The 72,089-nt window shown below is 41.9% G+C and overlaps 2 protein-coding genes, 2 long non-coding RNA genes and 1 pseudogene across 8 annotated transcripts; 3 read left to right on the top strand and 2 right to left on the bottom strand.

Moving 5' to 3' along the window:
* Window positions 1-19,449: 19,449 nt before the first annotated feature.
* Window positions 19,450-19,866, bottom strand: LOC147989946 (uncharacterized). Its single transcript, XM_087536652.1, has one exon. The coding sequence runs from the start codon at window positions 19,864-19,866 to the stop codon at window positions 19,450-19,452; it is 417 nt and encodes a 138-aa protein (XP_087392778.1).
* Window positions 19,867-21,224: 1,358 nt separating this feature from the next.
* LOC125545902 (uncharacterized) lies at window positions 21,225-25,525 on the top strand. Of its 3 annotated transcripts, none has more exons than XR_007300349.2 (5): window positions 21,225-21,572; window positions 21,654-21,834; window positions 21,906-22,010; window positions 22,107-22,189; window positions 23,549-25,525. It is a non-coding gene; the product is annotated as an uncharacterized LOC125545902 (long non-coding RNA). The 3 variants fall into 3 exon arrangements; XR_015618330.1 differs by having other exon boundaries at window positions 21,225-21,583; XR_007300348.2 differs by having other exon boundaries at window positions 21,226-21,834.
* A 4,240-nt stretch (window positions 25,526-29,765) lies between these two features.
* Window positions 29,766-34,228, top strand: LOC125520729 (uncharacterized). 2 transcript variants are annotated; one of them, XR_015602167.1, is made up of 7 exons: window positions 29,766-30,199; window positions 30,314-30,437; window positions 30,639-30,768; window positions 30,861-30,943; window positions 31,306-31,390; window positions 32,858-32,905; window positions 33,965-34,228. It is a non-coding gene; the product is annotated as an uncharacterized LOC125520729 (long non-coding RNA). The 2 variants fall into 2 exon arrangements; XR_015602156.1 differs by lacking the exon at window positions 33,965-34,228 and having other exon boundaries at window positions 29,769-30,199; window positions 32,858-33,948.
* A 28,983-nt stretch (window positions 34,229-63,211) lies between these two features.
* Window positions 63,212-67,557, bottom strand: LOC147989945 (uncharacterized). Of its 2 annotated transcripts, XR_015618328.1 has the most exons (4): window positions 67,025-67,557; window positions 66,118-66,162; window positions 65,762-66,023; window positions 63,212-64,491 (listed from the first exon to the last, which is right to left on the bottom strand). XR_015618328.1 is itself a non-coding variant. In XM_087546550.1 (3 exons), the coding sequence occupies exons 1-3, from the start codon at window positions 67,465-67,467 to the stop codon at window positions 65,987-65,989; spliced, it is 525 nt and encodes a 174-aa protein (XP_087402676.1). In that variant the 5' UTR covers window positions 67,468-67,557; the 3' UTR covers window positions 65,600-65,986. The 2 variants fall into 2 exon arrangements, 1 of the variants encoding a protein (XP_087402676.1); XM_087546550.1 differs by lacking the exon at window positions 63,212-64,491 and having other exon boundaries at window positions 65,600-66,023.
* On the top strand, window positions 63,217-64,103 carry LOC125553087 (zinc-finger homeodomain protein 9-like; annotated as a pseudogene).
* Window positions 67,558-72,089: the final 4,532 nt, after the last annotated feature.

The following is a 72,089-nucleotide window of genomic DNA, read 5'->3' as shown; positions in this document are numbered from 1 at the left end:
CGGCCAATTTTTTTACCACGGCATGGTACTACCATCACATGACACCATGCCAAGTTTCATGATTTTAAAACCAAGTTTCTCAATGTTCTCGACCGAGCCACGATGCCCAGATGTTTGAATTTGATTCTCATTTTTTGCATGGGACCTAGAAATTCACCCGAGGACACAAATGTGATCTTTCAACCAACTTTGGTGCACGGGAGCATGTGCTTGTAGTTCAAATTCGAATTATGCACATTAAATGACCAAAAACGCAATTAATGTGTAAATAAGGCCAAACAAAGCCGGAATAATTCCAAAATTTAACATGGCACTCATGTAGTTCTATGTTGCCTTTGTAAATAAACTCAAGGGGGACAACATATATCGTTTCGCACTCAAAGGTGGCACGTTCCCTCTTAGAACCACGAGCCTTCTTGAGAGAAGCTTGGGTTTGCAAGAAGCTTATACCAAAATCTGTTCCTATTCGGCCAATTTTTTTACCACAACATGGTAGTACCATGACATGACATCCATGCCAAGTTTCATGATTTTCAGACGTGTTTTGGATTTACAAGAATTTTAAAACCAAGTTTCTCAATGTTCTCGGCCGAGCCACGATGCCCAGATGTTTGAATTTGATCCTCATTTCTTGCATGGGACCTAGAAATTCACCCGAGGACACAAATGTGATTTTTCAACCAACTTTGGTGCACGAGAGCATGTGCTTGTAGTTCAAATTTGACTTATGCACATTAAATGACCAGAAACTCAATTAATGTATAAAAAACGACAAACGAACCCGGAATAATTCCAAAATTTAACAGTGCACTAATGTAGTTCTATGTTGCCTTTGTTAAACTTAAAGGGGGGCAGCATATATCGTTTCACACTCAAAGGTGGCATGTTCCCTCTTAGAACCACGAGCTTCCAAATCGGCCCAATTTTTTACCACAACATGTTAGTGCCATGACATGACACCATGCCAAGTTTCATGATTTCCAAGCAAGTTTTGGATTTACATGAATTTAAAATCAAAGTTTCTCGATGTTCTCGGCCGAGTCATGACGCCCAGATGTTTGAATTTCATTCTCATTTCTTCCATGGGACCTAGAAATTCAACCAAGGACACACATGTGATTTTTCAACCCACTTTGGTGCACCGGAGCATGTGCATGCAATTCATATTTAGATTATGCACATTAAAAGTCCAGAAACTCAATTAATGTATAAAAAGGCCAAATGAACCCGAAATAATTCCAAAATTTAACAGGGCACTCATATAGTTCTATGTTGCCTCTGTAAATAAAATCAGGGGGAGGCAGCGTATAACGTTTCGCACACAAAGGTGACACGTTCCCTCTCGGAACCACGAGGCTTGTTGAGAGAATCTCTGGTTTTGCAAGAGGCTTATACGAAAACTTGTCCCAATTCAGCCAAAAATTATACGTATGAAAACATGGTTTAGATTATCCCAAACATCTTGCTACCTAGACCGATAATGTACTATGATTTGAATTCAACATAAAATGGATACAAATATTTGAATTGGAGAGCGTATGGTGCATGTAGTTCATAGTGAAATATGATTACTGCTATATGTATGTTTTTTGTTATCAAGATAATATTTAAATTACCGTATAACTTGACAACAATCGTATTCAAACAAGGAAAATTGATTCAAATTTAGTCCATATGGTAGACGACAATATATATGTTCACATGGTGGAGTAAAATGTTCATATATGATGGAAGATCAAAATGTACGACTACATCAATTATAAACTGCAAGGTCACCTAACGATATATTTGAATTCAACATAACGTGGATTCAAAAATTGAAATTCGAGATCATGGCATCTGTAATCATATAAAAAGGGACATTACTCTTTCTTTGGTGGGAATTGATTTGTTTTTTGCTCTTGTTGAGAGAAGTGCGAATTGATTTGGTACTGTGCAGGGTAATCTTGTTCTCCCGATTTTTTTACATTTTTCTTGTAGTTTTTTCAATGGCATCTATAGCAATATAGTAAAAGGGGACATGACTCTCTTGTGTCTTGTATGAATTGTTTTTTTTTCACGTTAAGTTTGTTCTGCCGAACAAGGAATCCGCACCTTGTTATCCCAAAATTTTCAAGCTCGAGTATCTTTTGTCTCACCTGCTTTGAAACTCCCGCTTCTTCAACCCACGCCGCGCCTTGTTATCCCGAAATTTGGACGCGCGCGAGAACTCCCTCCTCATCCGAAATCGCTCCCGCAGCCCAGACACGTGAAATCCCCCTTCTACCCCTCATCGGAAATGAAGCTCCATGTCGCGGTGTCAAAACCGGTGGGGGTAAGCTGGTAACTTACCCTACATTTCGGACAAGCGCGTCCCTAAGCTTGGCTCCCCCTCCCTCTTCGCCCCCCCCATTCGTACACCGAGGCCGCCAAAACCCGCAAAACCCCACGCTCCTCCATCGGCCTCCCGACCGCCGCCCAGCCGGAGACTCTTCCCCGACTACGTCGTCCACCGCAACAGCTCGCCGTCTCTCATCCACCGCACTGGACGAGGATCCATTGTCGATCTTGTCGTCCCGCCGGATCAGCCGCCCCGTCCTCCACCTCCAAGGAGCTGCCCCGGCGTTCGCCTCGTCTATCGCGCCACCTCAATCCCCACAATGCCGTCTTGACCTGCCCCACCAGAACCGCAGCACCCTCACCAATTCCTCCAATGAAGCCGAGGCCAACTCGGCGCAACCAAGGAGGTTCTGCACTCACCGCTGCACTTTATCTTTTATTCGATCTCACAGGGCTGCCGATGCTTGATACCGAGCAGACATGGCGTGTCTCCATCGACGGCGCCATTGCCGGCCACATCATCCATGGCGTCTCTCCCCCATGTCGTTGCTTCCTCGGCGGCGACTTCCACAATGGCACTAGCTGCAGCTGCTCCGGCTCTCGCTCGCGCTGTGGCTCTGTTCTTGCTGTCGGTCGCGCTGCTGCACTGCTCCTGCTTTCGTTCGTGCCACTGCTCTGCTCTTGCTCTCGCTTGCGCTGCTGCTGCTGCTGCATGACCTCCGACAGCTACAGGAGTTGCTGCTTTAGCACTCGCTCGTGGTGATACTGCACGACTTGCTCTCTGCTAGTGCGTTCCCTGCTCGAGCGTCTGCTGATTTAGATCACTGCTTCTCTGCTACTAGTGCTCGAACGCCCTAAACATCTATTGCAATGCTCTATTACTAGTTCAATCAGTTTCGATAGTAAAAATCAGTTTCGACTGTGAAGTTCATTTTCTTCAGTTAAGTTCAGAGTGAACAGTACTTACAGCATCTGTCGGAGCGGCCGTGGCGCGACTGATGCGTTTTACATCTAGCACTTTTTGGTGATGTAGTTTACATCATCTATTGCAGATGATATTAGGGTCCCACTTCAGATTAACGTTGTCTGTCTTGTCATGCTTCAACCTCGTCGCCGTACACCTTAGCGGAGCTGCTCCAACGATGGAACCGTCCATCACGGCGGAGCAGTACCCTCGGTGCCGTTTCCAGAGGCCTCGGATCTTCTTCCCCGCCTCCGACAGTCACACCAGCATCATCACCATCCTCCACGTCCAACCCAATGATGCTGAGGTCCACAAGGCTATGCCAAAGAGGTTGTACACTCGTCACATCACTTTGTTTCTCCATTCCTCTGTTCTTCCAATTCATGTGAGCCAAACACACAGGTTGACTGAAATCCTATGTTTCCAAATGCTCTGTTTTGCACGTGCATTCCTATCCTATTCTTGTGTTTTTCCTGTCCCTGCGTTTATAGAATCCTCCAATTCTAAGGAGCCCTTACAAATTTACTTCATTTTCAGATAGGCGTCACAGAAAACTCTGTGTGTTATGTCCTGCTCCTGCCGTGCCGTCATCCACCCCACCTGAGGTGCACCATCGACAGAAGCGTTCACTGCAGCAGAGATCCCCTCTGCGGACTTCCTTTCGCCGCCTCAGATCATCTTCCCCGTTGCCGGCAGCCACGCCAACCGCATTACCATCACCGACTGAGCAGATGAACCTGAGGACTACACAGTTTCGGAAGAGAGGTCACAGTCTTTCGTGTTTGCTTACGTTATACGTCGGTTATTATTACCTGCTACTCTATCGTTCAATCTTGAGTTTTGAATTGCCCATGGGTCTACTATCTAGTTCATCTGGGGTCTTCTATGTGGTTCATGTTGGGTGGGCAACAAACAATAGATGATCCATTGTCTATCTTTTTAAACTGAAGCTATAATCTACCTGGTATCATTAGTTTTGGATCCATCCACTCGTTTGCTACCATCAGTCTTGATTTTTGCATGCACCCCTTAGGCCTTACAAAATCTAACTATTTTTTTATTATGCATGTCAGATATTGTACACAATCGTACTGAACATGTAGAGAAAAAGAGAAGACCGTTGCGTGCGAATATAATGTCATGCAGACGCCGCTCCATGGTGGGCGAAGTGCTCCCCCCCCCTCCTGCATTTCCAGATTGTATTCCATAGGAAGATAACTGTTCAGATGGAGATTCAGAAGGAGCCGACCACGCCTGTTTACCACCTGAGGTGTTTGCTCTAACCTGGCATGCTAATGTTGGTCATATCGTGCATATGGCGCCTTGCATTGCTTACATTATACATCTTATATGTCATCAGCTTAGTTTAGATTTGCTTTGTGTGAATGCCGCCTGTTTGGTTTCTATATCATACTCCCACCATTCCTAAATATTTGTCTTGTTAGAGATTTCAACAAGTGACTACATACGGAACAAAATGAGTGAATCTACACTCTAAAATATGTCTTTATACATCCGTATGTGGTATTCCATTTGAAATCTCTAAAAAGACAATTATTTAGGAACGGAGGGAGTATATGGGAATTATGCAATGCCATCTTCTTTAGCCAGGCATCATATACGTGAATCATGCAATGCCATCCTGTTTAGCCAGTCATCGTATATGTGAATTGTATCGTGCCATATTTTTTCCATAATGTATTCCATTTGTCAACAATGTTTATACATTCATCTACTCTTCCTGTGCATCAGCCATTTGAGTCGGTCATTGGAAAATCTGGAGTGAAAACAAGGTCTTCTGAGCAGTCAGCGCTACCTGTCGATGCAGATTTCTTGCTGGTTATAGATAGCTCCTCAGAGGAGGATTCAGAGAGAGATGACCAGTCGTATTCCCCTCCCCCCGAGGTGCATGCTCTAACTTGGCTGGGTTATATTGCTCATATCTTGCATATCTTGCATTGCCATGGCATCTGCTTAGATTAGACATGCTTTGTGTGAATGCCTCATGTTTGCTTTCTATATCAGATATGTGAATTATGCAATGCCATGTTTTTTAGCCGGTTATCATATATGTGAATTATGCACCGCCATGGAGCCAGGCATCATATATGTGAATTATCTCATGCCATCTTTTTTTTTCATTACGTATTCCATTTGTCGACAATCTGTGTATATTGAACTACTCTTCATGTGTATCAGCCATTTGAGCCGGTTATGGAAAAATCTGGAGTGAAAACAAGGTCTTCAGAGCAGGCAATGGTACCCGTTGAAGCATATGTCTCGATGGTTACAGGGAGCTCCTCGGAGGAGGATTCAGAGACAAATGACCAGTCCTATATCCCACCTGAGGTGTATGCTCTAAGTTGCAATATTTATATTTCTCATATGATGCATATGGTGTCTTGCATTGCTTAGTTTAGACATCATATGCACACTATTGAATTATATCTGCTTAGTTTAGAGATCATACATGCGAGTGCCAGTTGCTTAGTATATGAATCAATTATGTCAATTATATCATGCCATCCTGTATACTTAGACAACATGCATGTGAATTATTTCATCCCAACCTATTTTAGAAAGACATCATATAGTTTTGTCATGTCATCCTATTTAGGTACTCATCATATGTTGAATTATGCCATTATATCCTGTTAAGTTATCCATCATATATCTGAAACTGTGTCATGCTATCCTGTTTAGTTAGGCATCATATATGTGAAATTGTGTCATGCTATCCTGTTTGGTTAGACAACATACATGTGAATTACCACATCTGTCTATCATACAATGTCTGTACGTTCAATTTCTTTTCTTGTTTATCAGCCATTTGAATTGGAGGGGGTGATGGCAGTATCTAAGGGATCAAAAACCCGTTCTTCACAAAAGATAGTGCTACCCGTTGATGCAGATAGAAGGCATCATATATGTGAAATTGTGTCATGCTATCCTGTTTGGTTAGACAACATACATGTGAATTACCACATCTGTCTATCATACAATGTCTGTACGTTCAATTTCTTTTCTTGTTTATCAGCCATTTGAATTGGAGGGGGTGATGGCAGTATCTAAGGGAGCAAAAACCCGTTCTTCACAAAAGATAGTGCTACCCGTTGATGCAGATAGAACCATGGTTGTACTGGCCCACAAACTAGCCCCACCACACATAATCGAGACTCTTCCAGATTGCACACTTACACCGTTGGGCAGAGAACCAGCTACAACCCATCTAACCGCAACACCAGCGGATAGTAACCCACTTATAGGTGACAAAGCACCATGTCCACCACAGAGTACCCCCACACGAGCAGTTTGTAAAGCTACTGCAGTGCCCAAAGCACGAAGACCACCACAGCTAACCCAAACTCCACATTTAAAGCAGAAGAGCAACTGTTCTCAGGTCAGATTCCGTAGCTATGGTCCATACTCCTTTGCTGTTGCATCACTATATTTACTCATACCAACTACTTTTGAATTTGAAGGATCCAATTGAAACTCCAATGGCGCAACAGGTATGTTTTAAACCTATTTCTTTAACTGGGTTGCTGTTCTAACTTCTTGCTCTATGTTGATTTCAGTTTAAGTTGCATAAATAGTTATGTTCTCATGTGATGCACATTACAAGTGCTGCCAATGCGGTGTAGTTTCTCACACTTATATTATGTCTATGTTGTTGTGTCTTAAAAATATGTGAGTTGAACTGTGTCTCTATCTTGATTAGGGAACATAAACTAGAATGATATGGACAATACAGTGACCATGGTACATAGATATATGTTTGTTTCATGCTGTTATCCTGTCCACCTTACTACTGAATCGGTTTACCAAAATGAGTTTCGTATACTACAAGCTAAACCTGTGATGTGTCTGCTTGTTTCTCTTGTAGTATGCAAACAGAATATTGGAGAAGAGCACCCCACTATGCAATGGTAGAGAAAGTAATGCAGATAAGGTTCAAGATAGTGAGACAACCCTGTTAGTCTCCAAGAAAGGTGATAAAAATGATCTTGTAGACAGTGAGAAAACCCCATAGTCCTGCATTGATGTAGTGTTCGAGTTACTGGCCAGTACCGCTGGCACAAGCTCTTCTAACTCGCTGCCTGAATCACTTCGGCTTCTTCAGTCTCAGCTACAAGCTGAAAGGCATCAGTCAGCTGTGCTGCGGCAAGAAGCCGAAGGACTGAGGAAGTCCCTGCAGAATTCAGATGCGTACTTTCTTGTGCAACAGCAAGCGCTGGAGGATTTAAGCGCCAAACAAGAGAAAGTTAATAAGCTTGCTAAGCATCTTGCCAGCATTATGGGTACCCAGGATATTGTTTCTTGAGCTCTTCTGAAGTGGTTTCAGTTCTGGACTTGTTTTGCTGCGGCATTTATATGCTGGTGTGTTCCCTATATTTGCACTGGTGGCGAACTTTGATGCCCAGTGGATGTAATATGTGTAATAGCCGTGATAGCCTAGCATAAGTTGCTCGCTTATTTATTTCCTTGTTTTGTTTATTTGTTTTCTTGTAGTCAGTGCAGTTCTTTTTCCGCGGTTTGCTAGTGGCTGCAATAACCTATTTTTTAAAATTAGGCCACAATAACCATGGGCTAATATTTACTGTAGTGACACTGGGCCTCCTACGGGCCGTAGAAATAGTGGGCCTTCTACGGGCTGTAGAAACAGTAGGCCTTCTACGGGTCGTAGAAACAATGGGCGTTCTACGGGCCATAGAAACAATGGGCCTTCTACGGGCCGTATCATCAATGGGCCTTACACGGGCCGTATGATCGATTGGCCAAACATGGGCCAATAACAGGCCTCATTATGGCCGTAAACGGGCTAGAGTTGGAATCGTCCGTTCATGGGCCGACCATAACGGGCCATCGTTAATAGGCCGTATTTGATGACGCTATGAAAACGGCCCAACGAATTAACGGACCACAAACGGGCCGACTATAACCACGGGCTGAATTTGGCCCACAAGCAGAAAATGATAGTAACGGGCCGTAAGTAAACGAATGCTGGAAATGAGCCCAAGAATAAACGGGCTCTGAGAAGGCCGAAAGATAACATGGGCTGGAAACGGCCCAACGGAATAACGGGCCGTCAATGGGTATAAAGTGATACACTGTTCATCACGGGCCAGTTTCACCACGGGCCGTTAATGGGTGTAAAGTGATACACTGTTCATTACGGGCCAGTTTCACCACGGGCCGTTAGTAGGCCAAGAGTTACATAGGGCCTCATATGGGTCGAAAGACGTCATGGGCCATACATGGGCCAGAAGTGAAAACGGGCTGGAATCATATTGGATGGCCCAGATGACGCTACTGGGCCTAATTCGGATAGGGCGTAACGGGCCTTGGGTTAGCGGGCTGTAAATGGGCTATATTCAACGGGCCGTTAATAGGCTTTCCATGGGCCGGCCCGCCAGCTTTTGACCAAGTCAAACGGGTCGGCCTTTACACAGGAATGGGCCTCTGTTGGGCCGTGCCACGTGTCGACGTATCATAGGCGCCTATCTGACCCACTGACGAGCTGACACATGTTTCGTCTGGCCATTAAGAATTTTACACGTGGAAATTTCCCATTGGTCGGGGCTGTTAACGGGTTATCGGATCCAAAACCCGACCCGATAGCTTAACGGCGTTCCGTTACGGTGGATGCCACGTGTCGGTCACCCTTGACGAAAGCACTTCTGTGACTCGCGATTTATCGTCATGGAAGTGGACACTTCCGTGATGATAATTTTGGTAATGTCATGGAACACTTCTACGACAGCACATGTATGACTATCTTGATTCTGTCATAAATTTGTCATGGATGTACATGCATGACAAAAAAAGCGACCTACTGTGACAAACACGTATCATCACGGAAGTGTATTTTTTTGTAGTGCAAGAAAAAAACAGAAACTGGCACTGGGCTCTAGGTTAACAGGTTAGTCCCAAAAATCATATAAATAGCATATAAATGCATATAAAACATCCACGATTGATAATATAATAGCATGGAACAATAAAAAATTATAGATACGTTGGAGACGTATCAAGCATCCCCAAGCTTAATTCCTGCTTGTCCTCAAGTAGGTAAATGATAAAAACAGAATTTTTGATATGGAATGCTACCTAACATAATTTTCAAAGTAATTTTATTTATGGTGGCATGCATATTTATATTCATAAGATTACAGACAAAAGTTTAATATTGACATAAAAATAATAATACTTCAAGCATACTAACAAAGTAATCATGTCTTCTCAAAATAACATGGCCAAAGAAAGTTATCCCTACAAAATCATATAGTCTGGCTATGCTCTATATTCATCACACAAAATATTTAAATCATGCACAACCCCGATGACAAGCCAACCAATTGTTTCATACTTTTGATGTTCTCAAACTTTTTCAATCTTCACGCAATACATGAGCGTGAGCCATGGATATAGCACTATAGGTGTAATAGAATGGTGGTTGTGGAGAAGACAAAAAGGAGAAGATAGTATCACATCAACTAGGCGTATCAACGGGCTATGGAGATGCCCATCAATAGATATCAATGTTAGTGAGTAGGGATTTCCATGCAACGGATGCACTAGAGCTATAAGTGTATGAAAGCTCAAAAAGAAACTAAGTGGGTGTGCATCCAACTTGCTTGCTCACGAAGACCTAGGGAATTTTGAGGAAGCCCGTCATTGGAATATACAAGCCAAGTTTTATAATGAAAGATTCCCACTAGTATATGAAAGTGACAACATAGGAGACTCTCTATCATGAAGATCATGGTGCTACTTTGAAGCACAGGTGTGGTAAAAGGATAGTAGCATTGCCCCTTCTCTCTTTTTCTCTCTTTTTTGTTTTCTTGTTTTTATTGGGCCTTCTCTTTTTTATGGCCTCTTTTTTATTTTTCTTTTATTTTTCTTCCGGAGTCTCATCCCGACTTGTGGGGGAATCATAGTCTCTATCATCCTTCCCTCACATGGGACAATGCTCTAATAATGATGACCATCACACTTTTATTTACTTACAACTCAAGAATTACAACTCGATACTTAGAACAAAATATGACTCTATATGAATGCCTCCAGCGGTGTTCCGGGATGTGCAATGAATCAGGAGTGACATGCATGAAAGAATTATGAGAGGTGGCTTTACCACAAATACGATGTCAAGTACATGATCATGCAAAGCAATATGACAATGATGAAGCGTGTCATAATAAACGGAATGGTGGAAAGTTGCATGGCAATATATCTCAGAATGGCTATGGAAATGCCATAATTAGTAGGTATGGTGGCTGTTTTGAGGAATGTATATGGTGGGTGTATGATACCGGCGAAAGGTGCACGGTATTAGAGAGGCTAGCAATGGTGGAAGGGTGAGAGTGTGTATAATCCATGGACTCTACATTAGTCATAAAGAACTCACATATTATTGCAAAAATCTATTAGTTATCGAAATGAAGTATTACGCGCATGCTCCTAGGGGGATAGATTGGTAGGAAAAGACCATCGCTCGTCCCCGACCGCCACTCATAAGGAAGACAATCAAAAAATAAATCATGCTCCGACTTCATCACATAACGGTTCACCATACATGCATGCTACGGGAATCACAAAGTTTAATGCAAGTATCTCTCAAATTCACAACTACTCAACTAGCATGACTATAATATCACCATCTTCATATCTCAAAACAATCATAAGGAATCAAACTTCTCATAGTATTCAATGCACTTTATATGAAAGTTTTTATTATACCCATCTTGGATGCCTATTATATTAGGACTAGTTTCATAACCAAAGCAAATTACCATGCTGTTTAGGACTCTCAAAATAATATAAGTGAAGCATGAGAGTTCATCTATTTCTTCAAAATAAAACCACCACCGTGCTCTAAAAGGATATAAGTGAAGCACTAGAGCAAATGACAAACAACTCCAAAAGATATAAGTGAAGATCAATGAGTAGTCGAATAATTATGCAACTATGTGAAGACTCTCTAACATTTAAGAATTTCAGATCTTGGTCTTTTATTCAAACAGCAAGCAGAACAAAAGAAAATAAAATGACGCTCCAAGCAAAACACATATCATGTGGTGAATAAAAATATAGCTCCAAGTAAGGTTACCGATAGACAAAGACGAAAGAGGGGATGCCTTCCGGGGCATCCCCAAGCTTAGGCTCTTGGTTATCCTTGAATATTATCTTGGGGTTCCTTGGGAATCCCCAAGCTTAGGCTCTTGCCACTCCTTATTCCATAGTCCATTGAATCTTTACCCAAAACTTGAAAAATTCACCACACAAAACTCAACAGAAAACTCGTAAGCTCCGTTAGTATAAGAAAATAAATCACCACTTTTGGTACTGTTGTGAACTCATTCTAAATTCATATTGGTGTCATATCTACTGTATTCCAACTTATCTATGGTTCAATATCTTCGATACTACTCATAGATTCATCAAAATAAGCAAAAAACACAATGAAAATAGAATCTGTCAAAAACAGAACAGTCTGTAGTAATCTGTATCATTCGAATACTTATGTCACTCCAAAAATTCTGAAATAAATTGGTGGACCAGAGGAATTTGTCTATTAATCATCTGCAAAAAGAATCAACCTAAACGCACTCTCCAGTTAAAATGGCAGCTAATCTCGTGAGCGCAAAAGTTTCTGTTTTTTTACCGCAAGATCGCAAAGACTTCACCCAAGTCTTCCCAAAGGTTGTACTTTGCACGAACACTAATTCAAACATAAAACCACATATAAACAGAGTCTAGATGACTTATTTATTATTAAACAGGAACAAAAAGTAAAGAACAAAAATAAAATTGGGTTGCCTCCCAACAAGCGCTATTGTTTAACGCCCCTAGCTAGGCATGATGATTTCAATGATGCTCACATGAAAGATAAGAATTGAAACATAAAGAGAGCATCATGAAGAATATGACTAGCACATTTAAGTCTAATCCACTTCCTATGCATATTATTGCAATTCCTATAAGCATATATTCCTCCCTCATAATAAATTTCAGTAGCATCATGAATTAATTCAACAATATAACCATCACATAAAGCATTCTTTTCATGATCTACAAGCATAGAAAATTTACTATTCTCCACATAAGAAAAATTCTTCTTATTCGGAATAGTGGAAGTATCATAAGAAACTCAAATACTATAAACGTTTTCCACATTAAAAGACTAATGTTCAGAAAAAGGGTAATAATAATCATGACAAGTTTTATAAATATAATCATCACTACTTTTTATAGCATAAGTGCCATCACAATAATCATCATAAGTAGCAACTTTGTTCTCATCATAATCAATTGAAACCTCTTCCAAAATAGTGGAATCATTACTAAATAAAGTCATAACCTCTCCAAATCCACTTTCATCAATATATCCATCATAAATAGGAGGAAAGCTATCATCATAAAAATTTGCATATCAAAACTTGGGAGGTTAAAAATATCATCTTCATGAAACATAGCATCCCCAAGCTTGGGACAAACATTAATTGCAGCAAATAAATTCTCAAACATGTCATTCTCATCAAACATAGCATCCCCAAGCTTGGGCCTTTGCATATCATAAGCATAATCACTCTCATAATTAATAGTATGGATAGCACCAATAGTATAGTATTATCATCATCACAATGAGTAATAGGAGAAACATCATTTGGGAGGGACACCTTTTTACCTTTACTTCTCTGTCTTTTATTTTTCCTATTCACATTTAATATGGGTTTAATCCTCTTTTTGGAGCTCCTTATTAATGAGATTGGTTGAATAGAAGGCTCCTCCTCGTTACCTGATTCAGCATAAGAAATAATATAGGAGGATACTGGGAAGTCTCTTCTCTTTCATTAGTATTCTCTTCATATTCTAATTGTTTTCTTGACTTTATGTAATTGGCAATATAAGGATGTTCAATGCAATTCACCGCACAATACATATAAATTTCCTCTAGATCAAAATCAAGAACTTTGTCAAGGGAAAATTCTGGAATCACTACAAGAAATATGTCAACTAGTGACCTTCTTTCAGTGACCCTGGAAGAATTGGTCATAGATCTATGACCATTTGAGATCAATTGGTCAAAAGCTATTCGGGGGGCTCCAAACCCTAAACTATATCGACCATTTTGGTCAGAAAGGTCGTAATTTACTTACATGAAATGGTCACAAAGCAGATAGCACTGGTCCGCTGCCTTATTTCTAGCTGATCATGACCAATATAGATGGTTATAACCTTGTAAATTATGGTGGATTGGTATGACTAGGCACCACCTCATCAGTTTTGCCTATGTGTCATGTCCATGTGTGAATTTTTGCCCTACGTAGTGAAGTAACCTATATTTCTGTCATTCCCAAAATTCCCAAAAAAATCTCATAAATTCTTTGGGTCATATCTTCGTCAAATATGTAAAAATCCTTCCTTGCCTAGTTCAAATATAATTCAACAATATTCATTTTCCCATTCTGTTCACATCAGCACTTTACAAAGGAAGTGCTATTTATATACTCTTGATTGCCCTCGAAATTTTTGGGCACTTTTTCCTACCCAAATCATTGCTTCGTGACAAAATTCAGCTCCGTTTGCCCAGCAAATCTTCGTGGGCGAATTTCCAAAGTTTTTGTCCACCTAGAAGCATTGTGAAGGAAGTACCACCTGGGATCCTCCTTTTGAGCTGAAAATTTGTGAAGAGATTCTTCTTATTAGATGATCATCCTCAGCCAAAACTCACGCCCATTGGCCATGTGCATTTCCCGTACCGCTAATCAAACACTTGGCTGCTAATTCATATTTGAGCATAGTTCGGTCTCCTCATGAGAATCTTATGTTGTAATTTTCTTCCTAGCACCTACCTGGGGAGTGCCCAACCCACTAGAGATGCCTAGGCCGCCCAGAATGCATGGCAACGCCACGGTCAAGCGGTGACCACGCGGCGTGCATGCGAGCTTACGCGCTCTAGAGTTGGGGCCCTTGGCCACTGTCCAAACCTCGATGTATCTCCACCAAACCATATAATTCTGATTAAATAGATGCTTATGTAACTAGAAATGATTTTTGGAAAAAATAACGAGCAAAATATAATGCAGCTGCAGTTCAAATTTGACCTGCTTCCTACTGAATCGGCGGGAATTTGTCTTTTTCACCAGAGGTGGATCAAAACTTTTGACACCCAACCATTTTGTCAATTGTGCATTAAATATAGCCTAGTATTTTATAAAATTGATTTGGTCCAATTTTGCAATAAATATATGGTAGGTCCTTCACAAAAAGAAACTCATTTCGGGCACTCGGAAAATGGAAAATGAATTTTCCGTGCAAAGAAAATGAAAACTCCCTTAGACAACATTGTTTGAAATGAATCTTCACGCATGATAGCTCATTTCTAAGAACACTTTTATAAAATATTTGTCGTATTACAAGATTTTTATTTTTTCTGGAAACTTGGTCACATATAATGACACAATGCGAAGGTTTTCCATTTTTTTGATTTTTTTAATTTTTTATGCTCGTTTAAAAATGCAGTCAAAACGGCGTGCTTGACGTTCCTAACTAGTGGTTGAATCTTGGAAAACTTTTGATATTTCTCTAATTAAATAGATACTGATGTACCTAGAAATAATTTTTGAAAAAAATAAAGAGCAAACTATGAGGCAGCTGTAGTTCAAATTTTACCTTCTTCCTACTGAATCGAAGGAAATTTGTCTTTTTCACGAGAGGTGGATCAAATCTTTTGACACCCAACCATTTGGTCAATTGTGCATTAAATATGGCCTATTGTTTTATAAAAATTATTTGGTCCAATATTGCAGCAAATATATGGTAGGTCATTCACAAAAAAAACTCATTTTGGGCACTTGAAAAATAGAAAATGATTTTTTGTCCAAAGAAAAGGAAACTTTCTTAGGCAACATTGTTTACCATCCCAAGATGCACCCTTGTGCACAATATGAGATCATTTGAACAAACTATGCCATGAATGTGGCCATAAGATTGATCATTTGGCTTGAAAGCCATGCATCTTCACGCATGATAGCTCATTTCTGAGAACACTTTTTAAAAATAATTACCGTATTACAAGTTTATTATTTTTCCTGGTAACTTGGTCACATATAAGGACACAATGCAAAGGTTTTCCAATTTTTTGATTTTCTTTTGAATTTTTATGTCCATTTCAAAATGCGGTCAAAATGGCGGGCATGGCCGTTCCTAGCTAGTTTGAATCTTGGAAAACTTTTTGTGTTTCTCTGATTAAATATATATTTTTGTACCTAAAAAGGATTTTTTGGAAAAATAAAGAGCAAGCTATGAGGCAACTGTAGTTCAAATTTGACCCGCTTCCATCTGAATCGGCAGAAATTTGTCTTTTTCATGAGAGGTGGATAAAAGCTTTTGACACCCAACCATTTGGTCAATTGTGCATTAAATATGGCCTAATATTTTAGAAAATTTATTTGGTCCAATTTTGCAACAATTATTTGGTAGGTTATTCACAAAAAATTCTCATTTTGGGCACTCCAAAAATGGGAAATGATTTTTTCGTCCAAAGAAAATGAAAACTTCCTTAGGCAACATTGTTTTCCACTCCAATATGCACCCTTATGCACAATATGAGATTATTTGAGCAGACTATGCCTTGAATGTGGCCATAAGATTGATCATTTGAGCAGACTATGCCATTTGAGCAGACCTTTTTAAGGTATTTACCGTATAGAAGTTTGTTTTTTCCTAGACACTAGATCACATATAATGACACAATGCAAAGGCTTTCTGTTTTTTGATTTGTTTAATTCTTTATGCCAATTTCAAAACACGGTTAAAACCATGGGCATAACCGTTCATAGCTACGGGTGGAATCTTACAAAACGATCGGAAATGCATAAAAGTTGGTTATCATCATCCATAAAATATGGTATAACTTGAGTGAAAATTTTAGTGGTTCCATTTTGCAAAATATTATTGATAGTTGCTTCATAAACCCCTTTGTTTTTTTTGAAGGGAAAGCCTATCGGTGTTTTATTTCACAGTCAAAAGAGTTACATCATTTATTACATAAGGAAGAATGAAATTGGGTGGATCTCCATCCCAATCAAATGCAGACTGAGTATCATAAGAGTGCTTCGCCAGAAGGTGAGCAACTCGATTGGCTTCCCTAGGGCAGTGGGAGAAAGAAACTCCATCAATCATCTTGGCTCTCGCAAAGCAGTCAGCTAAAGTCTCAGAATAAGGACCATAGATCTCCAGCTCCCCATTACATGCCTGAATGAGCTCCAATGAATCGGACTCACATGTGATATGGGTGCAGCCCAACTTCTCAACTAATTCTAGTCCTTTTAGCAGTGCAAGGGCCTCCGCCGAGGCAATATCAAAGGCCGTATGAAAAGGACTTGCAGATCCTGCTACAGCCTCACCTGCACTATTACGTATGACGACCCCAACTGCACCCGAACCATTTTGGCGGAAAGCTGCATCTGTATTTAATTTATAACATCCTCGGCTTGGCTTTTCCCACGTTATTTCATGTGGTTTACTGGAATGGGAAACAGCTCCAAAATTTGATGTTAGAGCCTGAATCGCAAAGGCCGTCCGGGGGGATCTGCTACAGTTTCGCCCTTCACTGCTTCCCTCCTTTTCCACCATACATACTAACACGCAACGGCTACTGACTCCTGCAATCCTAACATACCCAGGACCGGCGACTTCCTGTTTGGGTTGCAAATAATATGCTCAAGTATTACTGATCCTGACATGTCTGCAATCAGTGCATCATCAATGATATCCAGGAGCCCGAGCGCAGACCAAACCTTCCGTGCATGAGTGCATGTAAATAACAAGTGCCGAATATTCTCCAGACCCGACCGACAAATAGGGCACTGTGGTGACACGGGTATGTGTCGCGAAGCAAGAATCGCCATGCCTAGAACTGTACCATGCAGAGCCTTCCATATAAACACCTTAATCTTACTTGGAATTTTCAGCTTCCATAAAATGTCCCACACCGGGTTCGGTTCAGCAGAGCCTTGCCCATCTTCTCTTCTAGTTCGTGCGCCGAAGTGATGATCCCATTCAATGTGATAGGCAGAACGGACAGAGAACAAAAAGTTTTTTGTCTTATGCCATGCCACAAAATCTTCCTGTAGATGTGGACTCAATGGGATTGCAAGAATATTGTTCGCATCAATGGGTAAGAAAATATCTCTGATAAGTTCTTCGTCCCAGCTACCATTATGTTGATCAATCAACTCATCAACAGTACGCAAAATACAGTTTCCCCTCCTAGTAAAAACTTTCCTGGAATGACTATTTGGGATCCAATGGTCCTCCCAAATGTTAATTTTTTCTCCTGAGCCAACTCTCCAAATGTGTCCACGCTTAAAAGTTTGTAGTCTTGCAAAAATGCTCTGCCAGGTGTAAGAAGAGCCTTTTTTTGGACCTGCATTCAATAATTTCCCATCAGGATAATATTTTGCTCTCAAGACTTGAGCACAAAGTGAGTCAGGATCATTTAGCAATCTCCATGTCTGTTTTGAGAGCATAGCCATGTTAAACGAAAATAGATCTCGAAATCCCATGCCGCCCAACTTTTTTGGAACACACATTCTCCACCAAGAAAACCAGTGCATCTTCTTTTGATCCTCAGAATCTCCCCACCAAAAGGCAGACATAGCATCATTCATCTCTTTGCATAATTTTTTGGGGATCTTAAAAACAGCCATGGCAAACACTGGAATGGACTGAATTACTACCTTCAAGAGAATTTCTTTCACCCCTGTGGAAAGTAGCTTCTCCTTCCATCCCTTCAATCTTTCGATGATCCTTTCAAGCAAATAAACAAAACTATCACTTTTATCCAGCCCCACCATAGAGGGTAGGCCCAGGTACTTTTCAGAAATTGCTTCAGTGTGGATATTAAGTTCAGTACACATCTGGGCTTTTATTTCCACATCAACATTTGGACGGAAAAAAATACTGCATTTGGCTTCACTAATAAGTTGGCCTGAATTAGCACAATAAGCATCAAGCACTGATCTCAACGAGGTTGCATTTATCATATCTGCCTTCATGAGTATAAGGGAATCATCAGCGAATAATAAATGAGATACTGATGGTGCATTTCTGCACACCCGAACACCCTCTATGCCACGAACCTCCTCTTGTTGAGCTAGAGCACTTGAAAGCCCTTCTGCACATAAGAGAAACAAATAAGGTGATAACGGGCCCCCTGACGGAGGCCCCTGCTTGGCACAAACATATCTGTCTCTTGATCATTAAATCTGACTCTGTATTTAACTGAACTGACACAGGCCATCAACAAGTCAATAAAATCACCATGAAAGCCGAGCCTACTCAACATTCTTTCCAAAAAGATCCATTCAACGCGGTCATATGCCTTATGCATATCAAGCTTTACTGCACAATATCCTATCTTGCCCTTCTTCTTGTTTTTTATAGTATGCATACTTTCATAGGCGATGAGAATGTTGTCAGAAATTGATCCCCTAGGTACAAAAGCACTCTGGATAGGAGATATTACTTCATCCAAAATATCCTTTAAACGAAAAGCAATCATTTTAGAGATGATTTTATACAAGACACTGCATAAACTGATAGGCCTATACTGTGATATATTTTCTGGGGAATCCACTTTAGGTATTAGAACTATCACATTATCATTCCAACCATCAGGAACAACTTTATTATTTATTGCGCTCAACACTTCACTTGTAAGTAAATCTCCAAAAATGTGCCAACATTTTTTAAAGAACACGGCATGCAATCCATCCGTACCTGGTGCTTTTGTGTCACCTATAGAGAATAAAGCCTTTTTCACCTCTCTGCAGAGTATGGTTTCAGAAACTCATTATTCATGTTTTCCGTAACACGAGGCATGACATGATTTATGAAAACTGGGTCTGGTTCCTCAATCTCTGTAGAGAATAGACCAGCAAAATAATCTGAAATTAGAGGATTCAAATACGCCGTACCTTCTTGCCAAACACCGTGGGCATTCCTTAGTTTTTTAGTACAGTTTCTCAGACGTCTTGCTGAGGCAAAGTTCTGGAAGTACGTCGTGTTACGGTCTCCAAACTGCAGCCAATTCAGCCTGCTTCGTTGAGCCCAATACATTTCTTCCATCTCTAGTAATTTTTCTATCTCCATCGCTATTCCTTCTGCCTCGCTACATTTTCACTTGACAGTTCTCGCCTCGAGACCTCCTCCATCTCCTTTTTTACACTGCGAAGTTTATTCTTTGTACCTTTAAGGACTGATCTGTCCCAAACGTGCAGGTCCTTGTGGATAGCCGCTAATCTGTCAGCCAGCGAAACATTCCCAGCTGGAGCATGAGACCGATCCCATGCTTGTTGCACAACTTCCAAAAATCTTTTCTCCTTCAGCCATCTTGATTCAAACCTGAGCAGGGCCGGCCCATTATGCTCGTGCACCAGCTCTTCATCCAGAGACATCAGAATAGGCCTATGATCAGACTTGCTATAATTCAGATGATGTACAGTAGCATTCGCAAATTTCCTTTGCCACCCATCGTTTGCAAGTGCTCTATCCAATCTTTCTCGGATCATGCCTCGTTGCCAAGTGAATTTATCTCCCACATATCCACAGTCAACAAGATGACAGTCATCAAGAGCATCGCGGAATGCCTTCATATATCTTTCTGGATGAGGTCTCCCCCCTCTTTTTCAAAAGAATATGCAATATCGTTCAGATCTCCCATGATCAACCAAGGCATATCACTAATGCCAGCTAGTTCACGCATCCTCTGCCAGGTGAGATGCTTATCTTCCCAACGTGGTTCACCGTACATACCAGTGAACCTCCACATATTATCCGGATCGTTTCCAACATATACATCAATGAAATTGTTTGTCTTGAACTTCAGAGAGATAGCCGCTTCCTCCTTCCAGTATAGAACCAACCCGCCACTTTTACCATCACTACGGACCACCTCCTTATGATCCATCTTCATTCTCCTCCTCAGACACTCTGCCGGGAATTCATCTAAGTGTGTTTCCGATAGAAAAACTATGTCAGGGCTCCTGCTCGTGTGAACTTCAAGGAGGGCCCTGACCGCCGCGCCTTGCTGCAAGCCACGACAATTCCAACTGAGTATTTTCATTGCATCCGGTCAGCCTCCCTCACGTCGGAGACCGCCACCAATAAAATTTAATCCTTCTAAAACTCACATGATACTCCTCCGACAAAGTCTATTGAGCAGACAAACTGAATAAAAACCCTACCGCAATCGGAACACTACGGAGGGACAGTAAACCGATCACAACACCTTGCAAGGCAAAAGAGATGTACCAGGACAGAAAACCAGCTTCGCGAGACGCACGCTGGGACATGAACTATGCAGGCTTCCGATCCTCTGAAAAAGCCAGCAAACCGCAAAACCAAGAACCACACTACCTCTTCTCTTCCCCTTCTCTCATCAGGATCAGATCAGGACATCACGCTAGTGGCCAAGAGGGGCCCATGACCCCTGCAGTAGTAAACAGCAGACAGGCGGCGGCACCCGCCGCCGGCGGCCGTGGGCAAAAACCTAGATCGCCTTCAGATAGCCAATCGTTTTTTGGATCGCCGATGATTTTCTGATCGCCCGAAATCGCTACGGGTGGAATCTTACAAAACGATCGGAAATGCATAAAAGTTGGTTATCATCATCCATAAAATATGGTATAACTTGAGTGAAAATTTTAGTGGTTCCATTTTACAAAATATTATTGATAGTTGCTTCATAAACCCCTTTGTTTTTAGCACTTAGAGACTATATTTTAAATTACAGCCGTAGTCTCCAACCAATCAGGATGTCTCCCCCGGATCACCCTACCGTAGGCGATCTGAACCGTCGGATCATCCCGGATCCAACGGCAGACTTGACCCCCTCACCGTCTCACCCAACTAGCCCTAACACAATCCGCAACACTCGTCCTCTCGCCCCCCTCTCTCAGACGCACCCACAGCCGCCGCCCTCTCCCTCCCTCAGATCTCGATCCGCCGCCGCCCCCAAACCCGTAGACGTGGTGCTGTGTTGCCGAGGCCAGGCCGACCTGAGCGCCCTAATCCTAGCGACCGCCGTCGCCTCCTGGATCCTATTCCACGTCGCCTCCGGATACACGGCCGTGTCGCTAGCCGCCGACGTGCTCCTCGCCGGCATCGACTCCGCCTTCCGTCGTGTCGCGCAGGGCCAGCTCGGCTCCGGGCGCGTCTTCGCCTGTCTCGCTGCCGCCGCCCTGCTCGCCAGGCTCGCGCGCGACCTCCCCACATGGTGCTACGCAGGCACAGTGCTCCCTCCCTCCATTCTCTTTGCTCTGTTGTCCTGTCTGAATAATATTGCGCCTTTCTTCAGAATTCAATGACATGTTTGAGTTGGAATGTTGGATCACTTCACCTCCTCTGATGGACTGATTGTTTTTGTGGTCGCACTCCAATCCTGCTGTTGTGGTGGGCGCCGAAAACCCTAGCTGCCGGGGCGCGGCCATGGCGACCGACCGCAGGCGCAGGACTCGGACTCGTACAACGGTGGTATGGTAAGGATCCCAACTCATCTTCCCTCCTTATTCTTTCCCACTCTGACCCTTGCCTCGTCTCGTCTGTGTAGGTAGGCATCATGGAGCGGAGCTTGCTCTATCCGGGACGCCATGGATTTTGTTGCGCGTGAAGCTCTTTCTTCCTCCAGCACAAGAACGTACAAGCAGCATCCAAGGTCCACCCCTCTCTCGATTTCCTCTTCTTCCCTCCCCTTCCCCTCCATTCCATTCCCTGATGCATTTCTCTGATGGATGGGTTGGGTTGGTTGCAGGACGGACCCGGCGGAAAACCCATGGTGCCATCTGCCGGACAAATCAGCGTGCTAATCTGTCGAGCTTTCCTTCTGATTTCACGGTAAATCACAACCTTCCAACTTCAAACTCCTGTAACGTGCACCGGACAGGCTAATTGTAACCTTCGTGGTGCATTTGAGACTATTAGAGAGAGTCCAGCATTTACCATGGTAGGCAGCAGCCATGATCCATGTCAGGACTTTTTTGTAGGAATGCATTGTTGTGTACTTATTGAGAATGATTGCAATGACTATGTTTTTTTCTACATATAGAATAAAATTTTCAGTCACTGGAGAAACTTTATAAAATGTTTTGTGTGCTGTTCACCTACAATTTTGTTTAACTGTTCATTATTAAAATTCAGTGGCTCCTCTTCTTTATACACGTGAATGTGCAGTTCACCTACAATTTTGTGTGCTGTTCACACTGAGAGCTCACAAATGAGTTTTTATCTCTCCAAATAGGCCGCAGAAGTGTGTGCTGATTGTTGTTACAGGCTGAATTTGTCGACGGCCTATCTTTTGTCTAGCGCATTAAAGGCATGTCCTCACTGAGAATTAAAATAGTGAACTGAAGGTTCACGTGCCGTGTGCCGCCAAAGCATACTTCTCACACCATGCCAACCTGTGACTTCACAACATAGTGGCGAGGTACTTTGTATGTACAAAATCTGGCCGTGGTGTTTTTTTCCAGACCAACTAAATATACGCTTTAGTTCAATGACAGGTCTGAAAATGTTCAAGTACTGAACATGAGCCTTTAGTTGTCAGACTAGTATTCCCTTGTCAAATGCTTACTCCATTTTACTAGATTCAGTTATACCTTGCGATTTATTTTACAAAGGTTATACCCTACAGTTTAGCTCTGTGTTACGAGTTATTGACCATCTGTATGTTGATATTGATGTATATGATTGTTCACCTACAGCAAATCTTGCATCAATCAGTATGCTGCTCCTAGACATCAATTAGTATGATGCTCCTACCCCTAGTTCCCTTTTCTGCTCCTATAGCATTGCTCTGTTGGTTTAGAACACTAGCAAAAGGAGTAGTAAAAGCTTACTGATGTAGGAGTAGTAAAAGCTTCATGGTTGATCCTGATTACTGACATGGGAGATATATCTTCTTTTGTGTATCAATTACATAGCAGTACTATGTAATGGAACAGTCTATGTACTGTTATTTTTAGGTTAGGTTGAAGTGATTGGGATTATGGGATTCTGGAAGTTTGTAGAGGACGTATAGTAGAGGAACCAGGTGAGCAGTAGTGTTGCATCCTTCTAAGCTTATACTCTGAGATGCTTTGTTTGTTTTCTACATAGATTGCTTGTTGATATCCATGATTTTGTATGCACTACTACCTGATGATCTATACATTTCACATATGGGTCATATGTTTGAAGCTCTACAATGCTTTACAGATATCAACAGGACCTCCTAGTGGGTACCGTGGCCGACCGCAACCACGACTAGGGTACGGAAACGTGGACATCTCCCCGACTTGTCGAAGCTTGACAGCGGCCTTCCCAGATCCCCAGGCCATATCAAGTCATCGCTACCCGTTATTCTTCCCTCCTGTAATTTTGTTGATAGCCTATAGTTTAGTGTTGTGCACCCCTAGCATGAAATTATATGCTCTGGCATTTGTGATTCTGTGAACAACCAGTGATGCTGCTGCTGCACACCATAAATGTTGTGATTCTATGCACAACCAATGATTTTGTGCACTATAAAATTTAGTTCACTTTCTTAATGTGATGCTGCTGTTGTACACCATAAATTACTGAACATTTGTTAACACTCCAAAAATGCAGTATTTTCTACTAGCCTATTAATGTTATCAGTATTTGCTGCTGGAGTATTTAAAATTAACTGAAACTATTCCTTTAATGCTTGCATAAACTTTTTTAAAGATGAATTGGAGTACTCCTTTAATGAAGGTTTTGTGTAGTCTATTGCTTGCATCAGTACTTTTAAAAATAAATGAATCTTTTCATTTAAGTGTACTCTGGACAGCAGTAGTATAGCACTTGCTGCTGCTGTTAAGCTTGCATTAGTACTGGTTGCAGTAGTTTAGTGTAGGACAACAGTAGTATGGGACGTGCTGCTGCTGTTAAGTTTCTCTTTCTCTTCTCTCTTCTCTTCTCTTTGTCTGCTGGAGTAAACTTTTCCAATATACTCCTAGGAGTAAACTTTCTCTGCTGGAGTAGGAATTGCTCTAAGGAGTAGCAGTAGTGATTTGTTTAACAGCAGCAACAACAGCAGTGCATATCAATTTATCATGCTGACAACAGTAGTGCACAACCAATTTGGAACTGATGCATATCAATACAGTAGTGCACAAAGTTCATCAAACATCATGCAAGTTCGATGCACAATGTTAGATGTCTACTGGTTGCTGTATATGGGCAAGATGAATTGAATCATGTTGTTTTCTTTTTGATGGACACACATGCAGATGATTGACACTCATGAACAGCAAGCAACCGTACTAGTTACTACCTAGGTGTTCCAAAGATTGTTGTATTATATATCTTCCTTTTACTACCAAAATTATTGTGCGCTCATACTGTCATCGCATTGCCTGTTTTTCTTGCTGCATACATGTATCTCAAGCATTGTACTTCTGTGTTTGCTTAGGCGGATAACTACTAAGTGATTACAATTAACATGTACTTGTGAATTCTAAGCTTATATTGCTGTCTTGCGATCATGTTCTAATTAATGTGTATAGTCCAAGCACTTGAACTGTCTAAATGCATGCACACAAGTTTAGTTATCTTTTGAAAAATTGTTGGTGCATTTTGTGATGTTAGTGTATGTGCTTTGACTAGTAATGTTAGATCTTGCCTATTGAATGGATGGCCGTGGTAGTAGAATGACATTGTTGTTTTAGGTGCAGTGTGTTGCGGTGAGGTTACAGGACCTGCACTTCATGCATATTCATAGTCTCTGTTTTCTTATATGAATAAAAAAGCATGGTACTAGCTGGATTTGTGTTATCATTCTATAAACAGAACTGTCATTTTTTGAATGGAATATTTATAATATATTGGCTCCATTTGTTCTGATTCTTCTCAGCTTATTCATGCAACAAGGGGCGTGTTGCTGTTCTGTTAGCCCAGTCCTGAATATGGTTGTCTAGTGAATTCGGCATATGATCGCTATCGAAGGAGCTCCATGCTGAAGAAGAAAACACTTGTAGAGCTTATGAAGTATCTAGTTGTTACCTCATAGAGCTTGTAATTGTGATTGCTATACCTGTAGAGCTTGTATGGTTATTCCACTTGTAGGGCTTGTAAAGTTTGTGTTAGAGCTTGTATTACGTGTTATTCGGAGAGCAGGAGCTGCATGAATCTGGATGATCTAATGTGAGGTATTACATGTGTTTTCTGTCAGTGCAATTTGAATACCGCCAATTTGAATACCAGTTATTTATTTATTGTTAAATTGAAATATGAATAATATGACCCTGACAGCTGGGACCCATGTGACAAGTGGACCCCTTTTTATATAAAAGAAGAAAAATAAAAACTGTTGAGAAAAAAGGCCCGACCCAAAAATAAAAAGCCTATAATGTTGGGCCTGGCCCATGTGGCTGTCTAGAATTAATAGGGAAAAATATATAAAAGGCTGAATTATTGGGCCCTGCCCATGTAAAACACCGAATTGGACCGGGTTGAATCTTGTCAACGACCTTTTCAATTGGTTGCAATTTTGCCACGTTAGTTTGCCACGTCGGATCTGACGTGGCCTGGATAGAGAGCTAGCGACCAAAACGGAGGGTCATTGGATGAACGGTCTTTTGGTTTGGTCATGGAATTCCACGACCTTCTCACATAGAAGGTCGTTAATTTCAGTTTACGACCGCCATCTTTTGACCTTCTGTTTTTGGTCACAAAAAGGTTGCAAATGAAAAACAATGACCTTTCAGTGACCAATAGTGATGGTCGCAAGTTGACATATTTCTTGTAGTGAATATTCTTAGTTATACATTTCATTTCTTCTAACCCAGAAGCAAACTAAGTTCATTATGATGTGCAAGGGAAATCAAGTCATCATAATTTTTGGAAACGATTCGATCATGAAACAATTTGCATTGGATATTTAAATGACCATGTTCATTGCAAAGTTCACAAGGATGGCTAATAAATTTTTTATTTTCAGCACAAACATCTAGCCTTTCTTGCAACCATTTAGTTTCTAAATACTTATGCCTCTTGCAAAATATATCTTCCCTATTTGGTGTGTACTTGCAAACCCTATGCACTCCACAAAAATTGACATGCTTATAAGAGACATTTTCATCATGACTAGTGCAATCATCATTAGTACTATGGATATTCAAAGAGTTTGTACTAACAACATTGCAATCATGCTCATCATTTAAAGATTTAGTGCCAAACATTTTAATGCATTCTTCTTCTAGCATTTTGGCACAATTATCGGAATCCTTATTTTCATGAAAGATATTAAAAAGATGAAGCATATGAGGTACCCTCAATTCCATTTTTTGTAATTTTTTTATAGACTAAACTAGTGATAAAACAAGAAACCAAAAGATTCGATTATAAGATCTAAAGATATATCTTTAAGCGATAACCTCCCCGGCAACGGCGCCAGAAAAGAGTTTGATGTCTACTATACAACCTTCTTCTTGTAGACGTTGTTGGGCCTCCAAGTGTAGAGGTTTGTAGGACAGTAGCAAATTTCCCTCAAGTGGATGACCTAAGATTTATCAATTCGTGGGAGGCGTAGGATGAAGATGATCTCTCTCAAGCAACCCTGCAAGCAAATAACAAAGAGTCTCTTGTGTCCCCAACACACCCAATATAATGGTAAATTGTATAGGTGCACTAGTTCGGCGAAGAGATGGTGATACAAGTGCAATATGGATAGTAGATAAAGGTTTTTGTAATCAGAAAAATATAAAAACAGCAAGGTAGCAAGTGGTAAAAGTGAGCGTAAACGGTATTGCAATGCTAGGAAACAAGGCCTAGGGTTCATACTTTCACTAGTGCAATTTCTCTCAACAATAATAACATAATTGGATCATAAAACTATCCCTCAACATGCAACAAAGAGTCATTCCAAAGTCACTAATAGGGGAGAACAAACGAAGAGATTATTGTAGGATACGAAACCACCTCAAAGTTATTCTTTCTGGTCAATCTATTCAAAAGTCCGTAGTAAAATAACACGAAGCTATTCTTTCCGTTCAATCTATCCTAAAGTTCGTACTAGAATAACACCTTAAGACACAAATCAACCAAAACCCTAATGTCACCTACATACTCCAATGTCACCTCAAGTATCTGTGGGTATGATTATACGATATGCATCACACAATCTCAGATTAATCTATTCAACCAACACTAAGAACTTCAAAGAGTGCCCCAAAATTTCTACCGGAGAGTCAAGACGAAAACGTGTGCCAACCCCTATGCATAAGTTCACAAGGTCACGGAACTCGCAAGTTGATCACCAAAACATACATCAAGTGGATCACGTGATATCCCAGTGTCACCACAGATAAGCACATGCAAGACATACATCAAGTGTTCTCAAATCCTTAAAGACTCAATCCGATAAGATAACTTCAAAGGGAAAACTCAATTCATCAGAAGAAAGTAGAGGGGGAGAAACATCATAAGATCCAACTACAATAGCAAAGCTCGCGATACAACAGGATCGTTCCGAATCAAGAACACGAGAGAGAGAGAGAGATCAAATACATAGCTACTGGTACATACCCTCAGCCCCGAGGGTGAACTATTCCCTCCTTGTCATGGAGAGCACCGGGATGATGAAGATGGCCACCGGAGAGGGATTCCCCCCTCCGGCAGAGTGCCGGAAAGGGTCTAGATTGGTTTTCGGTGGCTACAGAGGCGTGCGGCGGCGGAACTCCCGATCTAGGTTTCTTTCTGGAAGTTTGGGTATATATAAGAGGTGTTTGAGTCGAGAACAAGTCAGGGGGGTCCCCGAGGCGGCCATGAGGTAGGGAGGCGCGCCCAGGGGGGTAGGGCGTGCCCCCACCCTCGTGGTGGCCTCGGGACTCTTCTGGCCCATCTCCGGTACTCTGTGGGCTTCTTCTGGTCCAAAAATGATCTCCGTGAAATTTTAAGTTAATTGGAATCCGTTTGGTTTTCCTTTTCTCCGATACTCAAAAACAAGGAAAAAAACAAAAACTGGCACTGGGATCTAGGTTAATAGGTTAGTCCCAAAAATCATATAAAATAACATATAAATTAAACATATAAAGCCCGCTAGAGTACCCGCCATTCTAGAGGCATTTGCGGCGTGCATGCGTTCCGGCCGCACGATCTGCCTCGCTGGCCCGATTTTACAGTGCTGTCAAAAATCCCGCGGTTAGTTTCTTTGAACATTGATCTTTCATACTGCAGCGGATGACGTGTGGGGCTCCTTTCCTCGCGGGCCCGTTTTGTAGTTACATTGAGAAGAAACATCAGGGTCCCGTCCGTTCTATGCGCTGTGGAATCGGGTGAAAACCTAGCTGCAATCCTCTCACATCCTCGATCCCCCAGATCCCATGCCTCGTCTCTCCTCTCCTCCTCACGACTACCGCCACCACCGCGCCCCTTCTCCTCCTCCTCCTCTGCCCAGCGCTGCCTCTCCTCCTCTCCTACTACCGGATCCTCCCGCGTGCCGGCTTCTCCTCAAAGAGAAGGGTCACATCCCGCAGGAGAAGAGGGGCGGCGCGGCGAAATTGAGGAGTAGCGTCCCAGCTAGGTATTGACGGTGGAGGTTGAGGAGCAGGGGAGGCCAGTGGTGGGGCGAAGGAGTAGCGTGGCCGGTGACCAGGGCAAGAAGCAGCGGGACATCGCTCCCATCGCACTGGGGTGGAGCTGCAGGGGAGAAGGGGTGGTCAGCCCTTGTTCATCATGGCCGCCATTGGCTTGCAGGTATGCTCCGGCTAGGTTGTTCTTTCTCTAACTTAGGCTATGGTTGCAACCGTTGGCTGTTATGTTAGGTCTTGATATATTTGCTTTTTTATAGGCTTATAGTTTGAAAAACCATATACAATGATTCCTAATTTCATGCCAATAGCTCATGTGCTGATTACTCGAGGCAACAACACAGTCGTGGAGTACATGTACATCAACGCCGATAGTGCCGGCAGCAACGACACGAGGTGGGCGATTTGACCAGTGCAACATTCTTGTGTGTTCATTTAGACATTCAGGAAAGAATTTGGTCCTTGTCTTTCCATGCACGCCTGTATATTTAGACATTCTTGTGTCTGTGTATGCATACACATAGAAGATATTAAATATGTCTGGAACATGTGAAAGCATGCATATTTTTACTGGGCTCGAAACATATCGGACCTGTGCTGCTCACAATATCTAGGAGGAATTCTAAATGCCCAATTTGATCAATTTTTTAGTTTAATAAAGGTTGTCCCTGATTCTCAGTCTCTTAGGAACAGTATGTTAGTTCAATAAAGGCCATTCCTGTCCTTAGTTTAATAGGTACAATGAGCTTTTCAATTTGTCATTCTCATCTTGCTTAGAGTGATTTTATCTTCGTCTTTATGCACACAACTTTTATGATTTCAGTATTCAGGTGAAGCTTTTGTGGCCAGCAATGAAAACTGCTTAAAGACGAGCCCACCCAGCCACCTGTCATCCAGAACCCTACTCCTCAAGCCATTCTTGTCTCTGCAGGCAGGTGAGCTCTTTCCTCCTCCCTCCTCTCTCTTTTGAATTTATGCTGGTAGATGTGTTTGCTGTGGGTTCTGCTGCTACCAGGCTTGGCTGCTGCTTGGCCTAACTGTACTTGTGCTGCTGCTATGTGCTACTATATGTTGTTGGTTGCCTCCTTGGTTATTTGTGAATCTGAAAACACTTTGTGAGAAGCACGGATTGAAGAGAAGGCTATGAGCCAATGAGAAGAGCTTCATTTTCAGTTTTTTAAGAATTGATGAAGGACGTGTCATATGTTCAGTTGCTAACATTCTCTCTATGGTGTATGCACTTGTTGTTCATTGCATTGGAGGGAGAGGAAAACTCTTTGTGAGAAGCAAGGATTGAAGAGAAGGCTATGAGCCAGTGAGAAAACCTGAACTTTAGTTTTTTATTTAAGAATTGATGAAGGATATGTCATATGTTCAGTTACTTACATATTCTCTATGGTGTATGTACCTGATGTTCATTGCATTCGAGGGAGAGGACAACAAGAGTAAGAAAGTCTTGCGGCGTGAAGGCAGTAGCACCCAGCGCCAAGTCAAGCGCATTGGCCTCGATGGCAAGAGACCAGTACCATCAGGTTCGCTTGACTGCTTGCTAGGTTAGTGGTTCATCTCTTATTCTTCTTCATGTAGGAAATATAAGGTGTGCATATAGAAGAGTCCATACTAGGCAACCTTTTCTTTTTTAGTTTTTGCAATCCATGGCAAAGTGTGTTATATATTTTCATAATTCTTACCACTTACTTATTTTTTTCGGGAGCATAGATTTAAATGCAGTAATGCGTGTTTATAATTTGCAGCCCGACATTGAACAATACCCTTAATAAAGCTACATGGTGGATGCTAATTGTCATATTTTGACCGACAAATCTGTTTGAATAGATTATACAAGATTGATGTGATTATCAGATGATTGCAGTCTACCCCAGGGTGAGTTTATCCTTTTGGTTTATGCAAAAATGCTTATTTGGCTTCATGTGTAACATGATTTTTCAGCATCTAATATTTGTTATGTCCAACAGAGTACACGAGAAAGAAGTGCTACTGCTACATTACTGCTGCTTGCCAAGGGAAAAGAGAGTTCCATTGTAAAATGAGATGCCAGGTATTGAGGGCTAGACTGTACATGGCAAAGATTAATTTGTTATGGTGAAGCTAAAGCTTTAGTGTTTGAGTCATTGGGTGTCATCTTTGTTAACTTATTATTAAGCATATCTACTATGTACTTTGTCCCACATAAATGATTGAGAAAAACTCTGCTTTTTATGACATCATGACTCACTGTCATGTCTAAATATTTGAATCTTATATTGATGTTTCGACCGTGGATGCCAAAACATCACAGTTTGCCTGATAGAGTGAATCCATTATAAAATAAAGCTCCTTCCATCAATTAGATAGCTTTTATGAATTTGATTTTTCTATTTTGAAGATACATATTGGTTATTTGGATGCTTTCATTTAAAGATTTGCATAGATCAATGAGGATTCGTGCGGCAGGGAGGGGACTGGTGATGGGAAACATGGGTCCAAGAAGAAATCAAAGAGCATGGTGAGTTGTTCTCCCTTTTGAAATTTAAAACCTAGACTAGAATCGGTCAATTGTAATGTGGCAATATGATTAGGATAGCATAATATTTTGCTACTACCTTGCTAATAGCTTCGCGAGGTAATTATGTCAGCTATATATGTGATTATTTTTTACTGTAGTGAGATCGCTTATTTTAATTTAGAAAATAGAAACATGAAGTGTGGTTATAATAATCCAATAACAGATGTTCTTAGTAGCATGAACAAGCTCTGTAATGTACCTACCGACTAATAGCACAATCGAATCCTTCCTGAGCTTCGTCTGTCAGTCATGACTTGGCATGCCTGGTTTTACTTTACGAAGAGTAGTATGTGGTGCTCTAATATTCAACCATGTTCTTGAATTGGGAATTATGTTTATAATAGTTGAAGTGCTTGTGTGTTAGTCTAATGTATATAAGTGAAAGAAAATAAAAAACAGATGGAGGAAGGGAACTTCTTGCTTTTCTTTTCCTTTTGTTTCTCTGTTTGATAATTACTCCCTATGATGGGAAGGTTTGAGAATAGAAACGTCCTACTCTTTTATCCCTTTTAGTGTGAACGGCTCGACGGCAAGCGTGGCTATCTGCTCCTCACTCTATTGGTTGTGTCTCTGTCTTCCCCGTGCGCTGCGCCACACGCCTATTTGTGGCTTGCGTGCTGCTCCTGCGTTTATGGTGTGTTGGCTTGATGTGTGTGTGTGTGTGCACTAGCTATGCGAGGATCACTGGCTCACTTCTCTCTCTCTCTGTAGCTTCTTAGGGGGAAAATACTTTTCTCTCGCCTGGATCATGCTTCTAGCATCTTTCTAGGCAGGTAGATGTTTCCAAGATCAAGAGAGAAAAGGTTCTTGCATGTATATACTTTTAGGTGACACATGACCAGAAGTCTTTCCTATGAAAATCATGTGGTCTTGTGACGCTCCGACCCTTTTCTTCAGAAATTTGCCATGTGTTTATGCATGTCTGTGTTGTGATGTGCTCATGTGCATATGAGCATGATTTGTTCTGGTACTTTAGGCATTAGCACACCTATAATACCATTTTCTAATATATGACAGTTGTATATTTATATTGGCTGCGCCTAGCTTTTGGGATATAATTTCGAAGGGTATTCTTCCCATATGATCAGTTCTGCGGCGTGCACTCATTTTTACTACGATGAATGGTGTCTAAGTCTCCCTCTCTCTCTCTCTCTCACTCACTCTCTGTGTGTGCCACTCTCTCTGAGATTTGAAGGTAAGTTATTATTTCCTGTTATCAATCATGGGGATGTTACGATTTCTATTTATTTCTGCGATGGCCAATAAAATCTGACAAGAAGTTGTTATCCACCTCCTTCCATGATGGCGAACCTCCAACTATTGTTTCTTTTCCGGTAGGATATGCATTTGATCCAATCCATGCCTTGGCCTCTTTTTGATGTGTGTATTGCTATGTTCTTCTTCCAGGTATTGTTCAATCCATCCGTAGCTAGCGGATGTCGTGCTGTGATTAAGGTTTGCCACCTTCCTCTGCTACATCGCTTAGTTTTATGGGCCATTCTTAGAATACCATGTGCTTGCTCTTTTTGGCTATGGCATGTGAATATGATGCTTACCAACATTATTGTAGAATTTGTTTCTCGGTGATGTAAAACTTATAGCTATTAAAGGAAGCCCTTGGTTTGTATTAGGTACTTGTGACATTTGGTGGAACTGTATGACAAATAGTGAAAGAATACAAATTACCAATGATGTAGTTACATAGAGAGAAGATACTCACATGTCACATCATATTCCCTCACGCTCCTCTTCTCAATTGCAAATTAATATTAGTTCAAGCTTCTTTTGTTATGCTGTCAACAATGTCAATTGGTGCAACAGGTGTCACCCTAAGAAATTGAGATTAGCTAATATGTTATTCTGTAACAACACTCAGGTTCTTGAAACAAACAAGATGAGAATTTATTTAAACATGATAGTATATTACCTACTTTAAATCCTCCAATATAATGGTCGACATTAATGGCGTAAACATCCGCTCACAAGTAGTTTCAACAGAAGTGTTATGAGCTGCAAAGTAAATGAATAGAGCATTAAACCAGGCAAACTGCAAAAGCAAAATCTTCACGCAGTAATTTTTATCATACAAGCAATTGAAATAACAGACGTATGAGATTCCAGGCAAGATACATACTTTCCCCAATGCTTCTTAACAACATCAATTGCTTTTCCTTACTCGTTTGCCCTATGAAACTGAGTATGTCTAAGGGCCTGTTTGGTTCCAATAAGTCACCCGACTTATAAGTCAGGTGACTTAAAACCAGTGACTTGTAAGTCACGCCCGTTTGGTTGTCACCTGACTTATAAGTCACATGACCACACCTTTCCACCTTGTTTTTTATGTAAAAGTGGTGGGACCCACGTAAAAGGGGGTGACTTATAAGTTTTAAGTTGGGGTGGAGCAACTTATGACTTATAAGTTGAGGTGACTTATAAGTTGGGTCTGTTTGGCAAAATAAGTCACTTCTTTCACTTTTCGACTTATAAGTTGGTGATTTATTTGAAACCAAACAGGGCCTAAACTGGGTTCGAAGTTACACGAACAGATGTAAGGAACTGATAAATTTACCAAGACAGGGTTCAGTGAGGTCAAGATCATACACCTTATGTGTCAACAACATAGGGTTCCATGCAATCTCAAGATCATGTGAATTCATCTGTCCATGTCCGCCACAACTCCCGCAGTGCCATGCATCTCGCTGCACCAAGCACGAGCGAATTCAGGCCACTTAAAAAGGACATAATAGCATGGCGACTGTGTATTTTTCTTATCAAAAGTTCAAAACGACGCAGTTAACTCAACAACCACACACCTCTGTCCCCAACCTGCATATGAGGGTTTTTTTATTAGGAATTATATATAGACAAACTATATGAGACTTCTTTTTTTATTAGGAACTATATGGTCTTCAATCACATGTTTGAGAAAGTTTCCCATTAACAACCTAGCTATAATGTGTACAGGTGATATAATACTACGAAATAGGCAACAATGGTATCTGGTTGAGAAAATTGTTTATTTAGATGCCTAAACAAACAAACAAAAACAAGTGATAGAACCCTAACCAGATATTCACTTGCAAGATGAGGCTTGTAGAGATCGTAAACATGAGTCATGTGAGAAGCTCTATATTTGCTTTCGAAAGAAATAGATGCATTTGGACCAATAAGCATAGCAACCGTAGCAGCTCCACCCATAGGCCGAGCTAGCCGCTCTGCATAAACCTGAACATAATATGGGGTAGCAAATGAGTGTTGCACAGAGACAAGAGGAAGAGAAACTGAATCCATTTAGTGCAACAGTTAGATGGTCATATTGGGTGACTAACCGTGCTATCTGTGCAGACTACAAGGCCGTAACATTCATCCCAACATCGACTTTCGACCGAAGTTACACCAATTCAAAAGGGAGGTTGTTCCACCATAACATGCATTACTGGAGTCAAACTTCCTCAATGTCAGTATTTGCGACAAGTGTCAACGGTAGTGACTGAGTGAGTGAGACTGAGATTGAACTAACAAACAACTAAAAGAACTGGAAAACATGAATTCATCAAGATCAAGGTTTAGAGGGTGAATATATGTGGGATGCTATTCCATGATTTACCTCAAAAAATTGCATCAGCCACGTTTTGATGGATTTACTTTTGTCTATCACTGTCTTGCTACCAACCGCAAGGTGGCCAATTAGCTTCAAATCAATGTGGTACTTTTCCAGCAGGGATTTGACAATTGTCAAGCTGACACAACTTTCCAACTTGAGCATTCAGATACGGAACAGAGCGTTGCATTAAATATATGTGTATTTGATCTAATTGCTTAGTAAATTCTACTCATCAAGAAGTCGTCCCAAAATTGCCTCTCCCTCCATATAGAGCTGCCTTGCCGTGCACACCATGTTCGACCAGATCGAGAACGCGCCCTTCCTCTGACCGAGACGGTGGCCTGCAACTCACAACCAGACCATACTCACCAAAATGACAAACAGCAAAAACAATATCACCACTAAAACCTTTTGACGGAATCGAAAGACACCACCACAACCTACTAACAGAAACATCACCACCGACAATCCAACGCCACATCATCACCACGCAAACTGGATAAGAAACAAGATAGATCCTCATAGAAGAAAATAAATGCCATACCGTGCTGCCCCAAAAGACACGACAGAGGAAGCAGAAAAAGACCCGGCGTAGAGCAGCCTCCCCAGCCTGAAGAAGCAATGAAGATCCCCACTGAAATGGTCAGAACAATTTTTTAGAGCAAACATAGTAAAACAAAATCTGTTTTACTGAAATCTCAAGCATGTTTTGGCTGTTTTCTGCAACAATAGCAACAAAAAAATCACTATCAAAGAAGACAGGGGGTGCAGAAGCTACCATACCTCCAGATATACTAGTGATGGTGGAGTCGCCGACAAGACCGTGAGGTCGCCGGCAAGGAGACTCACCTCTGCCCAAAGACACCGGCTCCCACACACTGCTAGGATGTGGGCAACCACGGGCATGCTCGTGAGAGGCATCCTCAGTCGCTGGCTGTTAGACTTTGTAACGTAGCCCAACTGTGTAATCTGTGTATTGTGTAACCTTATAAATATATGTGATAGGCCACCCCTGGAGGGTTGAGCCAGTTCCCACAAATCCTACGTTTAACATGGTATCAGCCTAAACCTAGGACCTACGACAACTCCACCTCAGCCGCCGCCGCTGCCGTGTCCCAAACCCTAGGGCCGCCGCCGCCGCAGCTACCATGACCGCTTCCACCTCCGGTTCCGCCAGCTCCGGGGCCATCCCCGCGACGCTGGCCGCCCTTCTAAACCTTCCCGCCCATGCTGGTGCGACGCCACGGCCCCAAGTCTTCGGCACCACCGCCATTGGTTCGTTGTTCTCGGCTCTGATCCCGCCGTCTCCCACGCCGTCGACGATGGCGTTCTCCACCGCCGCGATGCTGGCGCCACCTGCGGCCACTGCTGGCTCGTCCCCGACACTCGCCATCATGTTGGCGGCCTCGGGGGCCTCCCATGATCAGCCCGCGGGTGTGGCACCCAAAGCCCCTGCGGCTCCCGTTGTTGCTACCACCAACGCCGCCATGATCTCTGGCCCGTTCCACTTCGACAATCTCATCACGACTCGCCTCACGCCGGACAACTATTTGTTTTGGCGTGCCAAGGTTCTACCGCTGCTCATGGCTACGTTGATGGCTCCCTGCCGTGTCCGCCGCAGGTTATTCCTACCGTCCATGGCCCGGCCATCAACCCGGCGCACCGTGTGCGGGTGCAGCAAGACCAAGCGATCCTCTCCGCCATCCAGGGTTCCCTCGGCGACGGGGTTGCTGGTCTTTGCCTCTTTGCTGCCTCTTCCTTGGATGCGTGGACAACTTTGGAGCATGCGTTTGCACAGACCTCCACCGCCCACTCCATGGCTCTTCGCAGCAAGTTTGATGATATCAAGAAATTGGACTCATCTGCCACAATGTAGTTCAACAAAATCAAGGTCTTGGCGGATACATTGACCTCTATCGGTCGACCGCTGAGTGATGAGGAGTTCGCCGGCTACGTTATTAAGGGTCTCGATGCCGACTACGACAACCTTGCCGAGGCCGTCCATAACGCCAAGCCTCCGCTTCCTCCGCACGAGCTCTTCTCTCGTTTGCTCTTCACCGAGCAACGCATCGAAGCTCGCCGCTCCGTTACCACCATCGCCGACCAGCCAGCGGCCTTTTGGGTGTCGCATGGCCAGCGCCCCCTGCGCCTTCGTCGCCTGCCCGGGTCGCCAACCCCCCTGCGCCATCCTCGGGTGGCGGCCCCGTGCGGTGCCAGCTCTGCGGGCGTGAGAGGCATCTCGCCTCCAAGTGCCACAAGCGTTTTCAGCGGAGCTTCCTGGGTATTGGCAATGATGGAAAAGGTAATGAGCGTCAATTTGCTATGGCGGATCTTGGCCGTCCTGCTGCTCATGTTGCCGCCAAGGGCAAGGATACACGCGCTGAACACGGCTTTACACCATCATACCCAATTGATCCTGCGTGGTATATGGACACTGGTGCCACAAATCATATGACGAACGAGCTCGCCAAGTTGTCCACCCACCAGCCATACTCCGGTCACGACAAGGTTCACACCGCCAACGGTGTAGGTATGCCCATCTCTCACGTTGGTCAAGCATCTCTCTTAACTAGTCATCCGTCTAGGCAGCTTCATCTTCGTAATATTTTACGGGTCCCCTCGGTGACTCTTAATCTGTTATCTGTTCCCAAGCTCACTCTTGATAACAATGTCTTATATGAATTTCATTCGTTTGATCTTTTTGTTAAGGACCGAGCCACTCAGGAAATTCTGCTTAGTGGTCGCCTCAGCCATGGCCTATACCGCTTGGAGGATCCATCCGCCCTGCGCGTCTTCAGTGGTGTTCGTGTGTCACCGTCCCAGTGGCACTCTCGCCTTGGTCACCCTGCCACTCCCATAGTTCGCCATATACTTCACCGCCATGAGCTGCCTATCGAGTCTAGCAATAAGGAGATATCCGTGTGTGATGCCTGTCAATAAGGCAAGAGTCATCAGGTACCATTTATTTCTTCTACTCGTCAAGTAACGAGTCCTCTTGAACTTGTGTTTTCTGATGTATGGGGTCCTGCCCAAACGTCTGTGAGTGGTCACAACTATTATGTTAGCTTTATTGATGCCTATAGTCGCTTTACCTGGCTTTATCTTCTTAAGCGCAAAGCTGATGTGTTTGATATCTTCATTCAGTTTCAAGTGCATGTAGAACGTCTTCTCAAGCATAAAATTATCCATGTTCAGTCCGATTGCGGGGGGGGGGGGGGGGGGGGCGAATATCGAAACCTCAACACTTTCTTTAATAAGCTTGGGATCTCTCATCGTTTATCATGTCCTCATACACATCAGCAGAACGACGCTGTAGAGCGCAAGCATCGACATGTCGTTGAGACCGGACTCACACTCCTGGCTCACGCTTCTGTACCCTTTCGTTTTTGGAGCGACGCTTTTGCTACAACATGTTTTCTTATTAACCGACTACCTACGCGTGTCCTTAATATGAAAACTCCTATTGAGCTCCTTCTCCATGAAACTCCTGACTATACCTTCTTTAAGGTGTTCGGGTGTGCCTGCTGGCCCCATCTTCGTCCATATAATCATAGAAAGCTTGAGTTTCGGTCTAAGAAATGTGTGTTTCTGGGTTATAGTTCTCTTCACAAAGGCTACAAGTGCCTTCATGTGCCAACAAATTGTGTCTACATATCCCGTGATGTTGTCTTTGATAAGAACGTCTTTCCTTTTTCCGCCATGCCGCAGCAACCCGCCACACCTCCATCTATGCATCCATCTCCTATTATGCTTGGCCAATTTGAAGATGTTGCATATTCGCCTGTGTTGATATCTAATCATGGTGCAGGTATTGGACGTGGTGCTCGCCTGGAACTACTTCCGGATGCAACTCCTGTGACGCATGTTGATCGGTCGGTGCACGTGCCTGCACAAACTCCCGTCGTCGACCCCGTCTCTGGAGCCACGCCCGCTCATGCCACTGGACCGGCGCTGGCCTCCGTACCTGGGTCGGTGTCGGCCGAGGTGCCGCCCACATCAGCCGAGGCGCGGCCCGCCACACCAGCCGAGGCGCGGCCCCCGTCTCCGACGGTCTCACCTGGGCGGCTCGAGCGGTCCTTGCCACCATCTCCATGCCCGGCCTCGCCTCCGTCCTTGCCGCCGTCGCCTGGTCGTATGTCCCTGCCGCACCTCTCACCTGGGTCGGCCGGGCCTACCATCACCTCGCCTGGGTCTTTGTCTGGGCCCCCGTCGCCCGACCTACCGTCGTCATCTCCAGTATTGGCGTCGCCGGCTCCTGTTCTCGTTGCCCTGCAACGTCCGCATACTCGCAGCCGCAGCGGTATTGTTCAACCCAAGCAGCATCATGATGGTACTGACACATATTTGGCTGCCTGTCTTGCTCATTCTGTTGCAGATCCCAATGATGAACCACGTAACTATGAGGCCGCTATGAGTATTCCTCACTGGCGGGCTGCTATGGAGCAAGAGTACCACACTCTTATGCATAATGAGACATGGACACTGATTCCTCCTCCGCCTCGTGTCAACATCATTGATTCGAAGTGGGTTTTTAAAGTCAAGAGACATGCGGACGGATCTATTGAGTGCTACAAGGCACGTCTTGTGGCTAGAGGGTTTAAACAGTGTCAGGGTCTGGACTATGAGGATACATTCAGCCCAGTTGTTAAGCCTACTACTATTCGGCTTCTCCTGTCTCTTGCAGTATCTCGTGGTTGGTCTCTTCGACAGCTTGATGTTCAGAATGCTTTTCTCCATGGACTGCTTGAAGAGGAGGTTTACATGCGGCAGCCACCAGGGTTTGTTGATCACGCTCAGCCTCATCATCTCTGTCGTCTGACGAAGGCTCTATATGGACTGAAACAGGCGCCTCGTGCCTGGCATGCTTGCCTTGCTTCGGCTCTTCGTACTCATGGCTTCGTTCCGTCGACAGCTGACAGCTCACTATTCTTATTTCAGCGCCCCAGTGTGACTGTGTATTTGCTGGTGTACATCGATGACATTATTCTGGTCAGCTCCTCTGCAACGGCTGCTGATGCTCTTGTGACTGCACTTGGCAGAGATTTTGCGGTAAAAGATTTGGGACAGCTACACTTCTTCCTAGGCATTGAAGTTGCACATCAGTCTCGTGGTAGCTTAGCTCTCACCCAGAAGAAGTACTCCCTTGACCTCTTGCGCCGTGCTGGTATGCTCAAGTGTAAGCCATCCCCCACGCCCATGTCCTCTACTGATAAGCTCTCGGCTACTGCTGGTACTATTTTGTCTCCTACGGATGCTACGGAGTATCGGAGTATTGTTGGTGGCTTGCAGTATCTGACTATCACACGCCCTGATCTTTCCTTTGCGGTTAACAGGGTGTGTCAGTATCTTCATGCCCCTACTGATGTGCACTGGTCTGCTGTGAAGCGCATTCTTCGTTATGTGCGTCTCACTGTCTCCTATGGTCTTCATCTGCGACCTAGTTCCTCTGTTGTTCTATCTGCATTCTCAGATGCTGATTGGGCTGGGTGTCCGGATGACAGGCGATCCACGGGGGGATATGCTGTATTTTTGGGTCGTAATTTGATCGCCTGGAGTGCACGCAAGCAAGCCACTGTTTCTCGTAGCAGCACGGAAGCCGAGTACAAAGCTGTTGCCAATGCGACTGCTGAGCTTATCTGGATTGAGTCTTTGCTTTGAGAGCCGGGAATCTCCCAGTCACATCCTCCGGTTCTTTGGTGTGACAACATCGGTGCTACATTCCTTTCGACAAACCCGGTGTTCCATGCACGAACCAAATATATTGAGATTGACTATCATTTTGTGAGGGAACGTGTTACACAGAAGCTACTACAAATCAAGTTTATCTCCTCGAAGGATCAACTTGCAGACATCTTCACCAAGCCTCTACCTTCTCCCATGTTCGAGGTCTGTAGGCGCAATCTCAACCTTCTAGATTTATCAGGAGTGAGTTGAGATTGAGGGAGGGTGTTAGACTTTGTAACGTAGCCCAACTGTGTAATCTGTATATTGTGTAACCTTATAAATATATGTGATAGGCCACCCCTAAAGGGTTGAGCCAGTTCCCATAAATCCTACGTTTAACACTGGCGATGGCTGCCTTCCCCGAAAACGAGGGCTCTGCTGGTGAGGTCCGAGATCCCGATTGGAGAGGAGAGGAGGTGGCGGCCGCTCAAGCCGACGCTGGCAACAGGCGGTCGGCTCGAGTGTCTGGGCCTGCCGTTGGGCAGCGCCACAGCACAGGAGGCGGGCCCCCTCTTGCTCCCGAACAACGGTGCGCATCAGCGGAGGCTGGAAAACTTGGGGCGGGGAAGAGAAAGAGGGGAGAGGTGCCATCCACCATGCGCTGGGATTTCAAGATCGTCGGAGGAGAGAAGCGAGGGGGAGAAGCAGCGATGAGACAACAGTGCAGAGGAGCGACACGTGCTGCGCGCCGTCCTCCTATCCCCACGCCACTTTGCACTACACCGCTTAAAGAAACGGCCAACAAGACCGGAAACTCCGAAGAGTACCCGAGCTCGCTTGCTCTCACTCAAAAGTGTCCATCCCACGTCAGCCTCTCCAATGCATCCCGTATTTGATTTTTGTATTAGGTCTAATTAATCCGAACCTACTAGAAAACTTACGATGTGCTAGGGCATTTTTTTGCATGGCCAACATGAACAAATCCCAATTTTCAAATTGTAAAATGTAGTCGCATTTTTTGCATGGTGAACATGAACAAATCCTAATTTGTAAATATTTAAATGTAATCATCATTTGCACAACGAACATGAAGATTTCTTATTTTGCAAATTATGAAATGTTATCGTCCCAAATCTGCTAGGGTAGGCCTTTTTTTGCACCGCTAACATGAAAAGAAACAATTTGCAAATTGGGATTTGAAATCATCCTTTCTTAATTAATCTTAAATCTGTTAGACAAATGAACATGCAGAGCATTTATTGCACCTGAATTTACAACTGTCCATTTAACCACAACCACTAAACGCGCCCGAGCGCCATTCCTCCGCACTCCCAACAAACCCAATATTGCCAGATGTGCACGGGCAACATGGTGCCTGCTAAAAAAATCATTTTTTACAGCTCAAAAAAATTTGAAACCTTTTGTAAACACGCACACACACATATATACTATATATGTGCAAAAAATTGTAACATTTTGCTTTCCCATGTAGTGTAAAAAAAGAAAAATATGTATTTTCAAATGGGCGGAATTTTTTTTGGCCGGAATTTTGTTTTTTTGCATAGCTTTCAAATTACATTTCTTTTCGAAACAAAATTCCATGGATCCATAGTGAATACATGGAAGTTTCAACAGAATTATTTTCGATTTTTTTACTTTTAAATATGGGTTTTGCATTTTTTTAAGGGCACCATGGTGCCCGAGCACACAAACTTCACACTCCAACAAAACGGGCCATCGAACCACGTGAATATTGTGGTAAGCAATTCGAACTATTCAAAAAAAGGGCCGTCGCACTTGGGAGGGACGAGTTCTTTTAAAAAAACATGAGAGGAAAGTGTCAAAACTGATGTCAGAAATAGTCGTTCCCAGGAGTTTTAACCCCAGGGAGTTTAGTGATTTAGGTGATTGTGTTACATGATGGTTAAAGATAATCAGTGAGAAGACTTTTATGCTTGCTACATATTAACTTACTTTGATGCTAACATATTCAACTCTTTTTAATGCTTTTCAGTACAATCTATACCAGTTTCATTTTGGAATCAACTGAAGGCGACGTAAGTAAGATATATTGTAGAGCACCTTGACGATACACTTTACAATCCAAAGACATTTTGAGAGCTTAGACAACGAGTTCGGTCATATGGATTCGTGTGTTCGCCAATGACAGCCCACTGGACACACCTACCCTGAAGAGCTACTTAGTCGATGTGGTCATTTGAACTGTCAAAACATCTTATATTTAGGAACAGAGAGAGTAATATATAGCGTTCTCTATAAAAATTATACCTAAGAATCTATTTCTTTATGCTTTAAGGATTTTATTATCAATCTCTAAACCACTCTTATTTGCATGGTTTGAATGCTTGGTTCGCTCTTGTTTTTTTGCGTCAGCTGTGCAACGGGTCAAAAGTGTTGGAACAAGTTAGGATCCCAACAAAAATGCTTTTGGATGCTATGATGCAACAGATTGGCCTTCCAAATCATAGTGTACTCAACACAAAAAGTAAAGGAATGTTGGTGTCGACACAACCATTCAGTTATGTCCATCTAAGCACCAACTAAGCAATGAACTTTCAAGGAAATCAATATCCATCTATGTCTATGAAACTCTCGAAGAAGCTGAAGATCGGCTAGAAAATGAAGCTATTAGGTTTATGGAAGTCTCTTACAACAAAGTGGTGCAAGACTTCAACTATGATAAGTTCCAGCTGGTTCAACAAAAAAAATTCTCTAAAACAGGAGCTTAAAGAAAATAAGTAATAATGGATTATCTAAGCAGCAGTTGGTGCAGTATTCCGGGCGGGGATCGCATGACAGTGAAAGAACTTTACCATATAATTAAGAGATACCAACTTCATAACAGGATCAACACCCGAAGACATCGATTTTAACCATACTCTATCGCAAATAAGATATGTCGCAGAGCTCCTCAACGATACGATTACAATCAAACGACATTCTATAAAAAAGGGTATTATTGGGGACTGGATGATGATATGGAAGGCATTTCTGCTTTTGGCATTGGTAGCCCACCGAACACACCCACCATGAAAAGTTGCTTAGACATTGAAGTCATTTTCGATACCGATGACACATGCAATGATGATTCTACCTGATGTTCATCACTGCGTATATCACTCATCGTAAGAGAGATGACCAGACCTATCTATATGATGCATCTCTACTTATGTAGCTTGCTTACTAAAAACAATGTAAATAAGCTACCATAAATTGTAACGTTGTGTATCAACATTATACCTTATTAGTATCTATTTCCTTATCTTCCAATCAGTGTCTAAATATTCTTACGTTCATGGTTTTCAATGCTAGGTTGCTCTCGCCCTTTGCGCCATCGGCGCAAAGTACTCATTATTTCAATCTGTGTCCGAGTTTTCCTATCACCACTCTTACAATACTTGGCTTGCTGCCGGCCTTTGCGCCATTGGCGCAACGAGTCATCTAGTGCATATAAAACATCCACGATTGATAATATAATAGCATGGAACAATAAAAAATTATAGATACATTGGAGACGTATCAGTAATACATCACACACATTTAAACAAATTAGTGCATCAGGTCCGTATAGATCATGGAAACATGTTTGTAATGGGTACTTTTATTATTACTTTTCCTTAGAGGCTGGCCGTAACATGTCTAGGACACGCTACTTATTTTCTTTTGACTTACCATAGACATGTTTCCGTAGCGTGACCTTATGGTACTCTTAAGTGAAATGTCTAGATTTATTTTAATCCTAGTCGTATATTAAACAATCCTACGGTTATTATTGTTGTTACTCTAGGATTAAGATGGAGCCTCATATGGTGCTTCTAATTAGTAAATATAAGATATAAGATGATTGGGTTTTACCTTAATGATCTTTAGTAGTTGCGGATGCTTGCTAGAGTTCCAATCATAAGTGCATATGATCCAAGTAGAGAAAGTATGTTAGCTTATGCCTCTCCCTCATATAAAATTGCAATAATGATTACCGACCTAGTTATCGATTGCCTAGGGATAAATAACTTTCTTGTGACAAAAAGCTTTCTACTAAAACTAACTTAGTTGTTTCTTTATCTAAACAACCCCTAGCTTTTATTTACGTGTTCTTTATTATCTTGCAAATCTATCCCTTTACACCTACAAAGTACTTCTAGTTTCTTAATTGTTCTAGGTAAAGCAAACATTAAGCGTGCATAGAGTTGTATCGGTGGTTGATAGAACTTGAGGGAATAAAAGTTCTACCTTTAGATCCTCGTTGGGTTCGACACTCTTACTTATCGAGAACGGCTATAATTGATTCCCTATACTTGTGGGTTATCAAGACTTTTTTTCTGGCACATTGATTCCCTATAATGGGAGACACATTGGATTAACATGAAAACTTTAGGAATTATCGCTTGACACAAAAAGGCAAACTATTATGGGATCAAATTCATATGTCGCATTGGTATGCTTGGAATTTATGCTTGAGATATGATTATACTTGTTGCTCTAGGATGAAGGCTCCACACCTTCCCTTTTCATGTAAAATTAGCGATAATGAAACCTTGGCTTCTTATGCTAATGGTATATATGATTACTATGATGTGGAACAAATAGAAGAATTTGTTGCTTTTAAGGGTGCTTATGAAATTGAATCTTTGTTTGAAAAGTGTGAAAAATTATGATGATGTTGTTTAGAGACTTGAAAATTATGTTTTACTTAAATATTGCTATGAGAATTATGAGTATAATGCCGGTATTAATGATTTATTGAGGAAGTATCTGCTGTCCAAGAAGAGACTAATATTTTGTAGGAATATATGGAAGAAGAAATTGATGACACTATGAGCTCATTGGATGAAAAAGATGACGAGGAGAACGAAGAACAAAAGGAGGAAGAGAGGATTAGCTACCCCTGCCCACCTTCTAATGAGTGTAATGATACAACAATTTTGCATCATGCTTTTATATTGATATTTATTGCATTATGGGCTGTTATTAAACATTATATTACAATACTTATGCCATTTCTATCTTATTTTATAAGTTTTACATGAAGAGGGAGAATGCCGGCAGCTGGATTCTGGACTGGAAAAGGAGCAAATATTAGAGACCTATTCTTCACAACTCCAAAAGTCATGAAACTTCACGGAGAATGTTTTTGGAATATATAAAAAATATTGGGCGAAGAAAGTACCAAAGGAGGGGCCACTAGCCAGCCACAAGGTTGGAGGGCGCGCCCTACCCCTTGGGCGCGCCCCCCGTCCTTGTGGGCCCCCTGGCTGGCCTATTTTCTTCATATCATACAAAAAACAGGAATACTATTTTCAAGACAATTTCTAAACCGTTTATCAGAATGAGGCAAATAATACGGCGTTGCAAAGCTGCTGCAAATCTACTCATTCGACATATATAAATTTTCCCAAATTCAAAGCGGTTAGAGAGCAATTTGAAAAATGGCGGAATTTCTCAAGCCGAACAGCTGAGCTCATATTTTGGCATAATTTGAAAATGGCAAGTCGTATTGATGCAAAGGATATGATGTTGGAAAGCTTATGAAAATGCGCTTATTTTCATGTAGAATATTTTTTCTAATTTTACACGGTTTAAAAGTAATTTAGAAAACGGTCGAAGCTCCTTCGAGTTTGTATTTTTGGGTTTTTTTTCCTAAATGGTTAGTCAGAATACAACCAATGATACGACATTGGAAAGTCTGAACAAATGCGAAACTTTTTGTATATAATGTTTCTCCGAATTATTTACGGTTTTAACTGAATTTTGAAAATGGCTAAAAAAATTGGCCGTAATTTTCGCAAACTTTGTCGGAATGGGGCAAATAATATACCATAGGATTGCTATATAAAATGCGAAAATTTTTCATACATAAAGTTTTCTCTTATTCCTAGCTGTTTTTACGTAATTTTGAAAATGACAAGATCATGCGTTCTCCCTTCGTTGCGAAAATCGAGACTTCGAAAATGCACTGCGTGAAGAAGTTGAACTTCTGAGGCATGTGTGTCTAAACTTCACTCTATTCTGGACGTGTTGGTTTTCACATGTAACTCCCCAACCACTTACCCGGAATTGGAAAAATGATACATCGATGGAAAGCTGTTGAAAGCGCGCAACTTTCCTGTGTTCGACAATTTTTTCATACTCGCAACGGTTTGTAAGATGTTTCTTGAATACGTAAAAATGTGTTTTTAATGGTATACATGAAACTTTTAAACCGTTCATCAGAATGTAGCATATAATATACCATTGGAGATCTTATGAATAGGAGCAAAATTTTCATGTAGACAGATGTTACAAATTCGTTGCCATTTGAGAGTAGTTTTAAAAATGGCAAAAATAATGTTTTTTGTTTCTTTTTAACATGTAATTGAAGGTCGGATATCTTGTAATATAATTTTTGAACCGTGCAGGGTGGAGCACGTGAACTTCTTGCAAAAAACCTTTAAGGCTTTTAGTTTTGTATTCTTTTATTCTCAGCTAAAACTCATTCCATATAGTAGTTGAACTGCTCGCCGTTTTCACATTGAACATCGGTAACATATTTTTGTTTGTAGTTCCTCACCCGTTCCTCGGAGTTCCACAAATGATAAACCATTAGGAAGTTGTTGAAAAGACGCAACTTTTTTATTACGGTTAAACTTATTTTTCGAACAACATAGACCATTTTTAACCATTTAATTTGCAATAAGAATATGATATACCCTGGGAAATTTGGTGCATAGAAAGAACATTTTTTGTGTCGAGCATTTGTGTTTAAAATTTGTAATGGATGGAGAAAATTGTTTGAACACACAAAGAACAACATTTATTGTGTGTTTTTGCACAAGTTAATACATACAGAGTGAACGTCCTTTACAAGAATTTTTGAACTTCGTGGGCCGACCACACGAACTTCTAGCTAAAGTCTTTTTAGACTTTGTCTTTTTATTCTTTTTTTCTTATATGAAACACACTCCATGTAGTAATTGAATAACTGGTTGCTTTCACTTTTAACTTATCTCTGCTTTTTAACTACAATTCCTAAAACATTCATCGAAATTGAGAAAAAGATATACCTTTAGAAAGCCATCAAAAAGGCGCAACCTTACGCGTTGAGCAGTTTTTCTAATTCACGACATTTTTTAGGATCGTTTTTTGAGCATGTTAAAACTTTTTTTTTCGAACGCTATAGACCAAAACTTTAAACAATTTAATGGAATAGATAATATGATATCTTGTTGGATAGAGTTTGAATAGGAGAAACTTTGGCATTTAGAGAGTTTTTTCAAAATCGAATCACCGTTTATGAGTTGTCTTTAAAAATGCCCAAAATGGCATTGACTTTTTAATGTTTTGAACTCATAAATACTAGGTTTTAATAAACTTTAAACTTCTGTGTTATTTTAATTTGAACTTCACCTTTTAGTATTTTTGAGTAAAGAATTAGTTTTGATTTTTTTCAAATAAACATCAAATTTGTATGTTTTTTCATTTTGAACTTCATGGTGCATTCTTTAATAACAAGGGAGACATAAGTTTTTAAATAACCATAAAATCCTAGTTTTTAATAAATAGTGAACCACTTCATTATTTTAATTTCAACTTCTAGTGTTTTTAATAGGGGGAGAACTTTTTTAAAATTTTTAGTTGCTCACTTTTATCTTTATTTGAACTTGTTCATTTTATTCTTTAGTAACGAGAGAAAATCTGAGTTTTTGATAGCCTTTGAACTTCTGTATTATTTTAATTTGAGATTCTTAAAAGAAATACAGTTTTAAATAAGCATCAAACATTTCTGTTTAAAATTGAACTTCATACTTTTATTTTTCTTAGAAACGAAAAGAATTTGAGTTTTAAATGTTTTGAAGTCAATTTTGAAAATGGCCAAAACTATTTTTTTGTCGTCATATTTCAATAATTTATTGGAATGGGGAAAATGATATAGCATTGGAAAGCTATAAGAAATGTGAAACTTTTTCATGTAGAGAGTTTGCTATAATACCAAGTCGTTGTGAAGAATTTTTGAAAACGGCGAGATCATATGTGATGTCTTCATCGCGAAAACAGAGTTTTCAAAAATGCTCCGCGTGAAGAAGTCGAACTTCTGGGGCATGTTTGTTTGAACTTCACCCTGTTTCCTTTCCGTAATAATTTATTCTTATGTACGGGAAAATTTGATTTTGTAATAATTTTCAAACTGCTCCACTTTTTTCAATTTAACTTCTTGGTTTTATTCTTTATTGACAAGGAAAATCTAAGTTTTTATATAGGTTAAACTACTTCGTTTTACAAATTTGAACTTCATGGCTTTATTCTTTAGTATTGAAGAAAATCCCTTTTGGACTTCTTGGTTTTATTATTTAGTAACGACGAAAATTTGAGTTTTTTTTATAAACATTAAATTGCTCCATCTTTTAATATGGACTTCTTGTTTTATTTTCCATTAACGGCAAAAATCGAAGTTTTATAATAAATGAAAAACATTGAACCACTCCCTTATTTTAATTTGACCTTCTAGTTTTTTTAGAAACGGGGAACATCCTTTTTTATAACTTCAAATTTAAAATGGGGGAAATCCTTTTTTAGAAACGAGGGAGATCAGGGGACTTGAATGGCCTGGGTTCGCAGCATTGAACCGCTTAGGTTCACCAATTTGAACTTCAAGAAAAAATGAAAAATAATTATTTACTCGGGTTGTTGCAAACAAGGGATATCTGGACGTTTTATTTATTACTAGTAATGAGGAAATCCATGGGGGAAATCTGTACAAACATCTGGATGTCACATTTTTTCTTTTATAATTATTCCTGAACTCTCATGTTTATTGAATTTGAACTTCTAAAGTTAACAATTTTTATGGATGAGGCTTTTGTTAGCAATTTTTTTGCTCTAACCCTCTCTCCCTTTTCACACATTTTTTTAATGTCTTATCTTTTTTGTACCAATTATTTTGTGTCGTATTACATAATGGACTAAAATGAAGTTTGGTAAATGAACTTCAACATCTTTTTTAAGCATCCAGAACTTTTATGTGTATGCATTATATCCTTTTTGTGTATATATTGTTCGCAGTTCAGCAATGGGAGAAGCAGAACTTTCTCCATGACTTTGAAGTGGTAATATCACAAGGAAAAGAGAAGTTTCCCGATAATTCATCCTGGAGCCCGGGCTCAGCTGCTCCCGGTCAGAAAAAAATTCAAAACAAATACTAGAAAAATTCAAAAAAATCCAATTTTTTTGTGTGGTAGATAATTTGATGCGTGAGGCCCGCTCCAAATTTCAATTCATTTGGATATCTGAGTAGGTCTCGGCAAAAAAGACAAATCGGGTCAAAACAGCTCATGAACAGTAAACTTTTTTACAGACCCCGATTTTGTCTTTTTTGCACAGACTTGCTCAAATGTCCAAACGAGTTGAATTTTTCAGCGAACCTCACGCATCTAATTATCTATCACACACAAAAAATTTGGAATTTTTTGATTTTTTTTTGTATTTGTTTTGATTTTTTCCGTGAGCAAGGGTGCAGCTGAGCCCGGGTGCAGATTCGCCGCACTCGAAGTTTCCACCTATCACAAGGTGCTACAAATTATACAAACTTACAGTCCGGTGCAAAATCTATAGAAAATCAACACCCTGGCCTGCATCCCTTACTACATTCTGGACATCCATATTTTTTATTGCTGATTTTCCAGAGAACTTTGAGTCTCACATTCGTACTAAAATTTACAATTGTTTGCCTCCGGTGGTTGCAAAAATGACAATATGTACTCAACATACTTTGACCTTCTCAAACACAGCATTTTCACCTTCGCAAAAACAATTTTTTTACATAGTTGTGCAAGCACAACAACAAAGCAATTTCTCTTCTACTATACTTTTTTACATCACATCTCATTCACATATGAGAAAGCAATACCTTAACTTAGTTTTGTTTCTTCAACAAACAATAAATCATGGATGAACGATGAGGGCAGACCTGGCCCGGGCACGACGGACGATGATCTGAGTTTTTCCGTAATGTTGCATACGTGCGGAGAAATCGGAAACTGGCCTGGGCTCAAGATTAATGAAGGAGCGAAGAAGACCTCAAGAAACCAGGCTCTTCAGCGCCCCCGCCTGTGCACTTATTAGGGCCTACCCCGACAATGCTCAGCAATGCGGTCAGGGCAGGCCCGGGGTCTTCTGTTAGTGCAACAAACCCTAGGTCTGTTGCCCAGACTGTGCACAGTCACATGAGCTAAATTACGGCACCAGGCCATACCAGAGTATAGGAGACCGAGATCTTCGAAGGACCAACATGCAGATCAAGAGACCAAGATCAAGTCAGAGAAACAAAACACCACCAGGAGAAAAGCCTCCATTGTCGGGCAGACAAGCTCGGCCAGGGCAGGGTCACCCTTGGAAGAAAATGTCCAAGACGTCCCGGCAGGGCCTGCCGGGACTAACGGAGGCAAAACCACCTCACCCAACCAATCCACCTCGACCCACGTTGTCAATCAGTGCGGTGTCAAGCTGCAGAGTGATTAAATGGCAGCCACTCGCGACATGGCAGCCTCTTTCTACCGGAAATGCAGGCGATGGGGGAAGTTGCGGGGCGGCAGCAGACAAGTAGTGCGCCCGACCGGAGGAGGAAGGTGGGGTGCCGACACCCGGCCTGAGGAGGAAGGTAGGTCCCAGACAGGGTAGGAAGGCGGAACGGTAATTGTATTTTTTGGCGTTGAAGGCGCGTGCGGTCGGGGGAGGAAGGAGGGACAGCGCATGGGGTAGGAACTAGGAAGGTGGGACGGTGCCCAGATTCTTTGGCCTTGGAGGCACAGCAGCCGGTTAGCGGGTCCTGACGACGTGGCGGAGGCCGGCGGGTGAATCGAGGCAAAGGGTGGTGAGATAGGGAACGGTGTGAAGCAGGCAACGCCTAGGGATGCAGGCGGTGGCGGGCAACAACTGGGCATCGACGAGCATTAAACAGCGGCTGGCAGCATGCGGGGCGGAGCGTCGGGACCCGGCAGCCGGCGGCGCACGGAGTGCAGCGGTAGGATCCCAACGGCTAGTGGCTTTCGGAGGAAGGTGGAGATGGGTGGGTGGGCTGCCTTTTTCTTTTGTCACTGTAGGTGAGGAGTTCAGGAACAAGTCCATCAGGCCCTATATAGGACGCGCGGTTATCTGAATATTATTATGATCCTAAGATCAGAATAGTGCTACTATCTATATATAGGGAAAGTACATCCTACCACCTGGGTAAGTTACCCTCATGTCTCATATACTATTATGCAGTTTATATATATATATATATATATATATATATATATATATATATATACACTACTTTATCATTATAAGCATGTTTATACACATAAGATACTTCAAAGTGAATTACATGAAAAATCTGCAAGTTGACCCATTGTTTTTATTGTATTTGTGAAATATGTACATATTTATACGTAAAAAGGAGCATACTCAAAATATGATACATGCACATACTCAAAATATGATACATGCACATACTCAAAATATGATACATACTACCAAAAAAGTTGTATATATACTGCCTAAACATTTTTATATACTACATACTACGCGTACATACTCTACAATTTGATAGATATAACCATTTTCCTATATATATGAGTTCTCTCTTGAGATAAATCCAGGTCATAATAAGAAATCTCCAAATAAATGCGTATATATTTATGGTAAATCTTGAGAAATTAGTCATGTATATATTGAGAAATTAATAGCATATCTTTAGAAGCTAATGTGTTCTAGCTAGCAAATGCCAGCCGTGTAGTTGGATAGGAGATAGTGCATATTTGTAACTATGGATGCAGTCATGGTATGGCTTGGTGTGTAGCATTGACGCTTGAGCCATACATTTGGACCACTGGCCGTGACACAACCGACGGCGGGTTCGATGTTGTGTATCCATCTACAAAAGGGTGGGTGTTCATGGGAGGGTGTGAGTTCACGGGAGGTTGTGAGTTCTAGTGATCTATCTCTAAGAATTTTTTGCAAAATAATTCCCTCCACTCACGAACTACATGGTAAATGATTACAACCATAAGAAATTCAAAGTCATCTGGGGTTAGTCTATCTCTAAGAAATATTCATGTCCTCTTTGACATTCTACCTATGTATTTTACTCCAAGTTAAACACATAGTTAACGTTAGCCCATAGTGATGCAAGAGAAGATGTGAAAGTGTCATTCTGATCGTAGATGGACATGCATATCAAGAAAAAATTGAAGTTTTTTTTTTTGGAGAGAAACGTTCTTAAGTGTTCTCCTTACGCATATTTTTTTTGTGAAGAGAGGACATTCACGATTCTTTGGGTTAAAAAAATATAAGCACTCCAATAATGCTTCAAAAATAGCATTCTCAGAGTACGATTTTTGTTTTTTCTCCCAAGACACGTCGAATGTTGTTTTCATCAAATTTGTATGGGAGTATAATACTCAAACATGTTTGTTGTCAATCAGTTTTTTAAAAATATTTTAACCATTTTTCCGGATTTTACTGATCATCTGGGTGCAGGTGTATCCGAGCGCGAAAACTACATAAACTAGGATTCATTAGTTAGTTTCTAAAGATACAAATCATCAGTGATTCAACAGGAGATGGACATGTATACACTAGTAGCTTTGACACATTAGTTATTATCTAAAGATACAAATCAGTAGTTATGCAATAAGAGATGAAGATGCGATTAGTTATCCACTAACTAATCACGTGATTAACATTCTCCCCTAGTTATACATTGTGACATTTTCTCAACAAATGTGATTAACATTTCTCACTAATCACATTTTTAATAGTACACACATAACCTGGTGGTATATATGATTTGTTACTGTTTTAAAACTTTCATGGGGCAATTGATTAAAAAATAGACTCAAACCTTTCTTGATTATTTGATGATAAATGAATAACCCGGATACGTGGTCAAGCAAAATTGATCATTGTGGTGTGGTTTGGCATTTTCCAAAAAATGAGAGGCAATTGTTTTATTCATATCCCTTGTATAATTTTGAGATTTTGCTTTCCTTAGCCACAACTAACACCAATGATCTACACGACTATTGGTTGTCCGACCATAAATTAGAAGAACTTGCAATGTCATTTCAAGATATTATATAGCCAAAGGCCACAAAGTTATAGAGTTATGTATCTGAGAATTTCTTTAACTAGAGCCAAGTGATAAAAACTTAACATATCTTATCTCATGATGCAAATGATAACTCTAATTCAATGATAAAAAATAATAATGATGCATTATGGTTTTGAGTTTTGCGAATTAAGCTGGTGAACAAATGTTGTATGCCATTATGCCATGTCATGGCTCAGTTTGTGACATGGGATAAAATATATGGGCTACACATTCCTTTACACGTACTACCTCTATTCCATAATATAGTGCATATTTTTTTTGAAAAGTAAAATGTCACAAACTTTCACCAAGTTTATGGAGAAAAACATTTACATCTAAAATGTCAAACATATATCATTAGGTTCAACATAAGATGTAGTTTCATATTTTATACATCTGATATTGTAGATGTAAATAGTTTTCTCTACAAACTTGGTCAAAGTTTGACTTTTCAAAAAATCTAACACACTATATTACGTAACAGATGAGTACTAGACAATACAAAAGATGTTTAAAATCCAAGACCTGTAAAAATTCTTGTTGTGCTCCGTTATTGGTGTTTGATATGGCTTGTGGAAAATATTTTAGGCTATGTTTTGTACACGCTTGAGATTCATCATAGTTGGTGATAATTGATAAAAAGATTTATATGTTTCACATATGAACCTAAGATGGTTATAAGCATAGTACAACCAGATATGCTCATATACATGCACATATACTCACCCATATGAATCCATGTACGCGCAACCTATTTCTACGAGCACCTTCAAAATACCGAGTGGACACAAAATCTTGAGATTGATGAAGTCACCACTGGTGCTTCATACTCAACGGAAATGTCCCCTTCCACTAAACGAACATCGCCAGGAGACTTGAAATAAATCCAGAAAAATGTGAGCACGGGTGCTAAGTGTAGGACTTGAACCCTGGTGGACTAATTCCACCACAAGGAACTAACCATCTAAGCTATGCTCAGTTCACAATTTTATATTTTAGATACATATATTTTATTTGTTTGGGTTTTACGTCTTTGAGATTAGCTATAGTAGAAAAATTGAACAAGAATGATTTACGTGTTTCTTGACTATGTAATGACCCGAGTTACAACTCAAGTATTGAAGAACAATTTATAGGTCTTGTTTGTCTAGTTACATCTCAAATTGGGATCAATCAAGAATATTTACTGCCATGCCATTGTATTGATTAGCAACTATACTTGGCAATAGATGTATGTACATGCGTCGTGTCTATCTAACCGATGATATAAATTGACATCTAAAACTGATCGAGGTCAAACAGAGCTCACAAGAACCTCAACCCCCTCTCGCCTTGTTCTCTCTGCCTCTCTCCTCCACAACCCTCTTGAAATTATCCTCCTCCCCATACCTGTGAGGTGTGAGGGAGGGGGGGGGGGGGTTCCGCTACTGTTTTATAGTTGTAGGTTTGTTTCTTAGAGTGGATGCATTCTTAATGGATAGATCCGGGTGTTCCTCGATGAGTGGAGGCGTCGTTGAGCTCCTCTCATGGTCGTCCTCGGCATGGTCTTTGTCATGGGCTTTCTCGTTGATGGCTTCTATTGGGTTCGTCCTGAACATGCCCTTCTAAATAACCCCCTTCCCTTTGAGTGATTTCTTCATACTATTTTATTCTTGGCACCGCGGTGGTGCCAAGATGTCGGCCAAGGGTTGTGTCTAGGATCTCACTGGATCATTTCCCTTGCCCTATCCCTGAATCACCTGCCATTTTTATCCCTACCCAATATCCAGAGACACATAAAACCCTGTACAAAGATCTCGTGCTTCACTTTTGGTCTCCTGGAAACAAAAGCATGCATGGTCCTTTCGAATAGGTGCATCGTCGTTCTTCTTTAATGAATATGCATCGTTTCTCCTCACTTGAGTTCGAGATTTTCTCAACCACATCTACAAATCAAACTAGAGGGGAGTCTGTCAAATCCCTGTGCATGTAGAGGAAGATATCCATCTCAACCTCCTTTCTTGGAGGCCCACTTTCGGTCTTCGGATGCAAATCCCGGGCAGTCGGGTTTTTAGCATTGCTTCAGCTTCTATAAGGAGGCCACCACCCATTCAAGGGGCTTATTCCTCTTCAGCGAATGTTGTTCTACATGATCCTTTGCGTCAACGAGTTGTTGATTCTTTGTGTCCAGAGGCTACTGGAGACCTCATCTTTGTCCATCTTTATGTTTTCGGCCACCATCTTCATCACCAATGTCTGGTTGCGACTCCTACTCGATGGTGATTGTCGGCTGGGTGGCGTCGAGGTGGGTATTGATAGGCTCTCCCAATGTTCGCTAGACGCATGGCCATCTACGTTGACGGCGGAGGACTCTAGTGAGCAACGTCATGTTCCCACCATACCTTAACTCGATGCAATTATTTCTACCTATGCTCACTCTTGCCTCTAACGGAGAAAAGAGCCCCGCTCACTTGAGAATGGGCCACTAACAGTCTAAGACGCGTTGGGCCACATGTAGATTGAGCAAGAACCCAGTGCCGCTGACGATGTGCACGCATGGGCGCAAATCGCAAGACCGAGACACACATGCTTCACTCCAAAATCTAGCTAGGGTGTTGGCTGGCTAGGACGCCACATACCAGCACACAACATGACAGTTAACGACAAATAAGGGCCTCGAGCAAGCGGGTGGTTGGGTGCAACTGTGTAGGGCGTGCTGCGCAACGAGCGTCGATTGAGGGTGGGGCATAGCAGGAAGTGGAAGCAAGCTTCACATCCTTCATGACCGGTATAGTGCAGTGCCTTGTAGCGTTCGTTCCAACACTCGACAAAAGATAGAGAGGTAAGGGGCTAGAAAACCCAATGGAAAAGGGGAGAGGCAGAGGTATATTTCTATGAATTTTAAACAACTTGTATTATGCAATTGTAGTTAGTAGTGATTGTGTTGTAGATTTAGGAAAACAAATATGGATGACATCTTGGTTCATATGTGAAACTATGTAATGTAGCCTTTGTTTGGTTGGAATATGGTGCACAAAAGATAGGACTTATTGATTAGGTCGATATATTTTTATGCATGGCCGATGGGATGATAAATTTGGTCATGTTGTCTTCTCCAAATTGGGTTTTGGTTGTTGAATAAGTTGTTCAGGTATGTGATGGATTATGTTATATGTATCCAGTTTGCTTGATAGTATTCTTTTCATGTAAACATACATGCATCATAAATTGTAATTGTTTCATTCTAGGCAATGTGTTTGGTTTCAGATATGGGAACGAAGAAATGATGGTTGGGATCCACTCTTTTAAGATGTTATAGCCTTTTGCACCAAAAATGGCATTCAGATACTAAATATGGATGTCATCTTTATTAAATGGGGAAAATCAAGAAAAGGTGGGACAAACAATGTCACTATTGATCATTTTTTCCATGTGGACACCTTCTATGCTGCTATAGACTCCATCCCCACAAAGGTTGATCATCATTTTAATGAGGTATCTTCAGAGCTGCTCCAGAACTTCTCTTGCCTTGACCCTAGAGACTCATTTTCTGGGTTCAATGTAAAAAAGGTTGAGACTCATAGAGATTTATCAAGAGTATTGCTCTAAGTATGAACGTGAACATATAGAAGATAACCTTGAGCTATTCATATTCATACGAGAAGGATTGAAAACTTCTCATGGTATTGCAAGCCCGGCTAAAAAGATAGTTGAACTAGAACGATACATCATGTTTCCTATGATTTATCGCCTCATTGAGCTGGCATTACTAGTACCAGTAGCGACTACAACAATTGAAAGAGCCTTCTCAGCAACGAAAATCATTAAGACCGAGTTGTGCAATATGATGTCTGGTGGCTGGCTTAACTATATGATGGTGTGTTACATTGACCGATGAGGGATATTCAAAAGTCTTCATCGTGGCAAAATTAAGAATGATTTTCAGAAAGATGGCAGGGCATTGCCATTTCCTAGGTCTTCTAGACATCATTGAAAGTTTCATTATCGACATGTTTCAGATTATTGAGTAAGAATTCTCGCTGTGTTGCGTTAGTGGGATTTGATATGCCCTGTCAAAATTAGTTTTGGCTATGTTTTGCACAGGCTTGAGATTTATCATAGTTGGTGATTACTGACAAAAAAGGGATGATTTATATGCTCGTTTATGAATCTCGAAGGGTTATAAGCAAAACCCGACACCGGGGTTTGATATTTTTAGTTGTTTGGATTTACATCTTTGAGGTTAGCTATATAGTTGTTTTTTTAGCAAAAGCTATAGTTGGTAACATTTATAAGAATCAAATAATACCCCGCACGTTGCTGCGTGAAATTGTTGCAATATGTTTCGGTGATATCCGATGTCTTATCCTTAACACTCCATATATGAAGAAACCATCCTCACCAATATGAATGTTACATGTTAGCTACAAAAGTTACATACAAAAAGGAGCTATGTTCAGTTAGACTTGGAATCGATACAAATAGCCACCGCAATTAATTTGGAATTGCATCAACAAAATGATGGTATTTAAATTGCCAATACCTGTGGCAGAAAATGTAGAATGGACTACACACACACACACACACACACACATATCTTATGGAGACGTCGTAACAAAACTAACGGAAACATTAAAGAGTATTTTTTTCGACTGTGAAAATTGACGTATCCTAATTCATCGAAACAGCTCTATTGAACACTAAATTTGCACAATTACAAAATAGATTGGCGCCATAATAAGTTATTATACCTTCTCCAAATGGGTAGGATGCAGCAGGCAAGAAAAAATGTATACAAATGCAAAATCAAGATCTCTTAGGGCAATTATAATTAATCTATATCTATACCTACTAATAAAGCAAGGTACGTTTCCCTAATTTTTTCATCCGTTCACCACTGAAAAGAACTTTTTTTACTATCCGAGGTGGTACTAATTTTTGTATGCCTTTGTTTGCTAAAAAAGAATTTCTATACATGGGCCGCGCGCTCTGGCCCTGCGAAGCAAGCCCACTTATTTGTCTGCCCACGCAGCTGGCAAAATACTATTTCCCGCACAAGGCGACAAATAGTCGAGTTTCACAGAGGACAGCCAATATTGGGCTAGCCCATTTTTCTTTGTTTCTGTGTTTTACTTCTTTTATCTTTTTTCTATCTCGTTTTTCCCTTCCAATTTTATTTTTTTATCATTTATTTCGTAAATTAAAATTCTCAAAAAACATTTCGAATTAAGAAGAAGATTTTTGAAAATGTGCAGAATTCCAAAATTTTCTTGCTATTTTGTAAAATATTCAGAACAAGCAAAAAGTTTCCCATTTTTGCAAAAAAAAACATATTTTTCAAAATTGTTTGAGATGTCTAAAAAGAAACTGGCATTTCAAAAAATGCATCAAATTAAGAAAATATTATTGTTTTAGTTAAATTGCCTCAACTAAAAATGATCTTCGTGTATAAAAGATACACATTTTCTAAAAATCTTATGAAACACATGTTCCAATTTTAAAAATGTTCAAAAATTCAAATAATGTTCATATTTTTTTGCCGGAGTTTCGCACAGGACAACCAATAATGGGCTGGCCCATTTGCTTTGTTTCTGTCTTTTGCTTTATGAATTTTCAACACATGTTCCCGTTTTAAAAAAAATCCACAAAGTCAAATAATGTTAATATTTTTATAAAAAACGTTGGTATTTTCAGAAAATGTTTGTGAATTTAAAAAGATGTTCCCTTTCATATTTTTTCGTGTTTTTTTGAAGTGTACATAATTAAAAAAAACGTTGGTATTTTCATGTTTTCTAGAATATTTAGAAATTTCATATCTTAAAATCCCATCGATCGAAAGGATTGAAAGGAAAAGTAGATTGAATATCTCATGGGCCTTATCTGACATGCGGTTACGTAACAAAACTCTTAAATGCCCTCGATTATGAATGGAAAAATAGCGGATTGATTCTTTCATTCGTGGCGAAACCGAGAAGCTAAACGTTCTTTTTTTTGTGTGCACATAAGATTTTTCTTGCACATATAATTGTCACTGACTTTAAATGCATACTATTTATCTCCCGTTGCAACACACGGGCATATGTGCTAGTTAACACCAATATGTAAAGAAGCACATATGGGCAGAATGTACTACATGAAATAACTTATTTGGCCACATTAGCAAATCATTATATGAATCAGTCAACATGAATCTACTTATATGTGTTTCACAAATAAAATAGCAGCTAAAGTTCTAACATATTTAAGATACAAGGATATTAAATTCGGATGCTTCTATATCTATCATAAACTTTGCCAATTAAAGGCATACCAAATGATGGATTGAAATTGTAGCGCTTACATATATAATAAGCTGATGGGAAGAGCACTTTGTATACTAACCTGCTCAATGGAGCAATGTACAAACTTGTATACTAATAGAAATATCATAGTTTTAAATTCATAGGAAAGGACACATGTACACTGGGCGTTCCTTCTAGGCCAAAATAAAAATATCCACACCATGGCTGAGAATAACCTGATGGGAAGAGCACTTTGTATACTAATCTGTTCAATGGAGCAATTTACAAACTTGTATACTGTTAGAAACATCAGATTTCAAAATTCAGATGAAAGGACTCCTGCACACTGGGCGTTCCGTCCGGTACTGACCTCCCCAACGACGCCAAAGCTGTCTTAGCCTGAATATAGACACACACGGGAGGGGAGGACTAGGGCACATATGGCACCAAACCTGCAAGGGCCAAGGGGGATCATACCATAGAGAGTTTTAGAGAACCGCGGGGGCGAGCAGCACCAATGGACGTGCCATGGGAGGACCCTTGATGCACAGATTGTTGGCAATAAGCCATGCCCGAGCGATGACGACTGGTCTATGCAGAGCGTGTGTGTGTGCGTGCATGTGTGCGCATGTGCGTGGTGTGATGGTACGTGAGAGCTAAGTGGTTAGAGGAGTGTGGGAAGCGGCCGCGATGCGCGCGTCATTGGGCATGCAGATCATGCATGTTGCCCAGCGAAAGCGTAGGGGCTGCGTTTCCCGTTGGCTACAAAACGGGATGCTCTCGGGATTGTTATGGGGTGGTGTGGTGTGAGCAAGAGTTAGAGCTCTGGTGGAAACACAATGTACGAGCAGCGGGCTGTACGAGCAGCGGGCGTTCATCCCCAGGAATCCATCTATGTCCACCGTGCCCTCCCCTACTTCTTTCTTTCTTCTTCCTTGGTTTGAGCCAGAGAGAGAGAGAGAGAGCAAGAGTTAGTCTAGGGCTGCAACAACAATTGGTATTCAGAGCCACAAGGTTCAAGGGGCGGCCGTGGCGCGCGACGAGTGCGTGGCGACGGCGACGCACGGCGAGTCCGCGGCTGTGCGGTGTGATGTCGTGCGCGCGAAGAGCATGGTGGTCGCGGAGACGAGGAGGTCGCGGAGGACCTGCGTGGTGGCGCAGAGGTCGCGGTGGCTCGGCGCGACAACCGTGGAGGCGCTTGACACCGAGCTGCGGCTGCGTGGTGGCGCAGAGGCTGCGGTTGCACGACGTGACGGCATGGAGGTGGTGCGCTGCGGTTGAGGCCGTAGCGGTGCAGGGCAATAAGCCGCGGCGGCGAGCCGGGCGCGACCGGTGCGTGTTATGGGGGCGCACTGGACGCGTCGGGCGCGTCGGGACCGCGGGCGCGCGTACGAGCGTGCAGTTGACGTTGGGAGGAGGCGTATGTCGCCGTGGTGCTCGAGTCCATGCTCGAGTTCGGCTACATCCTTCCGGCGTTTGTCGTTGGCGGCTGCCATGACGGACGCGGAGGCGGCACATGGTGAGCGTCTGGTGCGGTCGGGCGCGTCGGGTGCACGCGGGACGTGCGGGACACATTGGTGCGGTCGGGCTCGTCGGGCGCGTTGGGTGCGCGCGGGACGTGCGGGGCGTAAAGGGACGCCAGGCGTGTGTCGCCGACGGAGAAGGAGCTCGGCGTATGTCGCCGGGATCGTGACGGAGCACGGTGCGACCGGTGTCGATGCGCCGGGTCGGGTCCGCGGGCTGGGTCACGACTGTGACAACGACAATGACAAGAGCCACAACAACTCCAACGATGACAAAGTCATGGCTCAGGGGGTGAGTGTTGGCAATAAGCCATGTCCGAGTAATGACGATTGGCGTCGGATGCGCCAGGTGCGGTCTATGCAGGGCGTGTGTGTGTATAGTGTGTGTGTGCGTGCATGTGTCCGCATGTGCGTGGTGTGGTGGTATGTGAGAGCTAGGTGGTTAGAGGAGCGTGGGAAGCGGCCGCGGTGCGCGCGTCGTTGGGCATGTAGATCATGCATGTTGCCCAGCGAAAGCGTAGGGGCTGCGCTTCCCGTTGGCTACAAAACGGAATGCTCTCGGGATTGTTATGGGGTGGTGTGGTGTCAGCAAGAGTTAGAGCTCTGGTGGAAACATAATGTACGAGCAGCGGGCTGTACGAGCAGCGGGCGTTCGTCCCCAGGAATCCATCTATGTCCACCGTGTCCTCCCCTACTTCTTTCTTTCTTCTTCCTTGGTTTGAGCAAGAGAGAGAAAGCAAGAGTTAGTATTGGGCTGCAACAACACAGATCGGCTCCCACTTGCAGACCTGCTGCACCTGTAGCCAAGGAAAAAACAAACGTCAATTTTTCTAGGGGAGAGAGGTCGATCGGTTTGTGTTTATTTCCGAGGGAGGGAGAGAGGCATCCACAATTTATGGCTGGAAAGTGAAAATGAAGAGAAGGCAGGTGGACAGTCGGTTCTGCACATTGGTAACAGAACGCTGCATGTAAAGAGTCGCTGATGTGGCAGAAGGTGGCACATGTGGGGCATACATGTTGAGGCCGATATGCTGCATGTCAAGATATATAGATTAGTGGGGGTGGATCTCTTAGTTATATAGGATAACATCTCAAATCCACGGTAATTAGTTTTATATTGATTAACAGCTATACATGGGCAAAAAATGTACAATTGTGGTCTACATGCGTCCTGTCCATCTATGTGACGAAGACCCCTGAAAAAACCTATTTTTGAAAAAAAATTCTATTGACAATGTAGCAGTAATTTGACAACTAAAAAATGAGCAAGGTCAAACAAAAAATGGTCGGTTTCTATGGTGCCTGTCTTGATTTTATGATCAGCGGTCCATGCATGTTGTCATGATCCTATATTAATTTATCACTACGATCTTTCGAGATTTTCTCTTTTCTATAGTCACTACTAATTACATGGATTAATGATATCTGTCGTTAGAGTCATTGTTGCTCTTTTTATACCCTTAACTCACAGACTTCGTTTCGCATTCTATCCTTACGAGTTTTCCTCGCCTTCGTTGATCCTAACTAGTAAATCCAAGCCTTAGACACTAGTGGGTAATCTTTGTCAAGCCGAGTGACACCAGGGGGCCATGAACGTCAAGTACCCTAAGGGGTTTGTCAAGAAGGTGAAGCAGGCGGTCGTGGCGTCGGCGGTGGAAGGGGTGAAGTACAGGAGTGTAGTAGGAACCACGCGCTGGCTACCGGTGGGCAAGTCATGGACGGCTGCGGGGAGTGGATGCCATTGGGGGACCTGAACCCCACCGACGCATCGTCATACAAGTGGCGGCATGTGGCTGCCACTACAGCTTGCACCGCGAGATGATGATGGAGTGGTCGCCGCTGCCACCACCCATGGCGGCGATTGTGCTCCATGGCCAGCCGTAGCGCAGGGAGGAGCAGACACCGGAGGACCGGCTCCCAGTTGCCGACTCTGACACCAACTCGGATGGCACGGAGTATGATTCGGATGCCACGGAGTATGATGACGAGCTCCGTCTCCCCACCACATCAGCCTCCACCTGTGTATCCTCCGGCGCCGATGGCATAGCAGCTGCCTGCATACATCTCTTCTCCATGACACAGCCGCCCGCCGGGGGCACTACAGATCCAGAGGCTCCCCACCCAGCTCTCGACGGCGACGGCGCCACCGCCCCATGGGGTTCTGTCGGCGAGGAAGTGGTCCCGCACCATGTTCACTGCCTACCAGAAGATGCGCATGTAGGAGCTGTCAAAGCACCTAGGGTGGCGCCTGCAGAAGCGCAATAAGGACATCATCGAAGCGAGGTGCCATGACATTGGCATCAGTAAGGACGTCTTCACGAACTGGAGGCACAACAATAAGCGCAAGTAACCCAACGGCCACAACGCCTCCTATGCATTCTCCTCTGCTGTCGGACCTTCCGTCTCCTCCCAGCACCGTCACACACCAGTGTTAGACGTTTTTCGTCTACCATGGGACATTTTTCAGCTACCATGACAAGCTTTTTTATGTCAGCATTTTTTGCAGTTAGGCTCAACTACTATGACGGTTCTTGCCATGGGCAACAACAGCGGTGACCTCTCTGTCATCACCTTGTGGTGGAAGTTGTGGTGTCATCCGCATGTCGTGCACTTGTATGACGACGCGTTAGTGGGGTTGAGGTCCTCCAACGGTATTCACTCCCCGCAGCCGTCCACGACGTGCCCACCACTAGTCAGCGCATGATTCCTGCCGCACTCCTTGTACTTCACCCCTTCCACTGTCAACGCAACGGCCGCCTGCGTCACCTTCTTGACGAAGCCATTGCGGTACTTGACATCCATGGTCTCCGTGGTGTCACTCAGCTTGACAAATATTACCCAGTTGTGTCTAAGGCTAGGATTTGCTAGTAAATATCAACAAAGGCGAGGAAAACTCGTAAGGATAGGATGTGAAACGAAATCTGTGAGGTTAGACTATAAAAAGAGCATCAACAACTCTGAAGATAGATATTATTAATCCCTATAATTAGTAGTGACTATAGAAAAGAGAAAAATCTCCAAAGATCATAGCGATAAATTAATATTGGATCATGACAACATGCATGGACCGTTGATCTTAAAATCATGACAGGAACCACAGAAACCCAACCATTTTTTGTTGACCTGGGTCATTTTTTTAGTTGCCAAATTACTGCTACATCATAAATTGATTATTTTTGTCAAAGAAAAGAGATTTTTTTAAGGGTTCATTGTCATATAGATGGACAAGACGCGTGTAGACCACCATTGTACATTTTTGGCCCATGTATAGTTGTTAATCAATACCAAAATAATTACCCTTGATTTGGCATATTATTCTTATAAATTTTACCAACTATAGCTTTTGCTAAAAAACCAACTATAGCTAACCTCAAAGATGTAAATCCAAACAACTAAAAAAATATGTATCTAGCTATTAAAAATATCAAACACTAGTGTCAGATTTTGCTTATAACCCTCTGAGATTCATAAACATGCATATAAATCATCCTGTTTTTTAGCAGTTCTAACCAAAAATGATAAATCTCAATCATGTTCATAACATAGCTATTCTCGACGAGGCATACCAAATCCCACTAACGCCATACAGCGAGAAATTTTACTCGTTAATCGGAAATATACCGATAATGAAACTTTCAATGATGTCTAGAAGACCCAGGCAATGGTAATGCCTTACCATCTTTCTGAAAATCTTTCTTAATTTACCATGATGAAGAATTTTGAATATCCCTCCTCGCTCATTGTAACAGACCACCGAATAGCTAAGCCAACCACCGGATATAATGTTGCGCAACTCGGTCTTAGGGATTGTCGTTGCCGAGAAGGCTCTTGCAATTGTTTTCATCACTACTGGTACTAGCAATGCCAACTCATCGAGGAGAAAAATCATAGGAAACATGATGTATCGTTCTAATTCAACTATCTTTTTAGCCAAGCTTGCAATATCATGACATGTTTTCAATTCTTCTCGTATGAATAATGAATAGCTCAAGGTTATCTTCTATAGGTTCACGTTCATACTAAGAGAAATACTCTTGATAAATCTATGTGAGTCTCAAGCTTTTTCACATTGAACCTAGAAAATGAGTCTCTAGGGTCAAGACAAGAGAAGTTCTAGAGCAACTTTGAAGATACCTCATTAAAATGATGATCAACCTTTGTGGCGATGGAGTCTATAACATCATAGAAGGTGTCCACGTGGAAAAAATGATCAATAGTGACATTGTTTGTCCCACCTTTTCTTGATTTTCCCCCGTTTAAGAAAGATGGCATCCATATTTAGTATCCGAATGCCATTTTTGGTGCAAAAGGCTTCGACATCTTAAAATAGTGGAGCCCAACCATCATTTCTTCAGTTAATCAAATGTGTTCCCATATTTGTAACCAAACACATTGCCTAGAATGAAACAATTACAATTTTAGATGCATCTATGTTTACATGAACAAAGTATCAAGCAAACTGGATACATATAACATAATCCATCACATACCTGAACAACTTGTGTTGATTGTAATCTACGGAAATAGCAAGATGCCTAGTTGGGAGCAACAGAACATCAATATGCATGTTGTTAAAATGTATGAAAGGGATATGCATTTATAGTTGCTTTAACATGCTAAAATTTTCATATAAGGTTCAGGTTCATAGGCATCATGGTTAATTTAATATGATTTATGGAAAATGCAATGTTTTGCTAAGTTTTAGGGACTTCGGGAAAATCTGGGATTTGCAAAACAGTAACATTATGATGCTGAATTGAGATGCACTAAACGTTAAGTAAAACAATTTTAGTATTTATGAATAATACATGTACATGCATTAGGCATTGCAATGTTCATTTTACTTCATAGGCACAAATTCATAGGATGCATTTATTAATTACTATTATTTTTACAAAATGGAACTTTCTGTTAACATGAATGTATTTATACCATGATAGCCACTTAAGAGGAAGAAATAGACATCCTAAAGAAACTTGACATGGCATCCATGGGCATCGCATTAAAATAAACATTGCATAGTGCAAAACACCTTAAGGAATCATATGCATATGAGTTATGGATTGGTGGCCAGGATCAACATAAGTTTGAATGTTTTAACAATTTTCTGCAGAATATGACATGATGCAATTTTGCAACAGAGATTACAACATGTAGATGAATCCTATCAAGGATGCAAATGCAACCATCATTAAGCCCACAAAGAGTAGATCACTTTTCATAGAAAGATCATTTCCATCGGACAAACAAGTACAAAGTTACCATCATCACAAAATGCAATCTGATGTGAAAATTTTGAGGACAAGCAAAAATTCGACCTCGCAAGAAAACTAGGATGAAGCAGTTCCAGATGTTGTTTGGTGGGAAGGCTTGGCGGATCCTCAGACGAGGGCGTACCGGCGGGCGAAGCAGAGGCCATGGCAATGGTTCGGTGCGCCGACGGGGTCGACGAACAGCAGGGGAGCAGCGCAGGCGGGCAGATCGGGCCGGATCCGGCCGCGGGAGGGGTCGTGGCCACCGGATCTGGCCCAAGGCGGCGGCGAGGTGAGGTGGCGGCCTAAGCTCCGAGCTTGGGCGGCGTCCATGGCACCTGTCCATGGCGGCAGCAGAGAGAGAGGGTTAGAGTGCAAAGTGAGAGAGATGGAGGAGAAAGGCGAGGAGGCGGTGAGGTTGACCTGTTCCATCTGCAGTCTCTGGCAGCTCATCGGTCGATAGGAGATCCCACGCGAGGGCGAGTAGGCGGCATGGTGAGGGGAGCTCGGGCGCGAGCGGCGGAGGCGACCACTAATGGTAGTGGCGTGTGAGCTGGATCGGGCCCCGATGGGTTCAGGCGGGTCCATGATGGGCTCACAGGGCCACGGTGGCTAGAGGATGGAGAAGGTGGACAAGTGGCGGCGGTGGAGAGGCTGCACATGGAAAATGTGGAAGAGGGGTAGGGTTGCAAATTAGGTAGGGTAGGAGTTGCTTAAATAGGCAGAGATGGCGAGGGTTGAGGGTTTTGGGGGGGGTTTTTGGATCCCTCCGATCACAATTGGAAGGCTCTGGAGCGGAGGGTGGTTAGGGTAGGTTTAGGTGGGCTATCTAGAATTGCTGGGCCGAGATGAGAGGGAAGTCGGGTAGCCCGGAAACAAGTTTTGTTACGAAAATGAATTTCGAATGCGACGAAATTTGGCAGGTGGTCTACATACATAATAGTAAGACCACACGTAAACTTTCAACCCATTCCGAGAATATTTTAATCCCACTTTGAAAATAATTATTTAACGATGTTGGGGCACGTGAAAGTGTGTGGTTGGACCCAGAACAATCAATGAAGACAATGGAGAGAAGTGGCAAGTACGGAGGGATGCAAGTTTTGAAAAACTGATGGCAATGGAGTGTCGATGCAATGCAAATGATGTGATGATTAATACCACAACCAAATAATTAATGCGGCTACAGCGAAAATAGCGGGAGGCATCTGGAGCGTCGGTCTCGGGATGTCACAACTCTCCCCCACTTGCAAGAGATCTCTCCCTGAGGTCTAGGAATGAGAAGAGGGAGAGGAAGAGGAAGATGAAGAGGAAGAGAAAGAGGTAAAATAAAGCTGCTTCTATGACAAATGAGTGAGACGAGGTTGCAAAGTGATAACAGATGGCATCAAGGATGAGAAATAATTTGAAACCACTCCAGTGGAAGAAAAGCAAGGCATTGAACATGAACTTGAGAAAATGGAAGCACTTGTATGTGACTCCGATTAAAAGAGAAGTGATTGGCAGAACATTAAGTTGGCAACATGGAGGGAACTTGGGAAAGAGCACCAACACAATGCTTCCTTAATAAAAGAATTTGAGTTAGATACTTGGGATGAAAAGAACGGACGAGAAACCAACATCTTATAACGCAATAGAACATTAAAGAGCATCCTTGCGAAGAAGACTTGAAGGGAATTGTTGAAAGAATCAACAAGCAACAAATATGCTTCAAATGGCCTTATGGAAACATTTCAAAATTTTGAGGTAAAAGCCTGCCATTTGCTGATGCTTGAGAGCAACAAACAGATGCAAAACTTTCACCGAGAGGGATAGAGAGAAAACCTGGATCACAAATATGCACCACAATAGCAACATTCCTTAGGGAAGGCTTTAGATGAAATCGACGCAATATAACTCCAGCGAAGAGATTGATGGGTTGAAAGGATCTCCTGAACGAAGAGAAAATGGTGGGTTTAATATTTCATTCTTTACAACCTATGAATCATGAAACACGAAGGAAAATTTGTCAATAATGACATAAGACCAACTCGAAAGACAAGGTAGGAAGGATTTGCACACTTGAATGGAAGATGAAACATGCTTGAACTTCTCAAAAGAAAACATGTGTTGAACACCATGTTTATTTTCGAGTATAGCTTGGCAGATCTTAACTTTGAGGAGAATCTTGAAGGGCACTTTGAGAACGAAATAAATCGTTCACAAACCACCATGAAGAACCTTCAAGAAGAAACTCTGAAATGATAAAAGTGATAGGAAGGAAGTGAAGATTGAAAAGAACAATATGAAACCATATATAAAGACCGCACGCCAACTTTCAACCTATTTTTAGAATGTTTTAATCCAATTTTGAAAATAATTATTTAACGATGCTGCTGGCACGTGCAAGTGTGTGGTTGGACCCGAAATGGTAAACGAAGCCAATGGGGAGAAGCGGCAACTACAGACGAATGCAAGTTTTGAAAAAATGACGGCAACGGAGTGCTGATGCAGTGCTAATGATGCGATGATGAATGCCACAACCAAATAATTAATGCGGCTACAACAAAAATAGCGGAAGGCATCTGGAGCATCGTTCTCGGGCAGTCACAGTTGCACCCAACCACCTGCTTGCTCGAGGCCCCCATCTGTCGTCAACTGTCATGTTGTTCACTGGTTTGTGTTGTCCTAGCCAGCCGCTGCCACCCTAGCTAGGTTTTGGTGTGAAGCATGTGAATCTTGGTCTTGCAATTTGCACCCCATGCATCCACATCATCAGCGGCACTGGGTTCTTGCTCAATCTACATGTGGCCCAACCACGTCTTAGACTATTAGTGGCCCATTCACAAGTGAGCGGGGCTGTTTTCTTTGTTAGCAGCAAGACTGAGCGTTGTGAACCAGTCGAGAGATCATCGTATATGCATGGGTATAAATAATTGCATTTGTTAAGGTATGGTGGCTCATACGTCTCCAATGTATCTATAATTTATGAAGTAGTCATGCCATGTTTACAACAATTCTATATGGTTTTGGTATGATTTGAATGGAACTAACTGATACGTCTCCGTCGTATTGATGTCTACTACACAACCTTCTTCTTGTAGACGTTGTTGGGCCTCCAAGTGCAGTGGTTTGTAGGACAGTAGCAAATTTCCCTCAAGTGGATGATCTAAGGTTTATCAATCCGTGGGAGGCGTAGGATGAAGATGGTCTCTCTCAAGCAACCCTGCAACCAAATAACAAAGAGTCTCTTGTGTCCCCAACACAACCAATACAATGGTAAATTATATAGGTGCACTAGTTCAGCGAAGAGATGGTGATACAAGTGCAATATGGATGGTAGATATAGGTTTTTGTAATATGAAAATATAAAAACAGCAAGGTAACTAATGATAAAAGTGAGCGTAAACGGTATTGCAATGTGTTGAAACAAGGCCTAGGGTTCATACTTTCACTAGTGCAAGTTCTCTCAACAATAATAACATAATTGGATCATATAACTATCCCTCAACATGCAACAAAGAGTCACTCCAAAGTCACTAATAGTGGAGAACAAACGAAGAGATTATGGTAGGGTATGAAACCACGGCGAAGTTATCCTTTCTGATCGATCTATTCAAGAGTCTGTAGTAAAATAACACGAAGCTATTCTTTCCGTTCAATCTATCATAGAGTTCGTACTAGAATAACACCTTAAGACACAAATCAACCAAAACCCTAATGTCACCTAGATACTCCAATGTCACCTCAAGTATCCGTGGGTATGATTATATGATATGCATCACACAATCTCAGATTCATCTACTCAACCAACACAAAGAACTTCAAAGAGTGCCCCAAAGTTTCTACCGGAGAGTCAAGACGAAAACATGTGCCAACCCCTATGCATAAGTTCACGAGGTCATGGAACTCGCAAGTTAATCACCAAAATATACATCAAGTGGATCACATGATATCCCATTGTCACCGCAGATAAGCACATGCAAGACGTATCAATTGTTCTCAAATCCTTAAAGACTCAATCTGATAAGATAACTTCAAAGGGAAAACTCAATCCATTACAAGAAAGTAGAGGGGGAGAAACATCATACGATCCAACTATAATAGCAAAGCTCTCGATACATCAAGATCGTAGCACCTCAAGAATACGAGAGAGAGAGAGAGATCAAACACATAGCTACTGGTACATACCCTCAGCCCCGAGGGTGAACTACTCCCTCCTCGTCATGGAGAGCGTCGGGATGATGAAGATGGCCACCGGAGAGGGATCCCCCCCTCCGACAGGGTGCCGGAACGGGTCTAGATTGGTTTTCAGTGGCTACGGAGGGTTCTGGCAGCGGCACTCCCAATCTATTCTGCTCCTCGATGTTTCTAGGGTATATGGACATATATAGGCGAAAGAAGTCGGTCAGGGGAGCCACGAGGGTGGGGGCGTGCCCAGGGGGGCAGGCGCGCCTCCCTGCCTCGTGGCCACCTCGAAGCTCCCCTGACGTCTACTCCAAGTCCCTTTGATTGCTTCCGTTCCAAAAATAACTCTCCCGAAGGTTTCATTCTGTTTGGACTCCGTTTGATATTCCTTTTCTTTGAAAAACTGAAATAGGCAAGAAAACAGCAATTTGGGCTGGGCCTCTGGTTAATAGGTTAGTCCCAAAAATAATATGAAGTGTATAATAAAGCCCATAAACATCCAAAGCGGCTAATATAATAGCATGGAACAATAAAAAATTATAGATACGTTGGTGACGTATCAAGCATCCCCAAACTTAATTCCTGCTCGTCCTCGAGTAGGTAAATGATAAAAACAGAATTTTTTATGTGGAATGCTACCTAACATATTTATCAATGTAATCTTCTCCATTGTGGCAAGAATATTCAGATCCATAAGACTCAAGACAAAAGTTTAATATTGACATAAAAATAATAATACTTCAATCATACTAACAAAGTAATCATGTCTCCTCAAAATAACATGGCCAAAGAAAGCTATCCCTACAAAATCATATAGTCTGGCTATGCTCTATCTTCATCACACAAAATATTTAAATCATGCACAACCCCGATGACAACCCAAGCAATTGTTTCATACTTTTGATGTTCTCAAAATTTTTCAATCTTCACGCAATACATGAGCGTGAGCTATGGACATAACACTATAGGTGGAATAGAATGGTGGTTGTGGAGAAGACAAAAAAGGAGAAGATAGTCTCACATCAACTAGGCGTATCAACGAG

This window comes from Triticum urartu, chromosome 1A, assembly GCF_056163025.1.
Source record: "Triticum urartu cultivar PI428250 chromosome 1A, HENAU_Tu73, whole genome shotgun sequence".
Taxonomy (NCBI): domain Eukaryota; kingdom Viridiplantae; phylum Streptophyta; class Magnoliopsida; order Poales; family Poaceae; genus Triticum; species Triticum urartu.
The sequence above is the reverse complement of the archived record's forward strand: the minus strand, read 5'-3'. Positions and strand labels throughout refer to the sequence as shown.

Coding starts and splice junctions, on each gene's coding strand:
- LOC147989945 (XM_087546550.1), bottom strand. CDS start 67,467: ATGGACCCGCCTGAACCCATCGGGGCCCGATCCAGCTCACACGCCACT. Junction 66,163..67,024: donor GGCCTCTGCTTCGCCCGCCG/GTACGCCCTCGT, acceptor GCTCCCAACTAG/GCATCTTGCTATTTCCGTAG. Junction 66,024..66,117: donor AATCAACACAAGTTGTTCAG/GTATGTGATGGA, acceptor GTTTCATTCTAG/GCAATGTGTTTGGTTACAAA.
- LOC147989946 (XM_087536652.1), bottom strand. CDS start 19,866: ATGATCCGAGAAAGATTGGATAGAGCACTTGCAAACGATGGGTGGCAA.